General features: G+C 41.0%; 6 protein-coding genes, 1 long non-coding RNA gene and 1 other non-coding gene across 10 annotated transcripts in view; 5 read left to right on the top strand and 3 right to left on the bottom strand.

Moving 5' to 3' along the window:
* Nucleotides 1–6,802: 6,802 nt before the first annotated feature.
* On the top strand, nt 6,803–8,955 carry PGR7 (proton gradient regulation 7). The gene is made up of 5 exons (XM_048085080.2): nt 6,803–7,276; nt 7,361–7,441; nt 7,667–7,771; nt 7,865–8,014; nt 8,421–8,955. The coding sequence occupies exons 1-5, from the start codon at nt 6,875–6,877 to the stop codon at nt 8,670–8,672; spliced, it is 990 nt and encodes a 329-aa protein (XP_047941037.1). The 5' UTR covers nt 6,803–6,874; the 3' UTR covers nt 8,673–8,955.
* A 204-nt stretch (nt 8,956–9,159) lies between these two features.
* Nucleotides 9,160–11,268, bottom strand: LOC125188304 (exocyst complex component EXO70I-like). Its single transcript, XM_048085079.2, has one exon. It carries the CDS (start codon nt 11,174–11,176, stop codon nt 9,257–9,259), a length of 1,920 nt encoding a protein of 639 aa, XP_047941036.1. The 5' UTR covers nt 11,177–11,268; the 3' UTR covers nt 9,160–9,256.
* Nucleotides 11,269–13,551: 2,283 nt separating this feature from the next.
* Nucleotides 13,552–15,171, top strand: LOC125191390 (uncharacterized). 2 transcript variants are annotated; one of them, XR_016130408.1, is made up of 3 exons: nt 13,563–13,791; nt 13,870–14,975; nt 15,087–15,171. It is a non-coding gene; the product is annotated as an uncharacterized LOC125191390 (long non-coding RNA). The 2 variants fall into 2 exon arrangements; XR_016130407.1 differs by lacking the exon at nt 15,087–15,171 and having other exon boundaries at nt 13,552–13,791; nt 13,870–14,220.
* On the bottom strand, nt 14,243–16,666 carry LOC125189775 (pollen receptor-like kinase 4). The gene is made up of 2 exons (XM_089058344.1): nt 15,905–16,666; nt 14,243–15,697 (listed from the first exon to the last, which is right to left on the bottom strand). The coding sequence occupies exons 1-2, from the start codon at nt 16,545–16,547 to the stop codon at nt 14,313–14,315; spliced, it is 2,028 nt and encodes a 675-aa protein (XP_088914470.1). The 5' UTR covers nt 16,548–16,666; the 3' UTR covers nt 14,243–14,312.
* A 12,895-nt stretch (nt 16,667–29,561) lies between these two features.
* LOC148926374 (uncharacterized) lies at nt 29,562–30,203 on the top strand. The gene has a single exon (XM_089059104.1). It carries the CDS (start codon nt 29,562–29,564, stop codon nt 30,201–30,203), a length of 642 nt encoding a protein of 213 aa, XP_088915230.1.
* A 6,482-nt stretch (nt 30,204–36,685) lies between these two features.
* LOC148926373 (small nucleolar RNA R71) lies at nt 36,686–36,792 on the top strand. Its single transcript, XR_016131892.1, has one exon. It is a non-coding gene; the product is annotated as a small nucleolar RNA R71 (small nucleolar RNA).
* Nucleotides 36,793–58,210: 21,418 nt separating this feature from the next.
* On the top strand, nt 58,211–59,969 carry EMB2735 (embryo defective 2735). The gene is made up of 4 exons (XM_048084058.2): nt 58,211–58,328; nt 58,678–58,824; nt 58,973–59,135; nt 59,567–59,969. Exons 2-4 carry the CDS (start codon nt 58,687–58,689, stop codon nt 59,752–59,754), a joined length of 489 nt encoding a protein of 162 aa, XP_047940015.1. The 5' UTR covers nt 58,211–58,328; nt 58,678–58,686; the 3' UTR covers nt 59,755–59,969.
* Nucleotides 59,970–62,196: 2,227 nt separating this feature from the next.
* LOC125191226 (integrator complex subunit-like protein) overlaps nt 62,197–63,359 on the bottom strand; it is a 3,529-nt gene continuing 2,366 nt past the window's right edge. For both annotated transcript variants that reach the window (XM_048088739.2, XM_048088740.1), the window contains exons 5-6: nt 63,047–63,204; nt 62,197–62,515 (exon numbers count right to left, since the gene is read on the bottom strand). In XM_048088739.2, coding sequence (XP_047944696.1) covers nt 62,352–62,515; nt 63,047–63,204 — 322 coding nt within the window. In that variant the 3' untranslated portion in view covers nt 62,197–62,351. The remainder of the gene's footprint in view (nt 62,516–63,046; nt 63,205–63,359) is intronic.

Raw genomic sequence — 63,359 nt, 5'->3', positions numbered from 1 at the left:
AAAAAAAGTCATTTGAAAAATAAGGTTTTAATAAAAGGGTAAATTGTCAAATAAATTAGAATAAAGGCCAAAATTGGTCCTGAACACATGATAATTTTACGTTTTTTTTCCTAAACATTATCTTTTGGATTTTTTGGTCCCTGAACATATGTAAATTTGATCATTTTGGTCCTGAACATAGAGAAATATGATCATTTTGGTCATCCGTCAATATTTCCGTTAAAAAACTAACGGTCAACGGGTTTAATCCAGATTTTGACCAAATTAAATTTTTAATTCTGAATTATTACTCCCTAATTAATTTCCTAATTATTTTAATAAATATTTAATTAAAATCAGAAATAAATAATATTAAAAAAAATAGAAATCCTCTTCTTCTCCGTCCACTGCGACTCCTCCTTCTCCGGCGACCACCGCAAGCTGAGCACCAAATTCTCTGCCGAGATCATCCTTTGCAACAAGCAGCTCGGCCTCCACGAGTACAAATTCCTCCTCAAGACCATCGTCAGCTCCGACATCGGCGAGGAGACTTACGCCCCCCAGATGGTCTTCGACGGTCGCGAGTCCCCCCCCCCCTTCGACGGCCTCCTCGAGATGGACGAGCTCTTCCCCGACAACATCCCCGCCCTCCTCCGCCGCACCGCCGTCCACCCCCCCCCCCCCCCCCCCCCCCGACATCGACCTCCTCGTCGTCAACATCTCCATGCTCTCCTCCGCCCCCTCCCCCGCCGCCCGCATCATCAATTTATACAATCTGAGACACGACGTGAAGGTCTACAACCTCGTCGGGATGGGCTGCAGCGCCTCCACCATCGCCATCAACATCGTCGAAAACATCTTCAAAATGCAACCAAATTCAACAGCAATGATCGTCACATCCAAATCCCTCAACCCCAACTGGTACATGGGAAACGACAGCTCTAAAATGCTTGCAAACTGCCTCTTCCGCACCGGCGGATGCGCCCTCATCCTCACCAACAAGCCGGCTCTATCGAAAAAGGCGATGTTCAAGCTGAGGACCCTCGTCCGGACCCAATCGGGCTTGAGCTCAACGGTCTTCTCGGCGTCGGAAAGAGCTTCGATGAATTGGTGGAGGGAAGCGTAGGCGGCGGAGAGGTTGGAGTAGAGGACGTAGTTGGAGGGGGAGAGGTTGCCGGTGGAGAAGGCGGCGTTGCTTTGGCTTCGTCGGCCATAATTTAGATGATTTTAAATGAATATTTATTAAAATAATTAGGGAATAATTAGAGAATTAATTAGGGAGTAAAAATCAGAATTAAAAGTTTAATTTGGTCAAAATCGGGATTAAACTCGTTGACTGTTAGTTTTTAACGGAAATATTGACGGAGGACCAAAATGATCAAATTTTCATATGTTCAGAACCAAAAAATCCAAAAGATAATGTTTAGGACCAAAAACGTAAAATTTCCATATGTTCAGGACCAATTTTGGCCTTTACTCAATAAATTATGAACGATTGTCAAATTTTGATATAGAGCAATAAAATACATAATTTTCGTCGAACGGCTACTCATTGCCAAATTTCGCACAAATGTGTTCGATTAGATTTCCGTGGAGTTGGATGTGGGCGTTGTTGGCCTTTGTGTCCGCTTAAGTATTGACCCTCCATGCCAGGGGGGCAATTCTTTCCAATGACGGACCCAGAAAATCCAATTTGTGGGATCGAAAACTAATTAATAAATATAATATAATATTTAAATAATTATTATATATATTAGTAAAATTTGAATATTGCATTATTTTTCGTTTGGCAAGGTATTTAATACTCCCTCCGTCATTAAATGTCTCATTTTTCTTTTTCATCTATCCGCGAATAAATGTTCTATTCCACTTTTACTATATTTGGTAAGTAGACTCTACATTTCACTAACTAATTCAACTTACATTTTATTATAAAACTAATATATAAAAATAGGCTCCATATTCTAATAATTTTTCTACCCACTTTACCACATAAAGTCAAATAATTTCTTAAAAATCCGTATCGGTCAAATATGGGACATTTATTCATAGACGGGGGGATTAAATGCGAGTAACATATTTTTTAAAATAGAAAAGACACATAAAAAACTTTATAAATTTTAGTTTTTAGACTGTTACTAAATTTTTTTAATGTTCCATGGATCATTTATATTATCTAAAATATGTCTTAGCTAACGTCTAAGTTTACTAGTATTTAGTTTTATTTGTAATTTTACAAATATTATTGTTATTTGCAACTACAAATAAAAATTTAACACAAAATCAATCATACTTATTTAGTTGTAATTGACTATTTTTAAAATATTTTATACCAATTTACTTAAGACTCTAATGATAAAATACAATTTAAACTAATCAAGCACATCTTATCTTATTAATTAAATTTACACTTAAACAAAGAAATAAAATAACGCTGCATTAATTAATATAATAGTGTATTATGAAATGTAGTATACCATGCATGAGGTGATCCCTTCCGTATTTGAACTACCTAGGTTTACTAAAACAAAATTAGAGCATTGCGCTGCCACTCTTCTTTCTCCATTATCGTCACGTCTCTTCTTTTTCAAACTTTTCAAGAAGCTTATTCTTCTAATTCTCTTCCTCTTCTCTCTTCCATGTCGATGAAGCAGCCATAGCATGGGGTCGGAGCCGGAGCAGCCCTGGATCGACGGCCTATTCTGAAAGGTTCTCGGAGGTATTCACAGACCAGCAGTGGGGTCGGCCGACCCCACCTGGGTCCGTCAGTGATTCTTCCATCGCCAATGCACGTCAATGCTGCCAAGCATCCGCGACAGTCGTGGCATACTTCGTGAAGAAAGAAGCAATTGATGGCAATCGTTGGTGGTGAGCTTTCGAAGGTATTCTGCACCGAAGACTTCACGAACGCCTTTACAAAACTTTTTCAAGCATTCACGTCCAGTTGTTTCCGCAACATTCAAGTATTCGTTGAACATATCTGACGTTTGCCCCATAGCAACTTGTCGGATGGGGCACGTACATAAAGTTGTACGACTTTGCAACTGGTTGCGTCGGGTCGTTCTTGGAAGAATTCGTCATGAGCCGCGCAATGTATTTACAATGCGCAAAAACAAGGTCTTGTTCGTGCCAAAACAGTGTCGGAAGTAATCCTCCGGGAACCGTGGTTCGTCGCAAAAATAATCACGAACAAGCCTTGCGTCGGCTCCCTCCCGATCACGGGGTATGTAGCACTGGGGTCTCCGAGGCGGCAAGGTTGACGTAGTATTGTTGATACTCCATCCGTCTCAGTTTAAGAGTAAGATTTAGTTATGACACGGGTTTTAAGAAGTTGGTGGAGTGTGTAATAATTGAAGTGGGGTAGTGGTTGTTGGAATGTGTAATAATTGAAGTGAGGTAGTGGAAAGTGTGTAACCCTTTTGACTTTTTGTATGTTTAAGAGTAATGACATTTGAGTGTAAATTTGATGAATAATGAGGTTAAATTTTATGTCTAAATATGGTAGATTCTAAATGTGACTCTTGAACTGAGACGGACTTAAATGATAAAATGTAACTCTTAAATTGGGACGGAGGGAGTAATATTCGTGCTGTTTTTGCTCCGCTTGTGCAATCAACCGAGCAATTCCATTCGGATCAATTTCTTCAACTGATGCAAATTAGTATGTTTAGACTTTAGAGATCAGAAAGAATGAGGAATAACGTTGTTTGATTATAAAAAATGGCTGATGAAGAAGTAATTTATAGATGATTTATGGATGAATTGCATGTTAAAAATGATACTATATCCGTCCCAACTAAGTTGAGACACAACTTTTGGGCACAGAGATTAAGAAATTGTAGCAAAAAGTAGGAGGGAGGAATAAAATAGAAAAGATAAAGAGAGAGTAAAGAATATGCTGGAATAAAGTAGGAGTGAACTTAGTTGGGACATCCCAAAGAGGAATAAGACTCAACTTAATTGGGACATCTCAAAGAGGAATATGACTCAACTTAGTTGGGACGAAGAGAATATTTTTCTAATAGAGTAGTAATATTTGGGAAAGTGAATTTTTTCTGATTTTTTTCGACGTTTTTCGATTTAAAATTTTCAATAGTTCAATACGACGTCACCGCCAACCCAGGCGCCATTCCGCCAGATCGAGCGGAACTCTCTGCGTCGGAATGGTCGTTGCACTCGCAACGCTCCTCTGATGGGGTAGCGCTCCAATGGGACGGAACAATACGCCCCATTAAGCACAATTGGTGATGCTCTTTAAGCATATACTCCATCTGTTCGCCATTAAATGTCCCATTTTTTCTTTTTCATTTGTTCGCCAATAAATGTCTCATTTTATTGTTACTATACTACTCCCTCTGTCCGCGAATAGAAGTCTCGTTTTTCTTTTTTGGTCCGTCCGCGAATAGGAGTCCCGGTTCATAATTACCATAAATGGTAAAGAGACCCCACATTCCACTAACTCCTTCCCCTCACATATCATTTAAAATTAATATATATAAGTGAGACCCTATTCCACTAACTTTCTTCCACCAACTTTTCTTAACATTTCTTAAAACTCGTGCTGGAAACAAATGAGACTCCTATTCGCGGACGGAGGGAGTATTTGGTAAGTGGACTCTATATTTCACTAAATCATTCTACTTACATTTTATTATTAAATCAATACATAAAAGTAGGTCTATGTTCTACTAATTTTTTTACCCCCTTTAATTTAAAAGGTCAAATATTTTTTAAAATTCAAAACGGTTAAATATGAGACCTTTAATTATGGACAAGTGGAGTATAAAACATTAGTTATCATTATTAAGAAAAGCAGCGCTTTTAGAGCATCTCCAATGGCGGACGTCGCCGACGTCTGACCGAACGTCCGCCGTAGTGGTGACGAAGGGTGCCCACGCCCGTCCCTAACGCCCGTCGGATGGCCTCGCCCGTCATCCCCACGGGCGGGCGGACGTCCAAGTTTTAATTTTTTTTTAAAACTCTATAAATAGGGCTCGTTGAACTTCATTTCATTCACACCACTTGTGTTGACAAGTTTCTCTCTCTAAATCTACAAATTTCATTTCTACTACAATGGAGAACAATAGGAACTCCCCCACCACGAGCGGAGGAAACACACCCACGATTCCCACCGGAACTGAGGGAAACTTTGCGGGGATGAATCCCCAAACGGCGGGGATGGCAGGGATGACTCCCCTAATGTTCTACAATATGTACCAGTGGATGAGTCAGATGGGTGGGATGATACTCGGGGCAGCGGGGATGGGTGGCATACCGCCAAATATGGCGAGGGTGGGTGGGATGATGCCTGGGGCAGTGGAGATGGGCGGTACGCCGCCAAATATGACGGTGGGTGGGTCGATGCAGCACAGGAGCCCGAGGACGCCTAGGGAATCCGTCTATCGCCCATATATAGATTTGTTGGCCGATGATTCCCCTAGTACTGTTCCGGAGACTCAGTACGCCGACATCGAGACTTTCTCTTTTGAGGAGCTGGGAGCGGAGTTGGGGCTATCGCCGATCCGTGAGACTCCCGATGAGGCGGAGCCTGCTGCAAGGGGCAGGATCAAAGGCAAAGGCAAGGCCAGGGGCCCGGTAGGGGCGGGGGTAGGGGCAAGGGCAAAGTCCCGAGCTCTTCCTCGCACACGGGGGCAGAGGAGGAGAAGGGTGAGGATGAGCCGGAGAGGAGGACAATCTGGACCGTGTGAGAAAATGTCGCGCTTGCGAAGGCCTGGATCGGTGTAGTAGAGGATCCCTATGTCGGGCCGAACTAGTATGTTGACTGATTGTGGCTTCGCATTAGTGAGGCCTACCTCATATGCAAACCGTCTGGGGCGAAGCCTCACACTTCCGAGCAATGCCGGAAACAGTGGCTTCGGTTGAGGCCTAAGCTTAGTCGTTTTGCCGCCCTCTACCAAAACAACATGCGCATGGCAACCAGCGGCATGTCTGAGGATGATGTGAAGAAACGAGCCTTGGCCCAGTACCCCGACAAAGAATTGAAGTTCAAAGATTTTGACCAATGGGAGGCCTTTCTCGTGGTCAGGGATTAGCAAAAGTTTGCTGTGGGTGTCGAATCGGGCTGGAAGCGGACGAAGATCAACTCTTCCGGTCACGATCAGACTCTCGCCGTCGTCGTCGCCCGATGGGGCAAAAGGCTGCGCAGCGGATGGCGAGGGGAAGTGGCAGCGGCAGCGGGTCCTACGAGGTCGAATCGGAGGCCCCAGAAGGCCCAGGTAACGACCGTCTCGTCCGCGCGCAGCTAACGAAGACCCTGATGCAGAGCACGAGTAAGTGGTTTAGCACGCACGATCTTGTGTACAAAAGGCTGTGCAAGGATGTGGTCGATGCATGTCGGCGCGATTCAGGAATGCCACCCATTGATGATTATGACGTCGAGATTGGGGGCGGGGACGTCGGAGGCGGTAGCGGCACGGGCGACGAGGACGGGGACGAGGACGAGGAGGAGTGAGAGCCGAGGATTGTATTTCTCGACTTTTTATGATTATGTAATTTTTAGGTATTATGTAATTTTTTTTTAATTATGTAATTTTTTTTTAAGTATTATGTAATTTTTTTAATGAAGTATTCGAATTTTCCCGTATTCCGTGTCGACATTTTAATTCTGTAAATTTTAAGTCCGTAAATTGAATAATTGCGGAAAGTCCTAGTGGGAAATCCTAGTGCATGGGAAGTCCTAGTGATGTGACAGTTGAATGGGAAGGGTTAGTGATGACGTGACAGAAAGTCTTTGTGGGAAGTCCTAGTGGAAGGGGCCACCAGAGACGCTCTTAGATAAAAAAATACAGGAGTTTATTGACTTGTTCCGCTTTCTGAGTTATCCTCAAACTTGTAGACTTCATCTACGAAACTGATCTGGGAGAGAGAGAGAGAGATGATTCTTCCTCACGCCCAATTTCTAAGCTCCCCGCCCCCAATTCTGATTCTCCCCAAAACCCAATTTCTCAAACCTTGCGTTTCGCTCCCTGCACCACACTCCTTTCCAAGGGCATTAAATATCAACCGATCTGCCTTGAAATGCAGAGCCGCTAGCCTAGTTTCAGAGCCTCCGCAATTGGAGTTGAGCGACAACAATCGAAGGCCTTTCCCAGCTGAAGTTACAAGAACCGTTCTCGAACTATCGACCGTCGGTACTCTTTCCACTCTCAGTCAAGACGACGGCTCTCCTTTGGGCTTCGGCGTTCGCTTTGCTCTCGATTTCAATGGAACTCCCATCTTGTGTTTGAACCATGGATTTTCGGCTGACACGAAGAGGGCCTGCAGTCTTCATGTTAAGGTTCGTGGGTTTTGCCTAAAGGTTCAATCTTGATTATCAATATTTATATACTCTTCTTCATTGGTTTGAATTGATATGTACCAGTTGGAGCAATGCGGAGTGCGGACGCCTCAGTGTACAATTGTTGGTAATCTTAATAAACCCGTTGATGCGATTGCTTTGAAGGTAGGGAGGCTTGGATTTTCTGTTTTCCCCATTTCTTTACATTTTATGTCTACTTATTGGATAATGTTGATTATTGCTGTCTGAAATTAGCTTTTGTAATTTGTTGCCAATATCCTCAACTCCATGATCTCATCTTTAGAAATCAGTATCCCAACATCTATACCACAAAAGGATTAATAATTGGCATCGAACTCTCATTTGGTTTTCTGAATTCCTTGTATATAGAAACTCTGTTCAGTGTGGAAGAAGCGGTTTAATGATGAAGTGGAAGAAAGCTCCATATATGTCATTGAAGTTGAACGAGTACTTCAGATAGAAGATTATGGTGAGGTATGGCTTATATTCAATGTTGAAGAATATTTATTGTCCAAGGACTTGTGGATAGCTTCTTGAGGATGACTTGATATCGATGAAACACAACAGGATGGTGTTTGGGTAAGCTCATCGGAATATGTATCGGCTGAACCAGATCCACTTCGAAACTCTGCAGAGAAGATAGTGGATGAGATTAATACTAACAATAGAGAAGATGTTCTTCGCTTCTGCAACATTTATGCAGACTTAGATTTCCAGGTGCACACTGGCTATCTTTCACTTTTGCAGTGCAGTCCTATTTGAAATTGATGATGTGTGCCTCATCAGAGTTCTGCATGCTTTATTTGTGTTACTTACCAATCTATTGGATGAGATTTTAACACTGGTAGACAACAGGTATTACTTGAAATTTACACCGGTGGATTGAGATTTTAACACAATTGCAAGTGGTTTGCATGCATGCTTAGTTTGCAATTTTAAAATAGCTGCTTGAGCCATTTAGCTACACACAATAGTTGCTTAGTTTGATACTCTTAGTTTATTAGTTGTTCCAAGTTTGCATTCTGAACTTCATGTCCTTTTTTACCCTCGTCTCGACTTATTAAATTAATCGTTTTCTCAACTTATTAAATTGACGGTTTGTGTATGTTATGATTTGTGTTAGGTAGTGGACGCGAAGATGGTGTGGGTTGATCGACTAGGGTTTGATGTGCGTGTGACATCAGTGCAAAAGGATGTATATGAGGTACGGATACCTTTTCCAAGAGAAGTGGGAGACGAGAAAGGCGCAAAATCATCTTTCAATGGTATGTCTCAGCTTGCATGGGAAGTCGAAAAGAATTTCCATGCTCTCGAGTTCAAGAAGGTAAAACATGTAAAGAAAGTTGGAAATGCAGTTCAAACGTCTACAGTGTAGAGAAGTGTTCTTTTTTGATCTGTAGCTCCATCCCAGTTTCTGAAGAGTTGATCATGTTAGCATTTGCAACATTAATGTTCAAGGATTAGTGATTTCATAAATATATTGACTCTTGTTGTTCTATGTCCATGTTCATTTAAGAAACATGCACAGATAGAGGATATATGTGAGCTAGGAAAAACCGAGCGAGAGCAGTAAATGACACATAACTCCTCTTATATTGTTGTGATTTGTGTGCTTGTAATTCAGATTAAACAGTGAAATCCAGTTTTGTTTTTTCGGAGTTGGTTATGGATTTGGTTTCCTATTAATTAGATTCTTTGGAGATGAGAACCTTTTTCCATGCTGATTTGATGGCCAAGAGAGGAGATGCTCTCTGATTAATGGTAATAGGCAGAATGCAAATGGGAAAGGGATTTTGTTTCGCGATTGTAATTGTGTCATGCATGATTTTGTTACATGTGTTAACATCAAATTGCAGGGCCAATAACACGCCAGAAACCTTAACTGGGAATACTATATATATGAAGAGATGAAGTTAGAAATCCAGATATTTTACATGGCTAATGATTTTGATGATGCAATCAAGCGGCAGCAGGGGTGTAGGAGAAGTGGCTGATAGCAGCTGCATTCTTCATGCCTATCAAATCTGTGCATTTGCTGCCATCATACTTGGGTTGGAACAATAAGGCAATTAACTCCTCCATTCTCTCAGCTGTGTAGTTCACCTCATGTTCTAATCCAGGCATGAATCTCTGCAGATAGCTCTTGTAAGGCGGCACAACTGCTTCAACTATTAGGTGGCATGTCTTCCATCTCAAGGCCTTGTCACACAGTATCCATTTGGATTGCTTCTTGTACATTTCATCAAAAGCCTCACAGAATATGGTGATCCTCTTCTTCGCCACTTCCCTATTGATGGCTCTGCCTCCGGGGAACAAGGTCAATCCCTCTTCATGCAAAAGCACCACAAGCTTTTCCCAACTCTCTCTCAGGTATAATGCTGCATAGTACTCTGCGGATTCCTCATACGCCCACACCCAAGATTTCCCCATTAATTCCCCGAGCTTGTTCCCCCTTGCGCTGTTGCACAAGTACCAGTGACTGTTCATCATAAAGAGGTAGGAAAGAGCGGTGTCATTGTAACTCTGAGCCCAACTCTCCAAGTTGGTCTCTAGTGCTTTCATTCTGTTGTGAATTTCATTGGAGAGAAGCCCTTGTTCAGAACTTGCTCGGTTCCACACCTGAGATATCTCAAGAACTCGAGTCAGAATCGAGCTGTTCTCCTCCACAAGAAGTTTGTTGCAGTAGTCAGTAACGAAACAAACGATCCTTGGAACACTGCCATCTGGTGGTGGCTCAGTCTCCCTTTGTAGCTCCACTTGCGATAACAGGTCCCAGAAAATCTCACTAGCCCCATCGACAACTTTCTTAACAAGAGCTCGTGTCTTGTTTTGAATCTCTTGACAGAACTTTCCATTGAACAGCTGATTGAACTGCAAGCGTAGTTTGTCCAGAGTGGAGAAAATCTTGAGCAGACTCAAGAGCTTCATTGCTTCTTTCTTGCAGTTACAAACCGAGCTTCCAAAATCAAAGATTTCGATGAATCCACATTCAGTTGCAATCTTGGCAAAGCAATTCATCCATACATCATCATCATCATCATCTCCCAGTTTCTTGCAGAGCCTGTACTCATTCAGGAGCAGATTCCTGAGAGCAAACTCCATGTGATTATCCCACTGGTAAATGTACGTCTCTACATTTCGAACACTGTCCGTTTCAGATAACTGAATTCCCAGGTAATCCACACGCAGGGCTTGTAAAGAAGCCCGTGCTTCTGCAATCCTAACTTCTGCATAGATAGACGTGCATCTGTGGAGGCGATTGTTAGCAGCCAGGACCCGAGCAATGGCCTGCAATTCAGGTTCTGGAAATGTTGGGTGTGAGAAATCGGTTTGAGTCAAGAGACGCCTGTATTCATTCTCGAGGGTGTCAAACGCAGAAGATATAACTTCTCCATCTCGGCAAAATAGCTGGATTTCCCGCAGTATGCTGACAACTTTGGAGGCTCGAACAAGATACCAATCATCAGCAGAAGCTGCGTTGCTTGTGAGGATGTGCACCGCATCTTGGAGCCAGAGGATCAGCAATCTGCAGTTATCAGCAAGAAGCTTGAGCGCCTCCTGGAGGCGCGTGATGCTCGCAGCAGCACGAGAAGGATCAAACTGGATCGAATTCTGCAGCTCGTGCACCAGATCCAGGACTTGCAGCAGAGCTGCAGCTGGCCCGATGGCTCGATCAACATGCCCTCTAATCCCATAAACTCTACATTTGGTGGCTATGTTTTTTATGCTGCATTGCAGAGACGCCAAATTGTGGCTGGTCTGCTTCAATCTGGAGCCACTTTGATCAACTGCAATGCCTATGTTTCTTGATTTCTCAATGCTGCTCCTCAGAATTTCTCTAGCAGCAAGGAGATGATCAACTCTTTGAGATTCTTCCATGTTCAATACTAGTAGCTGAAAATGTGATGTGTTGTCATTATTACTCCTAATTAGGACATGGCATTAAAGCTGTCTTAAAAGTTTGTTTAACTTGCAACAGATGTAGATATACCAAACATGAGTGAGGATGAGAGTACCAGATTCCAACCAAACTTTACTGACAATCTAAGAAATGCAACAATTGCTGACGCAAGCCTACTATGTCTAATCCACAATTCTAACCTGCCTTACACTCCCTCGCCCTGCTGACTACTCCCTCTGTCCCTGAAAATTTGTCACCTATTTCTTTTTTCGTCCGTCTCTTAAAATTTGTCACCTTTTACTTTTATCATTTTTTTACAGTGGATCCTACATTTCACTAACTTATTCTCACTCACATTTTATTTTAAAACTAATACTCCCTTCGTCCCACCTCAAGTGATTCACATTCCTTTTTGGATTGTCCCAACTAACCTGATTCATTTCCTTTTATATGGATAAAATTAGAGATATTTAAGCATTAAATTAGACCACCTAATTACAAATCTAATTACCCCCTTATTACCATTAATTTTAATTTCAATCAAACGTCTCTCTCTTCCCACTCTCTCTCTTCCCACCTCAACCCTTCTCTCTCTATTCCAACCCCAACCCAACCCTTCTCTCTCATCTTTCTTCCATATTTTCCGGCGACCACCCCCACCCCAACCCTTCTCTCTCATCTATCTTCATATTTTCCGGCGACCACACCGAAGGTGGGTGGATAAACCCACAATCTCCCTCATTCCGGCGACCACAACGACCACACCTAGATGGGCGGGCTGAGCTACCAATTTCCAACAGAAACGGGCAGGCTGTGCCGGAATTCAAACCAGATCTGAGTTCCGGAAAAACCAGATCTGAATTCAAACTTGGAGGGGAAAGTGACGCCCATTTTTGCCGTAAATAAAGTCAAATCTGTCGCCAATCATTTCAATGTTTAATTTGAGTTTTGGAGATGCAGCTCATTTAAAAATATTGTTATCCATCATTCCATTTTTTATTTTGAGTTTTGGAGTACAGGTTGCATAAAAACAATATAGCTGAATTTAAAATATTGCACGTAATTCATCATTTCATATGATTATTTTGAGTTTTAGAGTTCTAAGTGGTGTAATTAAGTTTGGATTTATAATCGGTAAATTTAGAGCATTCAAATTTTTGAATTAAATTATTAAAATTTAAATTACTTACTATATAATTTTAAATGAACCAATATGTGGAGTACAATAATAGTATAAAAAGAATCCATCGCATCACTTAATCTACTTTATTACCAATCCCTCTTACCATACTAAACAACACTACCTAAATCCCATGCCCAAAAGAAGTGCCTCACTTGAGGTGGGACGGAGGGAGTATATAAAAGTAGGACCCACATGCCATTAACTTTTTCAACTCACTTTCTATTACATTTCTTAAAACCCGTGCCGAATCAAATGGTGACAAAATTTGGGGGACGAAGGGAGTATATGATATATCTATTTTTCGGATATTACATCCGATTTTTGAAATTGCACACCATTTTTATTAAAAGAAATATGCGAAATTTTCTATATACTGCTATCATAAGAAAATAGTTACTACCTCCGTCCTTGAAAATTTATTATATTTTTTCATTTCTGTCCGTCCCCTAAAATTTTCTCATTTCACTTTTACCATTTTTGGCAGTGAACCCTATAGTTCATTAACCCATTCCTACTCACATTTTATTATACAACTAATATATAAAAGTAGGACCCAAAATCAACTAACTTTTTTAACTCACTTTCCATTACATTTCTTAAAACCCGTGCCGGATCAAAGTGGGATAAATTTTAGGGGACGAAGGTAGTATATGTTTTTATTTTGATTTGTTCATTAAAATTAATCCAAAACTCATAGTATAAATAAAAAAGGTTTCTTCTAATTTATTACTCTATTTTATTTACATTTTTCTTTTTATCCATTCTATTTTATCCACTTATTACATTTTTTTTTTCTTTTGCTCTTTTAATTTATCTATTTTTATACGACATGTTTTATCAATTTCGCATTAAAATTGCTTCATCTATCATTGTGACTAATTTTTTTGGACAGAATGAGTATAAAAGTTGCCAAAATGTTATAGTTTGGCAAGACATTATTAATTATTAGCAACAAAATCAAATAAATCGTGAGTTCACTACGTTAAGATTTGAATAAAATGCCCTTTAACTGAGAATTGGCATACTCCGTATTAAACAAGTGAGCCGGAGGCAGAGCGAGCCAGAGGCAGAGCCTGAGGTTAGTTTGTTTAGGATAGAGATGGGATAACCGACAATGAGAAGAGCTCTGACTAACAATAACATATTTAATGAAACGTGTCAATCAGTGGATTGTGATGAATACATAATATAGGAATCTGAAGCTGCAGCAAAACAAGGTTCCCTAGTCCCTACCCAAACCCACTATATGGATAGAGATTTGAAAGTGGCATTCCATTTCCTCCTCCTTCTGTCAATCATGTTTGAAGTTGGAGATGGAGATAAGGAGATCGATGCAGATATAAATATAATAGACGCAGCAAAGCGTTTGTTCTCTTCTCCCCCTTCCTGTTTGCTCCCTACAAATTTAGAGTAAACACACCACCACTTACTATTAATTACTCCATTATTGTATCAAAATTGAATTGAACTGCTGTTTGTTTGTTTCAGTTTCCGGACCGCCGGCAGCAGGGGAAATGAAGAGGCAACTGCCAGCCTTAAAGATGCAGTGCTGAAGAGCTTCCAACAGAGCACATCAACAGTCGAAGATACTGCCAAGTCTGTCGCCACAACCCTCAAACATAAGCTCAATACTATCTGAATTCCATTTTCATCATAAAAATGCCTGTTGCGTGTTGAATCAGAATACAGATTTTCCAGCAGAGTTTGATTCAGATGCAAAGCAATATTTTATTACTTGTGAAATGACTCCACATGAAACATCATGGTGCAGTCTCCTCCTCCCTTTTTGTTTCTAATAAACACTAAACACTTGAAATCGATGTTATGCTATTTAAACTATATTTGAGGCCAATAGTCTCACTTTTTTTTTTTTTTTTTTTTTTTTATTCTCAATTCCATCTTTATGAAGGGTGCAAGTAAATGTAGGCATATTACTCTTGCAGTTGCTCAATTCTTGTGACTGCCTCCTCCAAACCTAACCTCTTGTCCAGGTCCTCTTGGCAACATGCTATCCCTATCTGCAAAAGCATGTTTATCTCCAGCTGTGACCGCTTACTCGTCTCCATACTCTTGTCAAACACCATTGCACCTCTCCCTTCCGCTTCCTCTACGATACCTTTCACCCATTTCAATAAGTCTGCACCCATGTACTTGTCAACCGGCTTCCCCGTCAGCGTCTCCAGTATCAAAATCCCCAAGCACCATACGTCGGATTTCCTGCCAATCCGGCCGGTTTGGGCGTATTCAGGGCATCTGTACACCACGAGCGCTTGGCTGATCTGGCTGGGGTTGACGATGGGGCTGAGCGTGTAGTCCATGAGCAGCGCATTGTAGTTTCTATCTAGCATGACGTTGGATGACTTCAAGTGGCCGTGAGGGGCGTTTAGGCTTGGCAGCTCTGCGTGGAGATAAGCCAGCCCTCTCGCTACTCCTTTAATAGCTTTTAAGCGGCTTTCCCAGCTGAGTGGCTTCGGCCACTCCTTAGGCCGTTTTCCATCGTCGTGGAGGTGCTTCGCCAAGCTGTTATTTTGGACGAAGTCCAAAACGACTAGCTTCTCTTCTCTGCGGTATAAGTATGCTACTAAGGGCAACAGGTTGGGGTGTTTGAGTCTGCCAAGTCTTTTCATGTGTTCGTGGAAGTCTTCCTTGGTTATGTTGTTCATTTGCTTGAATCTCTTGACAACCACTGCGTCCCCGTCCACCAGCACTGCTTTGTACGATGACCCGAAGCTTCCGGATCCTAGCACTTCTGCGGATGCTCTCATCAGGTCCTGCAGGTCGAACTTTTGTCTGTCCTCCTTAACAAAGGAGAGCTTGCTCGCTTGTTGTTCGCCTCTCCCGGCCAGGGAGGGGGATGCACCTGTGAGTCCTCGTGGGGAGGGCGATGCGCCTGTAAGTCCACGTGGCGATGGGGATGCGCCTATTCTTATAGACGCTGGCCCTCCGCGCAGAGGACTCATCGTCATCTCATGCTGCCTCTGCCTCTGCTGCTCGCCTCTCCCGTCTATTGATATAGACAGTGCCCCTACCGGCAGAGGACTCATCATATCCTTCTGTTGCGGCTTTACAACATCATCGCCATCGTCATCATCTTCGAAGAGTATCCACCGGCAGAGCAGAAGCAGCAGCAGGAGGAGAAGCAAAATCAGCATGATGCTGAGTATGATTATGGCTATTATTGCCGGAGAAACAGATGATTTTTTACGCAAACCAGGAGGAGGAGAAGGACGATGGTGAAGAATCGGCTCCAGATCCGGAGGGGGCTTCGGAAGGTTGCAGGACGGTCCGTTGGGCCCCCCGCACAAGGCTTTGTTGCCTGCACAAAGCAAATATCACAACTAACTTGGCATATGGATATTAGTTAGAAATTGATATTCATGAATCAGTAAACTGATATTTGAGTTAAAAACTACCAACTGATTTCAAACTAATATAGTTATGCGTTCAGACTTTAAGAAAAGTTCTGTCATGATTCATCTCCTATGGATGTGATATTTATAGAAATGCAACTATACCTAATTACCTGTGAAGGAGGATGGATCCAATTTGAGGAGAGATGGAGGGACGGGACCCTGCAGGTCATTGTTGGAGACGTTGAAGACCTGAAGGTTTTGCGAGTGGATAGCAGGTATAGCCCCGGAGAAGTGGTTGTTGTCGAGGCCGACCTCAACCATCCTAGGTGACGCCAGAGACCCAGGGATGGGGCCAGTGAAACTATTGTCGGAGAGATATACCTTCTTCAACGACTCCATGCCTTCAAAAGCATCATTAGCGATCTGGCCGGAGAAGTGGTTGTCCGACAAATACAGGGACATGAGGATGCCCAGTTTGCGCCAGTTGGGCATGGAGCCCTGGAAGTTATTGTTGATGAAGCTGAGCGTGCGCAGGTAAGACAGCTCGGCCAGGGAGTCCACGTCGATCTGACCTTGCAGGCCCATGTTATCGAGCTGCAGCGCCCACACGTACCCGTTGTAACAGAGTACGCCTGCCCACTTGCCTATGCATGGATTCGTCGACGGATTCCAATTTGCTAGCGACCGATCAGTATTCGTTAGGGCGGTTTTGAATCTCATCAGAGAGTCCGCTGCATTTTCGGCCAACGCCACGTGCAGTGGCAACGAGAATGCAACCACCACCATCGCCACTATATTCTCCGCATTATTCATAATCTTGAATATGTGATTTTGTTCTTCTAAAGTGATTTCAAAATGTAGCTCTACTTCAACATGAACAATAATATGATTGATTGATCATGGATTTTGTGCTCCCTTTTTTATCTGAGTCTCTGATTCTTCTACTTAAGGAAAAAATAAATTAGAGAACATATCGAATACAGTTAGTGAGGGATTTGGGAAGTGAGACACGAGGTTTCGGGAGATACTATAGGCTCACCATTCTTCTTGTTTACCATAGTTAGACTACTTACCTACTTTTTCCCTCATTTTCATTCATCAATTGTTCAAACTCACAAGTTGGAACAAAATTAGTTTGTTGTAGGTGTACTATATTTGGACTAAAAATTGTGCAATACTAGTTTTGCTGATTCTCTACCTGTACAAAATTTTCTTCTATACTATTATTTTGATTTTTAAATTGAGGCAAATTGAAAAATAGTTTTAATGTGTTATCATATCTTCCGGATCATATGATGCCTAATGGATTTAATTTTGAAACCTTTTTATCTTATAAAAAATATAGAATTAAAATGCATCCATGCTTATTGGTCATGTGCTTTTCCATTCATGCCTTGGGTTTTATTTCAAATGTAAAACCTAATCACACTTCTAGATAGCAATATCTCACTCTACTAGTTTGATCTCCTAGCTTAGTATATTTTACTTTTATATCAGTTTCTCGAAACTGAATATTGCTAAAGGGTTCAGTGGAACATATGAACAAGTGTTCAAAGCTATCATGTGACAGTAGAGGTGCCCACGGTTCCGGAATCGGCGATTACGGTTCGGATCCGTCGGTTCCGATTTTGAAAATTGCCGAACCGGAACCGAACTGCGAGGGTGTTTCGCGGTTCCGGTTCCAAAACCGCCGGTTTCACTTTTGGTTCCGAACCGACAATTTTTTACGGTTTTTTCACGGTTCCGAATCACCGGTTTTTGGCGGTTCCGGTTTGGAACCGCCCGGAACTACCGATTCCGACATGGTTTTGGTTTGAAAATTTTGAACCTGAACCGAACCACGATTTAAATATCGACGGTTTCGGTTTGGATAAATTCTCATGGTTTCGTCCGGAACCGTAACCGTCGGTCCGGTAAACCTTGGGCAGGTCTATGTGACAATTATTTATAGTAGTACTCCATTCGTCCCACAAAAGATGTCACACTTGTGGGACGGCACGAGATTTTAGGGGGTTTTGTTTTGTGTGCTAAATGGAGAGAGAGAATATAATTTTTATATTCATATGAGAGAGAACTTTTTCCAAAAAGGAAAATGTGACATCTTTTATGGGACCACTAAAAAGGAAAGTTTGATATCTTTTGAAGGACGGAGGAAGTAGTTGTTTTATTGAAGAGTGGTGAGACTCGATTTACATGTTGTGCATGAATTTTAGAAGTTTTAGTAGCTGAGGGTAGGGGTGGGGGAATATAACAAAATACTCCCTCCGTCCCACGGAAATAGGTCATTTAGGATTGACACGAGTTATAATGTGCAATTCGTAAAGTAAGAGAGAAGGAGAAAAAGTAGTTGAAATTGTGCAGTGGATGGGTAATAAAGTAAAAGAGAAGAAGAAAAATGTTGCCTAAATGGATGTGGACTATTTGTATGGGACAGGCGAAAAAGGATATATGACCTATTTTTACGGGACGAAGGGAGTACCGATTTTATCATACCAAAAAATATCAAAAATATCAAATTTTTAGTATATCGTGATTTTCGATACGGTATCATACCGTACCGAAAGGTGACGATATGAATTTTTATATGTCGCAGTATACCGACGATGTGAATTTTTATATATTGCGGTATACTGCAACTTATCGAAATTCGTATATACTGTAATCATATGTATAATTATGTTACCCCCGTCCTCCAAAAATAGAAACTTTTGGAATGGCACGGGTTTTAATGCATAATTGGTGAAGTAAGAGAGAAGAATTGGTAAAGTAAGAGAGATGAAAAGAAAATTGGTAAAGTAAGACAGGAAGAGAAAAATAGTGAAAGTAGTGTTAATGGGTTATGAGGTCCATGTCCTAAAATATAAAGATTCAAAAGTTTCAATTATTAAGGGACGACCTCAAATGGAAATAGTTTTCTGTTTTTAAAGGACGGAGATAATATAAAATATATTTAATTTGTTTTTAAATTATGATATATTTGATACATTTTTTAAATCATAATATTTAAATAATATTTTAAAATCTTAAATATTCTATTTTCATTGATGTTGAAAGTCCATTATACTGCAAATGTACAATATATCGATATTCAGTAGTACAACATAACGAAAATATGGTACTGTAACATCCCGCTTTTTCGAACCCTAAATTTTTTGACGTGGAAATTTTTGCATGAAATGCTTTTAATGCTATGATTATGTGGAATTAAATGATGAATGATTAATTGCAATGTTCTTTGTGACCTAATTGCGATATTGAGTTGAGTTTGAGTTGAATAGTCAAACTTGTTGAAAATATGACGTGGCTATTGAATAGTCAACACGGTGGAAAATTTGACGTGGCCGTGGAATGGTCAAAGTCGTTGGAAAATGTGAAGTGGAGGTGGAAATTCGAATATGTGAATATTTTGATGCGGGGGAAAATAATATTGTGGTGAATTATTTTCCTAAGGGATGAGTGAGAATTAAATAGGAGCACTATTTAATTATGTGGAATTTTCGACCCCTCCTATTTATTGGAAAGAAATCCTATTTTTCTTGGATTTAATTATTGTTTGGGATAATTATCCAAATTAAATCCAAAGTCCGGATATTCCTATTTATTCCATGAAGAATTCAAAACCCCTATTATTTCTTGGAGATTTTCGAAAATCTCATTATGGGAGAAGAGATTATTTTATTCTATTATTTGATCCCTTGTTTATTCTCTTCCATAAATAAATTCAAATATCCTAGCATATCTTGCCAAATCTAAGGAGATCTTACCATATCCTAATTTAAATAGGATTTTTATTAAATCCCTTTTGAGGAATTGAAACTACACGCCACTTTCCATATATTTTGGGGAGATTTATTATTATTTTTCTTGCTCCGTGATATTTTATTCTACTTCGTAAAATATCAAATCATATGCTAACAAATAGCATAGAAATTCGAAATTTCCTATTTTTCCTCTTCAAATTTTCGGCCACTTCAACAAACAAATCTACTCCAAATCTTTTATTATTTAATTGTTAGATTATATCTTAACCTCTATAAATATGAGAGAAATCCTAAACCCTAGCACTACAGAAAAATCACCCCCCCCCTCTACTTCACGTCACTCTCTCTTTCTCCCCACTCTCTCAAATTTTTCTTCTACTTTCTCCATTATTTCTTCATCTTGTGTGAAGAATTGAAGCTGAAATTCAAGAATTCGTTGAAGAATCAAGATCCTACTTGTTTTCTACCGATTGTTCTATTGAAAAGGTATTTTTATTTTTGATCTTCTCTTCTTCTACCGATCAATCGGTGTTCTTGAGTCCATGTTCTTGAGTCCACATGCATTTAGATCGAGTGAAGGGGAATTAATCGATGAATTTGGATACATGTGTGGGTGTGTGACCGTGTGTGTATGTGTTGTGACCGTGTGTGTGTGTGCACGCCTCGGTAGGCGTGCACATGTGTGGTGTGTGTGTGCGTGTGTTGTGTGTGGAAAACACTCATGCGTGACACGATTTGATGTTAAATCTAGAGTTGTGGTGTGAATAAAAACGATATGATAATCGTACTTTGATTTTGAATGGGAATATTGAAAATAATCGATGGGAAAAGGGAAACGTGAGAGCATGCATGATTTTGATCCATGATTGAGACTTATTTGAAATACATGAACTAAAGGTGATAGTTCGCGTTCCCGGTGTGATAACAAGAAGAAGCACGTATTTGAAATCGAAGGAAATCGAGGTGGGCTTTATTCTTAAACTCTTCTATGTTGCAAATTTATGATATTGGAGAAATAAGGGTGGATTAAACTGTTATGCCATGCCTATGATTATTTTGGATATTGTGTGTGCCTGATGCCTAGTTTGCGAGTGCGCTCCATTAGGCTATAGGGCTATATAAACGAATTCGGGTCTGAGTAGGGCCGCAAACCCTATCAGGCTAGTGTACACGAGAGATCGGGAGCCGTCCTTGCTAGTCGGCCGATCTCGTGGGCGAAAGTGTGGCCACACTTCGTCGCACCATATGAATTGTTGATTGATGAGAAAATGAGAGGTATTATTTGACTGGCCAGTCCATGAAATATTTTGTGATACTCGATGCTATCTTTCAAATTAAATGCTAAACATCGAGCTCACTATGGTAAGGGTGGCATAACTATAAAATGTTTTGGCACGAGTCCACTGAGTATGCTTAAAATACTCAGCCCTGCATGTGTTTTCCCTATGTGCAGGTTGAGCGGCGATGGGCGGTCGGTTGTGTTGAGGCAGTTGAATCGAATAATATGGATGGTTGAAATTTTGAGTGTAGTCGTGTCTTCATACATGGCTTCGCTTTCTCTTGGAAATGCTTCCGCTGAACTTTTGGGAAAACTTATTATCTTTGGTTGTTTTGAACTTATTTCTTTGATTTGGAATATGGTGAATTATTGCGTTTTGTTGGAGCTACAATAAACCTTTGACTTTTGAGCTTAGCCTATGTTAGCTATTAAATCTTGTTTTTCGTATTTAAAGCCTTTGACTTATTGCCTTGATCTTCATTAAACACTTGGTCAAATATCTTTAAATGAAACCCTAGTCTACATTCTTGTCGCCTTAAGTTCGCCTAGTTAACAGTCGCCGTATTTATTATACCCTAGAAATGACGGGCTGTTACAGGTAAAAATGTGTCTTTTTCTCATATTGAATTTTCGGTAAAAGTATGTCGTATAGTGATTTTGGTAAGGTAAAAACTCAATTGCATTTTGTGGTTTGTCGGCATCGAGTCTCCATTCCATAAATGGTAACGAACTCCCTTGTACGACATCGGGTCCCCATTCCATTTAATCAACATCAACGTGCATTATTTAATGGAAATTCATCATTTTTATCCGTAGGTAGAGGTACCCAAGGTTTCCGGTTCTGGCAGTTAACCGCGAAACGGTTACGGTTTCGAACCGACACCGTGAGAATTTATCTGAACCAAACTGTCGAATTTAGAACAATGGTTTGGTTAAAGTTTGAAAATTTTTGAACCGAAACCGTGCCATAATCGCAAAGGAAAACCGTGAAACCAAGCTAGGCCGCAAAAAACATAAAAAACCAGATGTTCGGAATCATAAAAAATCATCGGAAACTGCCTGTTCGGAATCAAAACCGAAACTGGCGGTTTTAGAACCAGAACTGTAATCGCAAAACACCTCGAGGTTAGGTTCCGGTGCGGCAATTTCCAAAAATCGGAACCGGTGTTTCCAAACCGTAACCGCTGGTTCTGGAACCGTTGGCACCTCTACCTATAGGTACCTTCAGTCCATATGGTCGATTCACCGTGTCCCTTAAAATACGAGAATTGCCCGTTGAAACTTCCCAACCGAGCAACATGTATGTAAAACGCATGTATCGATCACACTCAGCTCAAGTATTAGTCGTGATCTGTCCCTTCCTATTCCGAAACATGGGCTTGTATTCGTTTGGGACGTGTACATTGATGTAAGTTACATCAAGAGCACCCAAACACCCCAAGACGCAAAAAAGTACAAAGTTATTTTATGACGTACATCACCAAAAATTGTATTTGAATATAACCAAACAAATGAGAAACATAATACGTGCCTTAAAATGTTTCCACCTCCAATCAACGCAACCTTCTTTGATTGGTTTGGGTTTCACTATGAACAAAGAATGCATTTTCAATATGGCTTCCATGAGCTCATGCACGTACCGTGAAACGGTATCTCCTGACCTCCAAAAATCAAAACTGACAATTAGGTTTCTCTTATGATGCGCAACTCTACAATGCCAACAAACCGTCTTTCACGCAAAACACCCAACTCTCGAAACAATCAACAAAGTCTCTCGAACGTATTACGGTACATCCTGAAATTTACTAGGCAATCTGTAACTCTAACAAGCCGGTTTAGGTGGTCAATTTGAGTCGGAATCCTATTTAGAATGCTATATGGGAACACTGCTTGTAGTTCTCTTCTTTTTTATTGTCGTAATCAGATTAGGATGAGGTGTGGTAAAGCCATGCGTGCAACAAGGTATTTTTGCATTATGTATTCCAATGTATTATGCATCACATACTTGTCAAGTTTGTTAGCACGATTCTTGCCAACACTATTCATATCAGTTGGGAACAGGTACAGAACTGACACGGAGAATATAATTTTCATAGGTGAACAAAATGATGGTACTACCTCCGTCCCTCAAATTTTGACACACTTTGACCCGGCACGGGTTTTAAGAAATGTAATGGAAAGTGAGTTAAAAAGGTTGGTGGGATGTGGGTTCTACTTTTAAAGTACTCACTCCGTCCCATAAATATGAAACGTTTGCTTTTCGGCACAAGATTTTATGTAGTGTTATTTTGTGAGTTAAAGAAGAGAGAGTAAAGTAAGAGAGAGGGAAAAATAGAGATAAAATTATTTCTATTTTAAGAAACGTTTCATTTTTAATGAGACAACCCAAAAAGGAAAACGTTTCATTTCTAGTAGGACATAAGGAGTATTAGTTTTATAATAAAATGTGAGTAGGAATGAGTTAGTGGAATATGGGGTCCACTACAAAAAATGGTAAAAAGTGAAGTGTGTCAAATTTTTAGGGACGAACGGAAATAGTAAACTGTGTCAAAATTTGGGGATGGAGATAGTATTATATTATGTATGCAAATATTACAGACAAAATTAAGTTGTGCTAACAAAAATATTGTAAAGTCACTTGAACAATCCCATTGTTGTTTGGCAGCAATTGTATTGTTCTGCAGAAATAAGTCTCAACTAGAATAATTGGTAAGTAAGAAGAATCTAGTAATTTGTTTTGCACACAAAATCCAGACCCAAATCTGATTTTTATGAACTCAATCGATCGATTTGGGTAACGGAAAGAATAAAAAAATCCGATTTTTAACACAGAAATTTATAAACAAATCCGATTTTTATGACTTCAATCGATCAATTTGGGTAAGAGAAGAACAAAACCAAGTCCAATTTTATGACTTCAATCGACCGATTTGGGTCAAAGAAAGAACAAAAAAATCAAATCTTTTGACTTCAATTGACTGATTTGGGTTAGAGAAATTTCTAAACAAATCCAAATTGTACGACTTCAATCGATTGATTTGGGTAAGAGAAATAACAAAACAAATAAAAATATGTTATGAACTATCAATTTGTGAGTGGATTGCATTATTTGATAGAGGACACACCTTTAAGACCGGATCAACACCGACCGACGTGTTGGGGCTGCCGATAAGTACAACCTTCGTCCTCGCCGTTGGATTTTGAGTGCGATTGCAATTTGTCAGCTATTTCAAGCGACGAATGCAGTGTTCGCGTTGTCGAACTCTTGCCTTGCAATGTTCCCCAATTTTGGAGAAGGGCATTATTCTGTGTACGAAGGTGGGGTAGAGTAGTCATTGCAATCTGATTTCAGAATATTGTTATTAATGTTGACATGTATCGCACCATTTTTTGGAGATAAATAAACAATCAATTACATCCTCTATTTATCGGGCCGCCCTTCATTCAACAGGCCTTGCACAAACGGTTTATAACAAATCAAACACCTGTGTCAACTAGTTACCATTTCTTAAATGGCTATTGCATATAAACCGAACGCATTCTCTTCCCTAAAAGAAAACAAATGGAAAAATTTAAAAATGGATAGAAATCAATTGTGTGATGAATATATATACTCCCTCCGTTCCATAGTAGTGGAGTCATTTTGCCATTTTGGTACGTTCTATAGTATTGGAGTAATTTCCTTTTTAGTAAAAGTCAACATATTTCTTCTCAGTTACTTTACCCTCTCTTACTTTATTCTCTCTTCATCTTTCTACCTTTTCAATATCCTACTTTATTCTTCTTTTACTTAACTCACTTGATACAATTTTTCTTAATCTCCTTGCCGAAAAGAAATGCCTCCACTACTATAGAATTGAGGGAGTATATATTAATTCCGTGTTTTTTTTATAAAAATACTATAATCCGAACGAAAAATGAAGATTATTCGCAAGCCTGTGAGTTAGATTCACGTCAAAACCTAATTGGCTGAGTAGGGGGGGGGGGCGCGTGCATGGAGGGACAACCCCGCCATCACCTGGCCGAGTAACAGATGGAGATGGAACACTTGCAATGCATCCCCATTTTGTGTTGTCTTCTAAAAAAAAGCCAAAGCTCCACGTTCTAGAAGCTCGTAATATTTTATGTTGTTATATACTCTCTCTGTCTCCCATTAATTGGAACCAATTTTCTTTTTCATCCGTTCCCAATTAATTGGCCTCCTTACTTTTTAATTTGGTAGATTAACTCATTCATTTACATTTTATATAAAATTGATGTATAAAAGTTGGATCCATATTCTACTACTCTCTCCGTCTCTGAAAATTTGTTACTTATTTCTTTTTCGTTCGTCCCTAAAAATTTATCACCTTTCACTTTTACGATTATTGGTAGCGGACCCTACATTCCACTAACTTATTCACACTCAAATTTTATTTTAAAACTAATATATAAAAGTAGGACCCACACACCACTAACTTTTTAGACCCACTTTCTATTACATTTCTTAAAACCCGTGTCGGGTCAAATGGTGCCAAATTTTAAGGGACGGAGGGAGTAACTTTTTCCACCCACTTTCTACTATATTTCTTAAAACTCGTGTCAAGTCAACCGGTGTCAATTAACGAGGGACGGAGGGAGTAATTGGTGACAAATTATTAAAAATGTTTATTTAATAAGAGTGACATCACATACCCCTAAAAAATAGCGTCATGTCAAGTCAACCAGTGTCAATTAATAAGGGACGGATGGAATAATTGGTGACAAATTATTAAAAATGTTTATTTAATAAGAGTGACACCACATACCCCTAAAAAAATAGCGTCAGGGGACCCTAACATTTAATAAAAAAATTCTCGAAGGAGTAGGACCCGTAGCCTATCGATTAGCGCTACCGCCAAACCTTGGGAACGTACACAACGTCTTTCATGTGTCGCAGTTGCGAAAGTACGTGTTCGACCCGAAACACGTGATTCATTACGAGGAAGTTGCTTTGAATCCGGATTTGACTTACGAGGAGCGACCTTAGATGATCTTGGACCGTAAAGTTCAAATCTTGAGGAACAAATCTATTGCCAGTGTAAAAGTACTATGGAGAAACCACGAATATGAGGAAGCCACGTGGGAGCTCGAGGATAAGATGATGGAACTGTACCCGGAACTCTTACCATAAAGGTACCAAATTTCGTGACGAAATTTCTTTTAAGAGTGGTAGGATGTAACATCCCGCTTTTTCGAACCCTAATTTTTGTGACGTGGAAATTTTTGCATTAAATGCTTTTAATGCTATGATTATGTGGAATTAAATGATGAATGATTAATTGCAATATTCTTTGTGACTTAATTGCGATATTGAGTTGAGTTTGAGTTGAATAGTCAAACTTGTTGAAAATTTGACGTGGCTATTGAATAGTCAACATGGTGGAAAATTTGACGTGGCCGTGGAATGGTCAAAGTCGTTGGAAAATGTGAAGTGGAGGTGGAAATTCGAATATGTGAATATTTTGATGCGGGGGAAAATAATATTGTGGTGAATTATTTTCCTAAGGGATGAGTGAGAATTAAATAGGAGCACTATTTAATTATGTGGAATTTTTGACCCTTCCTATTTATTGGAAAGAAATCCTATTTTTCTTGGATTTAATTATTGTTTGGGATAATTATCCAAATTAAATCCAAAGTCCGGATATTCCTATTTATTCCATGAAGAATTCGAAACCCCTATTATTTCTTGGAGATTTTCGAAAATCTCATTATGGGAGAAGAGATTATTTTATTCTATTATTTGATCCCTTGTTTATTCTCTTCCATAAATAAATTCAAATATCCTAGCATATCTTGCCAAATCTAAGGAGATCTTACCATAACCTAATTTAAATAGGATTTTTATTAAATCCCTTTTGAGGAATTGAAACTACACGCCACTTTCCATATATGTTGGGGAGATTTATTATTATTTTTCTTGCTCCGTGATATTTTATTCTACTTCGTAAAATATCAAATCAAATCATATGCTAACAAATAGCATAGAAATTCGAAATTCCCTATTTTTCCTCTTCAAATTTTCGGCCACTTCAACAAACAAATCTACTCCAAATCTTTTACTATTTAATTGTTGGATTATATCTTAACCTCTATAAATAGGAGAGAAATCCTAAACCCTAGCACTACAGAAAAATCACCCCCCCTCCCTCTACTTCACGTCACTCTCTCTTTCTCCCCACTCTCTCAAATTTTTCTTCTACTTTCTCCATTATTTCTTCATCTTGTGTGAAGAATCGAAGCTGAAATTCAAGAATTCGTTGAAGAATCAAGATCCGACTTATTTCTACCGATTGTTCTATTGAAAAGGTATTTTTAATTTTGATCTTCTCTTCTTCTACCGATCAATCGGTGTTCTTGAGTCCACATGCATTTAGATCGAGTGAAGGAGAATTAATCGATGAATTTGGATACATGTGTGGGTGTGTGACCGTGTGTGTATGTGTTGTGACCGTGTGTGTGTGTGTGTGGTGTGTGTGTGCGTGTGTTGTGTGTGGAAAACACTCATGCGTGACACGATTTGATGTTAAATCTAGAGTTGTGGTATGAATAAAAACGATATGATAATCGTACTTTGATTTTGAATGGGAATATTGAAAATAATCGATGGGAAAAGGGAAACGTGAGAACATGCATGATTTTGATCCATGATTGAGACTTATTTGAAATACATGAACTAAAGGTGATAGTTCGCGTTCCCGGTGTGATAACAAGAAGAAGCACGTATTTGAAATCGAAGGAAATCGAGGTGGGCTTTATTCTTAAACTCTTCTATGTTGCAAATTTATGATATTGGAGAAATAAGGGTGGATTAAACTATTATGCCATGCCTATGATTATTTTGGATATTGTGTGTGCCTGATGCCTAGTTTGCGAGTGCGATCCATTAGGCTATAGGGCTATATAAACGAATTCGGGTCTGAGTAGGGCCGCAAACCCTATCAGGCTAGTGTACACGAGAGATCGGGAGCCGTCCTTGCTAGTCGGCCGATCTCGTGGGCGAAAGTGTGGCCACACTTCGTCGCACCATATGAATTGTTGATTGATGAGAAAATGAGAGGTATTATTTGACTGGCCAGTCCATGAAATATTTTGTGATACTCGATGCTATCTTTCAAATTAAATGCTAAACCTCGAGCTCACTATGGTAAGGGTGGCATAACTATAAAATGTTTTGGCACGAGTCCACTGAGTATGCTTAAAATACTCAGCCCTGCATGTGTTTTCCCTATGTGCAGGTTGAGCGGCGATGGACGGTCGGTGGTGTTGAGGCAGTTGAATCGAATAATATGGATGGTTGAAATTTTGAGTGTAGTCGTGTCTTCATACATGGCTTCGCTTTCTCTTGGAAATGCTTCCGCTGAATTTTTGTGAAAACTTATTATCTTTGGTTGTTTTGAACTTATTTCTTTGATTTGGAATATGGTGAATTAATGCGTTTTGTTGGAGCTACAATAAACCTTTGAATTTTGAGCTTAGCCTATGTTAGCTATTAAATCTTGTTTTTCGTATTTAAAGTCGTTGACTTATTGCCTTGATCTTCATTAAACACTTGGTCAAATCTCTTTAAATGAAACCCTAGTCTACATTCTTGTCGCCTTAAGTTCGCCTAGTTAACAGTCGCCGTATTTATTATACCCTAGAAATGCCGGGCTATTACAGTTGGTATCAGAGCCTCAGTTCTTTCCGCTCTGGACCCAAGAGTCTTGTTGTCTTAAAATCCGAAATTTGGGAAATTGATTAAATAATAATCGTCGAAAGCTCAACACCACGACTCGTCTCCGCTCAACCATGAAGAATGAGGTAACCCGTATCTTTGAATATTGATTTGAATTATGAAATGTTGGAAGTTGAAGCGAATGGGAGTTGTTGTGATATTTGGAAATTTGCATTGGAGTATAAAATGATGATTCTGCACGCATGCGAAATTGCAGATTGTGATTATGCAAAACAAATGATGAATTTTATGCAAGTGATTATATGTTAAGACCGTTATGAGTTGAACGAATAAAACTCTATGGAAATTCTATATGATTTGTGATTTCGTGATTGTTCGATGAGCAACGTTATGAGTTGAACTTGAGCATGCTATGTTTAGTTGTAAATCGTGTTGTGATTGGAAAATTTGTATGATGATATCGAACTTGGAGGCATAAAAACGCTGAATGCGAGGCGAACGACTTGTGAGAACGAAATTGCGAACTACCGAAATGCGAAAAATATATATATATATATATATATATATATATATATATATATATATATATATATATATATATACAAACCATTTGCCTCGGAAATGAAATTCCGTTCATTTTCGATATGATATTATCTTCACACCTCCATCGTTCGACCCATATATATATATGTATATATAGGGAGATGATCAGAATAAGTATGTGTTTAAATCCATAAATGCAGCCCAAATCTTGACCCTATGATTAGATGATCTAATGGTCAATAATTAACCAAAAACACGGAAGGTCATAATTAAGTAGTTTTAGGTCATATTATAAGATTTGAGTTTATGTCATATTAAGATCATTTTAGGTCATGCTTTGTTAGCATGACCTAAAAATTAACTAACTATGATCTAAAAATGTCATACGTATGACTTTGTTCTACGTTTCTGTATTTAAATCTGGTCTTCATAGATCAAAACCCTATATATATATATATCCATCGTACTCTCAGCATAATTTGAAACCTCATACACTATTGATATTTTCTTCGATCCTTGTTCTGATGCTGAGATTTCTTTTGTAGATGCTTAACCGGTATTACGCACCGATGCACGACCGTTATGCGAAGAACAAGGTTTTCCCTGTCGAGACCTACCAAGACTTTGAGTGGGACGGGAAGTCTTTTCTCCTAACCTACATCACTGAATTCTACGATCGTTGGATGGATGCATACGCGTATGGAGGAGTTACCCATCACGCGGGGATCTCGAAATTGATCCACAGCCTGCCTTCTCCATGGAGTGAATGGACTGCTCAAGCTGCGTTACCGTTTACGTGGTTTAGTCCGCCCGAGTACAAGCCTCGAGGCGATATGATCGGCTTGATTGGAGTGCTACTCCCAGCCATGACAGCTGCAAGGGATGGACCGCCGCTTAGTCCCCCAGCGCACAAGTATCTGCCGGGTCAGGCCCGTCGATGGAGATATCGTCGTGATAAGGAGCCGCATGTGGATCGTGTCCCTACCAAACCCAGACTTAAGACTCGTACGTCTAACTCGTTGGTCATAAATGGGAATGTGGAGGACATGCGTGCGATAACCCCTCCGACCCCGGATGTTGGTGGATCAAGCGAGGACGAGGAACCTTATGAGGAAGGACACGATTTGGACATGGGAAATGTCGATGAGGATGAGGAACCCGAGGAGGATATGAACAATATTGACTAGGAGTGATAGTCGTGGAGAACGTTGTTTTGCTTCCCCCTGATTCACTTTTTATTTGCACTATAAATACCTGCAAGTATACAGAGTAGGTATAGTATAGCAAAAGGTTAGTACCGGGTATCGAACACGGGGAAGATGTACACAAAGTGTCTATCTTCTACTAGAACTCAATTACTATCTGGAGAAACAAGAATTTTTGGAAACTTTTGAAAACAGTAAATATTAAAAACAGTAAACAACTAAATGCAAGCAAATCACGGAGAGAAAAGTATAGAGATAAGGGGAATTCCAGGGATGTGCTTTCACTTTTATGGTTATACAAATTCCAAACTACAATACCCTAGCACAGTTAATACTTTGAAAGGACGAGTCACCTTATTTATGCTCATGCGATACAAACGTTGATTACTAACATTAGGGTTGTCAATCCTAACACGTAACTCCAAAAAGCTCCTAAGACCCTTGAAAAGTCCTCACTCTCAATTAACAGTGCCGTTTTAAAGGAAGCTAACTGTAGTGTCTACTAAGTGGATCTAACTCGCTAGAACTCTGTCACAATTATGAAGCAAGTTGTATTGAATCATACATAATTGTGTCACTCAATTATGAAGCATCATGATTAACTTAGGGAAGAAACAAAGTAAAAACAAAACGGATATTAAATAGAAAACGGAATTGTATAACCAAAGTTGCTACTAACACATCCCTAGAATCCTATGAGTTTAGTTACACATGACTGAATAAACTAAAAACATAGATTGAAGGGAAAACAATTTGAACATAAAACTAAAGCAAATAAAACCCGTAGGTTGAATCCTTGTCGTTCTTGATGTTCTTGAAATCCTTCTCCAACTCCTTGCACAATTGAAGTACTCTAGCTTTTGATCTCTATGAATGTTGCAAGTAGTCACTCTCTTTCTCTATGAATGTGTTCTTGTTGTGTGTAAACTCTCTTTGATGAAGCTTGAGGTCCTATTTATAGGGGAAGATTATTCCTCATCATAGAAGGAAAAGATCTTCAAAATTTGGTAAATCTTGGAGCAAATCTAGGGCTGGTCGGATTCGCCGCCTTTCTCCGGCGGGCCGCCGCACCTTGGCCGGCGGTCGCCGCGTTGGAGTCCAGAGACTCTGACCCTTCGGTGGCGGACCGCCACATGTCCTCCGGCGGTCGCCGGGCGAGACTCTTCTCCTAGCGTAAATTTCTGAGGCGGGCCGCCACATAGCTCTGACCGCCGGGCGCCGGCGGTCGCCGTACAACTTTGCGGCGGTCGCTGGTCGCCGTCTGACTCCAGATTTCCAGACTATGCGTTTTTACTCCCCTTTTCGACTCAAATATGCACATTTCTCACAAAACACGTCAAAATACCAAAATGTATAGAATATGCAAATAATGGACATGTAGAGTGATTTTGATAACAAAAACGGACCAAATAATGGCCTTAAAATAGTGCAAAATCCGGGCGTATCAACTCCCCCAAACTTACATTTTTGTTTGTCCTCGAACAAAACACTAAAGACACAAGAATAGACGCACGGAATGCACAAGGACTAGACGTCATAATTGCCTCAAAAGATGAAAGAATAGATTAAGCATGAATTAACACAATCAAATCAAGCAAGGCTTAATAGTGCACTTTCATTACTAACTCGTGGAACACCTTGAATTCAAGCACTCACATGTGGCAAACTTCCAAAGATGGGAAGTGTTCTTTTCTCTCACTCTCAAAGTGTATAAAGGTAAAGTGTAAATCACTCAAATCATGCATCATGCAAAGTTTACCATAGGCTTGCTCAAAGTCTAATCCCTCCTCTACTCAATGTGATTAAGCATCAAAAGTCCGAAAGGTCTTTCTTTTCGGTTGTAACGTAGGCTCTTTGGTAGGTGAGGAATATTTGGCTAAAAAGTGACTCAAATATAAAAATATCCCAAGTAGAGTTAAGATGACTCCACTTTTCTAAAACTTAAGGCACTTCTAACACTTTATTTTTCTCCTTCAATTTACTTTCAATCCTTTGATTTTATTTTCTTTTCACAACCTTTCACACATTTTTTTTTCTTTTTTTTTTCTTCTTTTTTTACACATCCTTTCTTTTTTTTTCCTAAGATCAAGCACATATTTGGAAATTTTCTCAATTTCACAACTTGTACTTTCTTAATATTAAGCACACTACTTTTTATACTTTCCTCCTTATCTCTCCAATTCCTTTACAAAAGAAGATAACAAAAACTATACTAACCCAAGGAATTGTCCCCCCATTTATTTTGGCTTCCAAAGAAAAGGCTCAAAGGCTCAAAATTGGCTCCAAAGGAAAAATTTGAGAGGGTCAAAAATTTTGGATATAAAAGTAGCTAAGAAAAGACGGCCTAACATCCTCCTAAATCAACTTAAACACTATGTAAACTTAGGCAGACTAGGAGCAAGTTCTAGAAACATATACATGCATACAGATAAATCACACAAGAAAGAATTTAAGGGTCAAATCTCACAAGGTAAAAGCACGATTCAAGGCGAACAAGCAATTGACTAATTATGCACCTTTTCACCCAACCATCATATCAAAACGTTAAGCCACACTTAAACATAGATGGAATATAATATCATTGGCAACTCGGTCTAATGTGTCCCTAAGCATGCGTGTTTCTAAGTTCTTCATGTTATGTTCATGACATGGATTCAAGAAAACATTTTTAGAACACAAAAATCTCCTACGGGTTTTTGGAAAATTAAAGCAAAAACAAACTAACAACAAAAAGAAAACCCTAAACTCACGGTCCACCACTTCATCCCCCCAAACTTATTTACAACAAAGTGTAAAATAAGTTTGTAGAGTCGGTAGGGACGTGAGTATACTACTGAAAAAAAACGTACCCTGAAAAATTTCGCGTAGAGGTTGAGCGGGGCGAAAATTCGAAGAATTTCGAAAAATCGCGCTGGAAAATTGTGCCCAGGTGGCGGTCCGTCGCAGCTGTTCGGCGGACGCCGCACGTCAAAGATGCTTTCCAGCGTTCAGGTGGCGGACCGCCGCAGAGCTTGCGGCGGTCGCCACGGAGAGGTTAGAACCTGCGAAAAATTTGCAAAGCACAAAATTAAACCAAAACCAAAAATACTTAAAATTAAAGCAAAAATTGTTAAAACAAGGAAATAAATCGTCTCAAAAATATCCAAAAACATGGTACAAATGCTCATTTAAAGTCATCGAGCTTGACTTCTTCAATCTTGAGGAGGTGGAGGGAAACGGGCGCTAAGATCCTCGAAAGCTCCAACGAGGTACGTGATATCACTCCTCATTGTCTCTCGTTCCTCTCTAGCTTCGGCGGCCATCCTTCGGAGCTCTTCATATTGTTGACGCCGATGAACGTCTTCCAAACGTTGTTGCTCCCAAAATTCTTGCTCCGCCGTGCGCCAATCGCCTTGAGCCGTCCACCCTTGGCGGTTGTAGGCATTCTCCGGTTTCCCTTTTGATCCCATTATCCTACAAAAGAAATTACACTCTTAAAAGAGCATTAACAAGTAGGAGATCAAAAGTTCCCCCAAACTGCATTCAGCCAAGTAAAAATCAAGAGATAAGAACTTATATGCAAGCTTGGGTAAAATAGCATCCTAATTTTTAGCATAATAACATTTTAAGCAAAAACAACCAAATTAGGACACAAAAAATTATCCCCCAACGTGAATTCATCCCCCATGCAGAGACGTATCAACCAAATATCCATAAAAACCAACAATCTCTACAAAATCACAAATATTGCAATTCATGGAAGTAATAATAGCCTCACAATGCTATGAACATGATTGCTACTTTTAAACTCTAAAAACCAAGAGAGAATCATCATTCACAACTTAATAATCACCAACCAAGCAAATTTTAAACCATAGAATTCAAAAATTCATACACATAATCATCCCCCATCATGAATTAAGAGATTCTACCGAACAATTCGCCCAAAATAAAGCACAATCCATGGAAGAAGTAAAGAAAAACCCAGAAATTGAGTTAGGATTCATACCTTTTTGTGGAGAGAATTTGTAGAAGAAGAGCTCTAGACTTTGAGAGAATTGAGAGAATGATAGTGTGGGTGTGTGAATTTGGTGATTTATATAGGTGGGGGTTGTGTGCAAGGAAGGAATTTGAGAAGGAATGTGAAAAGGAATGGAAAACATACCTTTTATGGTGGAAATCCCGTCTCTGGACTGCGTGTGGCGACCGCCGCGTCTCTCGTGGCGGGCCGCCACACGGGCCTTCGTAAACAGCAATCCTGGCGGGCCGCCGCGGCCCGTGCAGCGGTTACTCTGGCCCGCCCTAAGCCTGCCCTAGGCCCGATCCTTCCTGCACATGTTAACACACGTGTGGCGACCGCCGTGCTTTAAGTGCGGCGACCGCCACCAATTTTTTTTTTTTTTTTTTTTTTTTTTTTTTTTTTTTTAACCGAACATAAAAAAAAAACGAGAAAATAAAAAAAAGTAAAAGAAAATTGGGTTGCCTCCCAATAAGCGCTTTTGTTAAAGTCGTTAGCTCGACTTGAAGTGGCCCACTAGTTGGGCGGATCAATAACTCGAGTGTTGAAAATTGGCATAGGGAGCAATTTGGTCCCTAGCTTCTTCCACCATTTGTACTTCCCCTCTTTCGTTTTGATGATGTATATCTCGGGGTCCTCTTTGGGTGTTTTCTTTCTCTTCTGTTTCTTCTTCTGTGGAGCAGATGTAGAAGAATTAGCATCACCCTTTTTAGAAGAGTGTCTTACCTCTTTGACAATGTAGATAGTGGAGGTAGAAGGATCCTCCGCTTCAAAGGGATCTTTGGACTTGGTCAAGTCGGTAGCCATGACTGCTCTGCACTGTTGTTCCATTTTTGCCCGCTTTGCCTCCTCAAACTTTAGCATCTCGCTCTCGATCTTATAGGTGGATTGACCATGATTATCACTGATTGTGATCTCGCCACGACCTACATCAATCAAAGCTTTGCAAGTGGCAAGAAAATCTCTCCCTAAGATTAGAGGGACGTTCTTGTCTACTTTCATGTCAAGCACAATAAAGTCGGCAGGAAAAATAAAATCATCAACTTTAACTAAGACATCCTCAATCATACCTACAGTCTTGATGGACGAGTTATCGGCCAACCTGAGTGTTACATCTGAAGATTTGAGTGGCCCGATGTTGAGCTTTTCGTAGTACTTCAGTGGCATGAGATTGATGGACGATCCTAAGTCGCACAGTGCTTTGTCAACCTTCCCTTCTCCAATTCGGCACCTAATGATGAACTGGCCCGGATCTCTTTGCTTCACTGCCCTTTCCTTTTGGATGATCTCGCTGCAATGATGCGGTAGCTTAAGGTCGGCTTTGGTCGGCTTTTTTTTCCTCATTACCGCCTCCCTTAGTAGCTTCGCATACTTTGGTATCTCCTGCAACGATTCAAAAAGTGGAATGTTAGTATGGACTTTGCAAAACATGTTAAGGAATTGCTTGAACTGCTCTTCAAGCTTGAACTTCCTCTTTGGCTGAAAAGGGAGTACAATCCCGTTGTGCCACACAAGCTCCTGCTTAGTGGACGATTCTGCCTTCTCAGTGGCGGGCCGCTGCGGGGTGTGCGGTGGTCCGCCGGCGACTGGGCAGTCCTGCGTAGTTGACTCTGCCGTCTCAGTGGCGGGCCGCTGCGGGGTGTTCGGCGGTCCGCCGGCGACTGGGCAGTCCCCAGATTTCTGCTTTGCCACCCACTTCTTGTTAATATCATCCACTCTTGCTGCTGCCTTTGCTCTATCCTCATCTAACTTCTTCTGAATTTGCTCCATTTGAGTGGTAATATTGGTTACAGCTGCCGAGATTGTGTTCATTCCTTGCTCGAGGTTGTTTATCCTTGCTTCGACCACTCCGATCTTGGTGTCATTAATCTTCCTATCTTGCGTAATTACCTCCAAAATCTTCGTGATTCCTTGTTCATACTTGTCTTCCTTCTTCATCGGCTCAACTACTCCTCCTTTGCTAACATTAAATCCTGCATGGGGTTGCAAGTAATTATTGTTAGAATAAGAAAGATTTGGGTGCGGACGGTTCCCATTATAATTATTGAAATTACCGCCCCCCTGATTAGGGCGATAATTGTTATTGTAGTTTCTGGGACCGCCTCCTTGCACGTAGTTGATTTCTTCCACAGTTGATATGGCAGTTTCGGGTGCCTTGACCGCCACTATGGAAATTGCCGGAATTGGATCTTCCTTCCTCGAGATGTCCATTTGATCAATCCTGACTCTAAGTTCTGCTAACTCCTTAGCAAAAGAACTTTCTTCGGCCTCTTCTATAGCTGCTACTCTTCTCGTGGCATGTCTTTCCTTCGACCACCCCCGACTGTTGGTGGCGAACTCCTCGATCACCGCCATGGCATCCTCTCCTGTCTTTCTTAGAAATCCTCCATTTGCCCCTGAATCAAGCATAGCACATATTTTCTCATTAAATCCATTATAGAGGATTCCTACCTGATGGTCTATGGAAAAACCATGGTTTGGGCACTTTCGAAGAAGAGCTTTGAAACGAGCAAATGCCTCATAGAGGGGCTCGTCATGGCCTTGTGTGAACTGAAAGATCTCACTTTTGAGCTTCAAAATAGTGCCTGACGGGTAGTATTTGTTGAGGAAGGTAGCTACGATGTCCTTCCATGTGGAGACCTTTTCTGGTGGCATACACTCAAACCACTCCTTAGCAGAATCAATCAATGAGAATGGAAAAAGTCTTACCCGTATGGCATCGTCGTCGACACCATTTAATTTCAGAGTGTTTGCGATTTCCACGAATTTGGAGAGATGGCGGTTAGCATCTTCAGTCGCCCTACCTGCAAAAGGAGTTTGCTCGACCCTTTGGATAAGGGGCATGCGTAACTCAAAATTGTTAGCATCAATACGAGGGCCGTTAGGAAAAGTGATCATATTCCCATGATTGAACATGTTCATCACAGGTAATGTTTCTCTGTTCTTCTTTTCCATGGCTTCTCGGGCTGCTCTCTCCGCATCTCTCTCATCCATCAGCAACTTCACCATCTCCTGCAGCTTCTCCATATCTGTTCGGTCACCCATTGTTCCTGATCCTTTTTCACTTCTTATTATTCTACGAGTTCTTTCAAGTTCTAAATCAAGCGGCTCTAAGATGTACTTCCCAGAACGCGTTCGCATACAAAACCTGCAAGACTCGAAAACAAAAAAAAAAAAAAAAAATTAAAACAAAAAGCAATAAAAATCCCAAGAAGTAAAATTATCCGTTTGAAGATATCACTCCAAAGTGAATTGTCTTCCCCGGCAACGGCGCCAAAAACTTGATGGACTTTTTATTTGCACTATAAATACCTGCAAGTATACAGAGTAGGTATAGTATAGCAAAAGGTTAGTACCGGGTATCGAACACGGGGAAGATGTACACAAAGTGTCTATCTTCTACTAGAACTCAATTACTATCTGAAGAAACAAGAATTTTTGGAAACTTTTGAAAACAGTAAATATTAAAAACAGTAAACAACTAAATGCAAGCAAATCACGGAGAGAAAAGTATAGAGATAAGGGGAATTCCAGGGATGTGCTTTCACTTTTATGGTTATACAAATTCCAAACTACAATACCCTAGCACAGTTAATACTTTGAAAGGACGAGTCACCTAGCTTATGCTCATGCGATACAAACGTTGATTACTAACATTAGGGTTGTCAATCCTAACACGTAACTCCAAAAAGCTCCTAAGACCCTTGAAAAGTCCTCACTCTCAATTAACAGTGCCGTTTTAAAGGAAGCTAACTGTAGTGTCTACTAAGTGGATCGAACTCGCTAGAACTCTGTCACAGTTATGAAGCAAGTTGTATTGGATCATACATAATTGTGTCACTCAATTATGAAGCATCATGATTAACTTAGGGAAGAAACAAAGTAAAAACAAAACGGATATTAAATAGAAAACGGAATTGTATAACCAAAGTTGCTACTAACACATCCCTAGAATCCTATGAGTTTAGTTACACATGACTGAATAAACTAAAAACATAGATTGAAGGGAAAACAATTTGAACATAAAACTAAAGCAAATAAAACCCGTAGGTTGAATCCTTGTCGTTCTTGATGTTCTTGAAATCCTTCTCCAACTCCTTGCACAATTGAAGTACTCTAGCTTTTGATCTCTATGAATGTTGCAAGTAGTCACTCTCTTTCTCTATGAATGTGTTCTTGTTGTGTGTAAACTCTCTTTGATGAAGCTTGAGGTCCTATTTATAGGGGAAGATTATTCCTCATCATAGAAGGAAAAGATCTTCAAAATTTGGTAAATCTTGGAGCAAATCCAGGGCTGGTCGGATTCGCCGCCTTTCTCCGGCGGGCCGCCGCACCTTGGCCGGCAGTCGCCGCGTTGGAGTCCAGAGACTCTGACCCTTCGGTGGCGGACCGCCACATGTCCTCCGGCGGTCGCCGGGCGATACTCTTCTCCTAGCGTAAATTTCTGAGGCGGGCCGCCACATAGCTCTGACCGCCGGGCGCCGGCGGTCGCCGTACAACTTCGCGGCGGTCGCTGGTCGCCGTCTGACTCCAGATTCCCAGACTATGCGTTTTTACTCCCCTTTTCGGCTCAAATATGCACATTTCTCACAAAACACGTCAAAATACCAAAATGTATAGAATATGCAAATAATGGACATGTAGAGTGATTTTGATAACAAAAACGGACCAAATAATGGCCTTAAAATAGTGCAAAATCCGGGCGTATCACCCCCATATTTTGATTGTTTTGCTAAACATTTGCAGTACCTTTCTATTTCTTTTGCTCTTTTGATTTCCATTGATATTTGATACTAAGACCTCATTGAGGCAATGTTTTTTACTAATAGGCTATGGGGAGAATTTTTTTTATTACTCGCTACCTTATGATGCAATGGATTTCCATATTGTTTTTCCCATGCCATTGTGGAAAATTATCTATCACTATGTTATCATGCCATCTTATCATCACACCACTATCTTTGAATACCTTATTGCGCCCTATACTTGGCACTTGAATTGCATAAGTGCCTCTTGATTACAATTACCTTGTTGATAAGGACCAATGATTCTTTTGATACCCTATATTGCAACCAATTTTGGTGATAATAATGCTTGACACTACTTGTGAAATCCACTTATATGACGAACTTTTTGCTTGGCCATATGCACCAAAACAATTGTCCCATACACCTTGTTATACCACGCGACTGTTGTTAGAATATTGAGAATAATCCATGTATTGATAAATCAGAATGCCGCCGAGACGCCATAACCGTCAACCGACACCTCCGCCTTCGAGCGAGGAGAGTGTGACACAGTCAATTCAGACACCGCCGCCTCCCCCACCCCCGGTTAATCAGGAAATAGTGAAGCTGTTCTTGGAACAGAAACCACCTGTGTTTGATGGACTTGGAGAACCGGCCAAGGCCGAATCATGGATCCGCGCGATAGAGCGTATCTTCGCAATCTTGGGATGCAATGATAGGGAACGGATGAGTTGCGTTACTCACCAACTAATCGAGGCAGCCGACTTTTGGTAGGATACTAGAACGAAGACCCTGACGCGAGACCAAGTAGAAGCAATGACGTGGGAAGATTTCAAGACTGAATTGTACAACAAGTATGTGCCGAAGAGCTACCGGAAAGCAAAGGCATCCGAGTTCCACAATCTGACTCAAGGACGCATGACTGTGACCGAATACGATCGAGCGCTCAATAGCATGACCCGATACGCTCCTGATCAAGTCGACACTGACGAGAAGTTGTCCGACAAGTTCCGTGAGGGACTAAGGTCCGAGATAAAGATGTCGTTGGCCAGTCGAGGGAGACTCACCTATGCTAAAGCTTTGGCACTCGCGTTGGATATTGAGGCAGCAATGCCTAGAGAGAGAGCAAAGGAGAACTCTACACCGTCCTTACCCCCATCACATCACTCCCGGGAGAAGAGGAAGTGGGAGGATACTAGGAATTCCTACGACGGAAAACGGAACCAGTCGAATCAACATCGATCCCAGCACGGAGGAGGGCAACATACGTTAGCCAGAGAGGAGACTATCGACCCAGGGCACCGCAGTGCAATGTGTGCTCTAAGTACCATTTCGGAGAATGCCGATATCAGAACGTCGTCAAGTGCTACACTTGCGGAGGAAACGACCACTTCTCTAGGGAGTGTGCAAATAACAAGGTAGGATCGGGATCAAGGCAGAACGATCAAGGATCCCGTCAGCAATTGAGGGCACCGCAAAGTGAACCACGAGGAAATCGCGACCCACCGTCGCGACAGCAACAACCACCCCGCCAAAGGCTTGCTCCACAAGCGAGAGCGTACGCGTTGGAACATAAGAAGCCGAAGAAAGAGCAAGATGATCGTGAGAAAGGAAACTTGACAGGTATGGGCGAAATTCTCGATACCCCCGTTGTTGTGTTATTTGACACGGGCGCATCGCATTCATTTATATCTGAGTTATGTGTGCACACTTTGGGCTTGCCTACTAGCGAATCTGAACATAGAATGATGGTGTCCTCACCAGTAGGAGGAATGATAGAAATATCTAGAACATGCTCGAACATAGAAATTGTTATGGGAGAACTTAAGTTAGTCGCTCACGACCTGCAAGTTATGGCGATGAGAGATACCGACGTAATCCTAGGAATGGACTGGTTGGCCGCGAATTTCGCGACGATTCGATGTAAGGAGAGGAAAATATCCCTACAAGCTCCGGGAAAAGAACCTATCGTGTATCATGAAATCTCGATGAACCGGCGAACTGCGATAATCTCTGCGCTGCAAGCTACCGCGATGATGAGAAAGGGGCGACCTGCCTATCTCGTCTATCTTCACGGCAATGAGAATGATGAAAGAAGAGTGGAAGACGTCGCTGTTGTGCGGGAATTCTCAGATGTTTTTCCCAAAGTGTTACCTGGACCACCGCCGGATCGACAATTGGAGTTCACCATCGATCTCGAGCCGAGAGCCGCACCCGTATCCAAAGCACCATATCGAATGGCACCTAAGGAGTTGGAGGAACTCAAGATACAACTCCAGGAGCTCATGGACCTAGGTTTTGTTAGGCCTAGTGTTTCGCCGTGGGGCGCACCGGTACTTTTCGTGAAGAAGAAGGATGGGTCGATGAGAATGTGTATCGACTATAGGGAGTTGAACAAATTGACCCTTAAGAACAAGTATCCACTGCCGAGGATAGATGACTTGTTCGATCAACTTCGAGGAGCCGGAGTGTTTTCGAAAATGGACTTGAGGTCCGGATATCATCAACTAAGAATACGAAGGGAGGACATACCGAAGACTGCATTTCGCACAAGATATGGACACTACGAGTTTGTTGTGATGCCGTTCAGATTAACGAATGCCCCAACGGTATTCATGGACTTGATGAATCGAATATTCCATCCGTACTTGGATAAATTCGTCCTAGTATTTATCGATGACGTTTTAGTCTACTCGAGGAACGAGAAGGAGCACGAGGAGTATCTACGAATCGCTTTGGAGACTTTGAGAAACGAGAAGCTATACGCCAAATTCAGCAAGTGTGAATTTTGGCTGAAAGAAGTAAACTTTCTTGGACATATTGTGTCGGCGGAAGGAATCAGAGTGGACCCTGCCAAAGTTGAAGCCGTGCAACAATGGAAGTCACCATCAACACCAAACGAGATTCGGAGTTTCCTAGGCTTGGCAGGATACTACCGAAGGTTTATAGAAGGGTTCTCTAAGATAGTGAGACCAATGACGCAACAACTTAAGAAGGGAGTCAAGGTGAATTGGACCCCAGAGTGTGAAGCAAGCTTTCAACTCTTGAAGGAGAAGTTGACCACCGCGCCAGTTTTAGCTGTGCAAGAGTCTGGAGTGAACTACGTAGTCTACACTGATGCTTCGAAGGTTGGACTAGGATGCGTGTTGATGCAAAACAATAAGGTGATCGCCTACGCGTCACGACAGTTAAGACCACACGAGTTGAACTACCCAACACACGATTTGGAGTTAGCAGCAGTGGTACACGCCCTAAAGATTTGGAGGCATCATCTCTACGGAGTTCGATGTGAAATCTTTACGGACCACAAGAGCTTGAAATATTTCTTCGAGCAGAAGGACTTGAACATGAGACAACGAAGATGGCTCGAACTAGTGAAGGACTACGATTGTGGTATCAATTACCACCACGACAAAGCAAATGTGGTGGCAGATACTTTGAGCCGAAAGGACCATTCGCAACTAGCTTTCCTGACGGAAGAAGAAAGTTTGATACGAGAGTTTAGTAGATTGCGATTGGAAGTGATAAGGGCACCTGGAACTGTGGAAGGACGAATCGCCACCTTAGTGGTGGAGCCAGATTTGAAAACAAGAATCGTTGCAGCGCAACGAATGGATGCGAAACTCGAAGAGATTCGAGTGGAAGTGAGAACTAGCAAGTCGGGAAATTTTAGCGAGGAGTCCGATAATGCCCTCATGTTTGAAGGAAGACTATGCGTGCCTGACAACGAGGAACTCAAGAACGAGATCATGAGTGAAGCTCATGAGACTCTATATACTGCTCACCCTGGAAGTACAAAGATGTACCAAGACTTGAAGAAGTCATTTTGGTGGAATGGCATGAAGAGGGATTGATACAAGTAGACTAGAGCCACCGCAAGAGGAGGTGGAGGAAAGAGAGATGCCGGAGGAGATTAGCGACGTCGCCTCGCAGCCGGAGACCGACGAGCCGATCGCGCATAGGACCAGAAAGAGGAGGCAGAAACCGAAGCACTTGGAGGATTATGTTTAAGCATTTGTCGCATGTTTTGATTATTTTAAGCTTTTGAATATTTTGGACTAATTCATTTTTATATTTTAATTGAGTCAGGGCCGAAGCTATAAGGCCCAGCATCGGGTTTTCTTTGCGGTTCTTTCCCGGTGTTTAGGAAGAGTGAACCGTCTAGGTCTAGGTTTAAAAGTGTATATATAGATCTCTTATTCATGACAATAAATAAGAAATCTAATATTCACACATATTATTTTTCTCTTCTCGTTTTTTTCTAGGTTTCCTCTTGAAACCTGGCTTCTGCCGTCAAAAATCTCATCAAACAAATCACAACTTCACATTAATTGGTCTCTTGGTGATCATATCAGTTGCTGCAGAGATCTGATACGAGAACCCCTTGTATCATCTGGTGCTTTCTCTTTGAACTCAACATGACGGCGGAGACGACTACGACGGAATCTGGCGCACCGTCAACGGATTCCACGATCCAGGCTTTGGATGAGCGGATGGACAAACTGCTCGCTGCGATTAATAGCATCGGGAAGGCTGTGGTTCACAATCAGTTGGAGCAAGAACATATCAATCGGCGTTTCGAGGAGATGTGGTCGAAGTCGGATAACCAACCCAAGCATAGCGAGACGCACAAGCCGAAGTTTGGGGCGCACGACAAGCTACCGCCGGACTCGTGTTGGTGTGTTCAGTCGACGCGTCATTCGACGTCGGGAGAAAAGGAGTCTGGTTCGAGATTCCGTATGGACCCCCCACGTTTCGACGGCTCCGATCCATAGGATTGGATATTTCGTGTAGAGTTCTACTTTGATAATTATGGAGCCACGGAAGCGGAGAGGCTTCGTTATTCGGTTCCGCTTTTCGACCCACCTGCAGCGGCGTGGTTACGATTCTATTTGCTAACAACCCGAAGGTTTCTTGGTTGGAATTTTTGGCTGCGGTTCGTCACAGATTCGATTCCGGATTCTATGAAAATTATTTGGGTATCATGTCTCATCTTTAGCAGACTGGATCGGTTCTTGAGTATCAGACCGACTTTGAGAATATGATGACACATATTGCAGGCATCCCCGAGTTTACCTTGGTTGCTATCTATATTGGAGGTTTGAAACATCCCTTGCAGAAGGAGGTCTTCCTTAAACAGCCCCAAACCTTGGCCGAAGCCTGTGCGATTGCCCGGGAGCTCGCTTCATGCCATTCGGCTTACTACGAGCAGACACCACAACAGCGTCGCTCCTGGACCCGCGCGAGACCCGCTTCAATGCCACCACAGCACCGACGTCCACGCCCGCAGCGGCGTCTCCTGGCCCAGTGACATTTGCGGGTCGCCCGCACCAGCGGACAACGAATGTTTCCCCAGCTAAGGGAACAGACCCCACACTCTCCAAACTGCCGATTGTTCGCTTACCGGCAGCGCAGAAGGCGGAGCGCACCCGTTTGGGTTTATGCTGGTATTGCCCGGAAAAATGGGTAACGGGCCATGTGTGCACACACCGTTTCCTTGCATATATGGGAGATGACGATGAGGAGATGGGTGTAGTACAACGTGAAGAACCACCGGAGGAGCAGGAACCTCTTATTACAGGGGATATCTCGAGTGTTTTATCGCTCGCAGGAAGCCCCAGTCCGAACTCCTTGCGGATGACTGGCTCGATCGGCTCCACTACTGTTCAAGTTCTGATTGACACGGGTGCGACACATAATTTCATCCACCCGGCCCTCGCAGAGAAGTTAAGTCTTCAACTTGTTTCCATTTCTCCTTTTCGGGTTTATGTTGGTAATGGTGCTTCACTTATTTGTAAGGCTATGTGCCAAAATACTTCTCTCGCTTTGCAAGTGAACGTTTTTCAGGTTGATATTCATGTCCTCGACGTCCATGGCCCGGACATCATATTGGGAATGAAGTGGTTGAAGTCGCTTCGCCGGGTCCTTACTGGTTACGTCGACATGACGATGGATTTTACTTTTGGGGGGCGACCTGTGCAGTTAAAGGGTGACACGGTCCCACCTAGGGAGATGTCCTACACTAGCCTAGCAACACTGATGAGTTTCAGGAATGAGGTGGATATGTACGAGGTGACGCAGATTCAGCCCGAGGAAACGCCGCACAGCGCGGTCTCGTTCGATATTCCAGCAGACGTACCTCCGTTCGTCCGATCGGTGTTAGTCAAACACGCTGCTGTGTTCAAGGTACCGACAGGCCTGCCGCCTGCGCGGCCATTCGACCATCGTATTCACCTCACCCCAGGGTCCAAAACGATTAACGTCCGCCCTTATCGGTACCCATACTTCCAGAAGAATGAAATAGAGCGGTAGGTACGAGAGATGTTAGAACAGGGGATTGTGCAGCACAGCCACAGTCCCTTCTCGTCCCCGGTATTATTGGTCCGAAAGAAGGATGGCTCTTTTCGTTTCTGCATCGCTTACAGAGCCCTCAATGCAGCGACAGTTCCGGACCACTTTCCTATCCCGACGACCGATGAGTTGTTTGACGAGCTCGGGGCAGCACGGTAGTTCACTAAGCTTGACCTCCGCTCTGGCCAGATACGAATGCAACAAGATGACATCTTTAAGACCGCCTTCAGAACTCATGAAGGACATTATTAGTTTCTTTTAATGTCGTTTGGACTGACGAATGCCCCGTCCACCTTTCAGGCTGCGATGAATAGCATATTCCAGCCTTTCTTGCGCAAGTTTGTGATCGTCAGAAGAGACACACGCCTCTCACATTGCTCAGGTACTACACATTCTGGAATCCAATCAATTCTTTGTTAAGATGGCAAAGTGTACCTTCTGCAGCACCACAGTTGATTATTTGGGCCACTTCATCGAAAATGGGGAACTTAAGGCAGACCCTAGCAAGATCAGCGCGATGGTCGCGTGGCCTACGCCGAGCAATCAAAAATAGTTGCGTGGTTTTTTGGGACTCACAGGGTACTACAGGAGATTTATAGCTCGATATGCAATGATCGCCGCACCACTAACTGAGCTACTTAAAAAAGAGGCGTTTATATGGACAGAGGAGTCCAGCGCGAGTTTCGAGGCACTGAAGACAGCCATGACTTCTGCTCCGATCCTCCGCTTGCCTGATTTCACATTGACTTTTTATATAGAGACAGACGCGTCAGATTTTGGGGTGGGCGCTGTGTTACTTCAGGAGGGCCGCCCGATCGCTTTTTTCAGCAAGAAGCTGGGCCCGAGGCGTCGTGCAGCGTCAACCTATCACAAGGAATTGTATGCCATAGTGGAGGCAGTTCAGAAGTGGCGACAGTACTTACTTGGCCGCGAATTTGTCATCCGCAGCGACCAGAAAAGCTTGAAAGATCTTCTGCTTCAGGTTATTCAAACCCCAGATCAACAATTTTATATCCGAAAGCTGATGGGCTATAAGTTTCGGATCGAGTATAAAACCGGTGCATCTAACCGGGCAGCTGATGCACTTTCTCGCCGGGACCCGGACGTGGAGGAAACAGGGCAGCTATTCACAGCTTTCGCCCGCGACGACATTCGGGCCGAAGTGGGTTCTCTACAAGATATGGTCAAACTCCGCGACGACATTATCGCAGGGAGGGCCAAACCACTCTTCTCGCTGGCTGACGAGCTTATTTATTTTAAGCGCCGTATTGCTCTCAGCTCCGCATCACCCCTGCGAACTGAGATTCTCCGTGAGCACCACTGCTCACCTATTGCAGGTCACCCAGGCGTAGAGCGCACATTCCGTCGTGTCGCTGCTTCTTTTTATTGGTCTCGGATGCGACGAGATGTTGAGCGCTTTGTGGAGTCTTGCAAGACGTGTCAATTCACAAAGTATTCAACACAGAAACCATATGGTTTGCTCCAACCGCTGCCAATTCCCGACCGTGTTTGGGCCGATGTGTCCATGGATTTCATCACGGGTTTACCCTCGTCCCATGGTTTTACAGCCATTATGGTTGCAGTTGATAGGCTATCGAAATATGCGCATTTTGCCGCGCTTCCGCCTCGTTTGATGCTCAGCGAGTTGCGGCAACTTTTGTACACACAGTGGTCAAACACCATGGCTTTCCAGAAACGTTGGTTTCTGATCGGGACCCCATCTTTTTGGGGGAATTTTGGAGGAGGTTGTTGAAGTTGAGCGGCACAACCTTGCATTTTTCCACCGCGTACCACCCTCAATTGGATGGTCAGACGGAGGTTCGTAATAGGGGACTTGAACAATATCTACAGGCATTTACGTTCGAAAAGCCGAAGGAATGGTCAGATTTCCTACCATGGGCCGAGTTAGCACTTAACTGCAATCACCACGAGGGTCTGGGCATGACGCCTTTCCGAGCTCTTTACGGGCGCGATCCCCCGACTTTTTTTTCCAGCAGCTCCGTCGGCCAATACTCCGTCCTTGGTGGTCGACATTATCTTAGAACGTATGGAGGTCCTACGTTTACTGAAGCAGAACTTGACGAAGGCACAGCAGCGGATGCACCGTTCGGCGAATTTACATAGATGGGATATTGAGTTTGCTGTGGATGACTTGGTGCTGCTGAAACTTCGCCAATACCGCCAGCACTCAGTGGCGCGTCCTCTTGCGGCTAAGTTGGCTCGGCGTTTTTACGGTCCATTTCGGGTGCTTGAACGCATTGGTCCGGTGGCATATCGTTTGGAATTACCGGAGGGTAGCAAGATCCACAATGTCTTTCATGTCAGTTTATTGCGACCCTTTGTACATGAGTCATCGCAACTGATACCTGCAACGCTGCCTATGGATTTCTCTGCCAGTCACCCTTTGGTTCGATCGGTGCGAGTGTTGGAGCGTCGTTCGGTGTTTCGCAATGGAGTGGTTGAGGACCAAGGTCTTGTGGAATGGGATGATGGAGTGCCTGACAAACCATCTTGGGAGCCTATGGAGGTCATTTCGAAGAGATTTCCTTACCTCCTTGAGGACAAGGAGTCTCTTAAGCCCCGGGGAGTTGATACGAGTACACTAGAGCCACCGCAAGAGGAGGTGGAGGAAAAAGAGATGCCGGAGGAGATTAGCGACGTCGCCTCGCAGCCGGTGACCGACGAGCCGATCGCGCATAGGACCAGAAAGAGGAGGCAGAAACCGAAGCACTTGGAGGATTATGTTTAAGCATTTGTCGCATGTTTTGATTATTTTAAGCTTTTGAATATTTTGGACTAATTCATTTTTATATTTTAATTGAGTCAGGGCCGAAGCTATAAGGCCCGGCATCGGGTTTTCTTTGCGGTTCTTTCCCGGTGTTTAGGAAGAGTGAACCGTCTAGGTCTAGGTTTAAAAGTGTATATATAGATCTCTTATTCATGAAAATAAATAAGAAATCTAATATTCACACATATTATTTTTCTCTTCTCGTTTTTTTCTAGGTTTCCTCTTGAAACCTGGCTTCTGCCGTCAAAAATCTCATCAAACAAATCACAACTTCACATTAATTGGTCTCTTGGTGATCATCTCAGTTGCTGCAGAGATCTGATACGAGAACCCCTTGTATCAGAGATATCGCAGCATTTGTGGAGCGTTGCTTAGCCTGCCAACAGGTGAAGGTTTTACATCAACGATCATACGAAAAATTACAACCGTTGTAAATACCAGAGTGAAAGTCGGAGCACATCACCATGGATTTCGTGACGGCCTTGCCAAAGACTCTCAAAGGGAACACCGCCATTTGGGTGATTGTAGACCGACTCACCAAATGTGTGCACTTCATACCGATTCCTATAACTCATGAATCGGACGGACTAGCTCGTATCTACATAAGAGAAATCGTGCGATTGCATGGAGTCCCAGTGACGATTATGTCTGATCGTGACCCGAAGTTCACATCAAAATTTTGGATTAGTCTACAGCGCGAGCTTGGAACACGATTGAACTTTAGCACAGCGTTTCACCCACAGTCCGATGGACAATCCGAGAAGACGATACAAACTCTCGAGGATATGCTAAGAGCCGTGGTGCTCGACCGAGGCGGAAGTTGGGAGACTGCACTACCGTTGATCGAATTCGCTTACAACAACAGTTTCCAAGCAACGATTAACATGGCACCATATGAAGCACTATACGGAAGAAAGTGTAGATCAGCACTCTACTGGGATGAAGTTGGCGAACGAAGGGTACTCGGACCCGATGCAGTCGAGGAGATGATTGAAATTGTTCGACGAATTCGTGTGAGAATGAAGGAAACCCAAGACAGACAAAAGTCTTACGCTGATGTCCGACGGACCGACTTACAATTTCAAGTCGGTGATAAAGTGTTTCTCAAGGTATCCCCGTCGAAAGGGATAACGCGTTTTGGTGTTAAGGGAAAGTTGAAACCACGTTTTATCGGTCCTTATGAAATTCTCGAAGGAGTAAGACCCGTAGCCTATCTATTAGCGCTACCGCCAAACCTTGGGAACGTACACAACGTCTTTCATGTGTCTCAGTTGCGAAAGTACGTGTTCGACCCGAAACACGTGATTCATTACGAGGAAGTTGCTTTGAATCCGGATTTGACTTACGAGGAGCGACCTTAGATGATCTTGGACCGTAAAGTTCAAATCTTGAGGAACAAATCTATTGCCAGTGTAAAAGTACTATGGAGAAACCACGAATATGAGGAAGCCACGTGGGAGCTCGAGGATAAGATGATGGAACTGTACCCGGAACTCTTACCATAAAGGTACCAAATTTCGGGACGAAATTTCTTTTAAGAGTGGTAGGATGTAACATCCCGCTTTTTCGAACCCTAATTTTTGTGACGTGGAAATTTTTGCATTAAATGCTTTTAATGCTATGATTATGTGGAATTAAATGATGAATGATTAATTGCAATATTCTTTGTGACTTAATTGCGATATTGAGTTGAGTTTGAGTTGAATAGTCAAACTTGTTGAAAATTTGACGTGGCTATTGAATAGTCAACATGGTGGAAAATTTGACGTGGCCGTGGAATGGTCAAAGTCGTTGGAAAATGTGAAGTGGAGGTGGAAATTCGAATATGTGAATATTTTGATGCGGGGGAAAATAATATTGTGGTGAATTATTTTCCTAAGGGATGAGTGAGAATTAAATAGGAGCACTATTTAATTATGTGGAATTTTTGACCCTTCCTATTTATTGGAAAGAAATCCTATTTTTCTTGGATTTAATTATTGTTTGGGATAATTATCCAAATTAAATCCAAAGTCCGGATATTCCTATTTATTCCATGAAGAATTCGAAACCCCTATTATTTCTTGGAGATTTTCGAAAATCTCATTATGGGAGAAGAGATTATTTTATTCTATTATTTGATCCCTTATTTATTCTCTTCCATAAATAAATTCAAATATCCTAGCATATCTTGCCAAATCTAAGGAGATCTTACCATAACCTAATTTAAATAGGATTTTTATTAAATCCCTTTTGAGGAATTGAAACTACACGCCACTTTCCATATATGTTGGGGAGATTTATTATTATTTTTCTTGCTCCGTGATATTTTATTCTACTTCGTAAAATATCAAATCAAATCATATGCAAACAAATAGCATAGAAATTCGAAATTCCCTATTTTTCCTCTTCAAATTTTCGGCCACTTCAACAAACAAATCTACTCCAAATCTTTTACTATTTAATTGTTGGATTATATCTTAACCTCTATAAATAGGAGAGAAATCCTAAACCCTAGCACTACAGAAAAATCACCCCCCCCCCTCCCTCTACTTCACGTCACTCTCTCTTTCTCCCCACTCTCTCAAATTTTTATTCTACTTTCTCCATTATTTCTTCATCTTGTGTGAAGAATCGAAGCTGAAATTCAAGAATTCGTTGAAGAATCAAGATCCGACTTGTTTCTACCGATTGTTCTATTGAAAAGGTATTTTTAATTTTGATCTTCTCTTCTTCTACCGATCAATCGGTGTTCTTGAGTCCACATGCATTTAGATCGAGTGAAGGGGAATTAATCGATGAATTTGGATACATGTGTGGGTGTGTGACCGTGTGTGTATGTGTTGTGATCGTGTGTGTGTGTGTGTGTGTGGTGTGTGTGTGCGTGTGTTGTGTGTGGAAAACACTCATGCGTGACACGATTTGATGTTAAATCTAGAGTTGTGGTGTGAATAAAAACGATATGATAATCGTACTTTGATTTTGAATGGGAATATTGAAAATAATCGATGGGAAAAGGGAAACGTGAGAACATGCATGATTTTGATCCATGATTGAGACTTATTTGAAATACATGAACTAAAGGTGATAGTTCGCGTTCCCGGTGTGATAACAAGAAGAAGCACGTATTTGAAATCGAAGGAAATCGAGGTGGGCTTTATTCTTAAACTCTTCTATGTTGCAAATTTATGATATTGGAGAAATAAGGGTGGATTAAACTGTTATGCCATGCCTATGATTATTTTGGATATTGTGTGTGCCTGATGCCTAGTTTGCGAGTGCGCTCCATTAGGCTATAGGGCTATATAAACGAATTCGGGTCTGAGTAGGGCCGCAAACCCTATCAGGCTAGTGTACACGAGAGATCGGGAGCCGTCCTTGCTAGTCGGCCGATCTCGTGGGCGAAAGTGTGGCCACACTTCGTCGCACCATATGAATTGTTGATTGATGAGAAAATGAGAGGTATTATTTGACTGGCCAGTCCATGAAATATTTTGTGATACTCGATGCTATCTTTCAAATTAAATGCTAAACCTCGAGCTCACTATGGTAAGGGTGGCATAACTATAAAATGTTTTGGCACGAGTCCACTGAGTATGCTTAAAATACTCAGCCCTGCATGTGTTTTCCCTATGTGCAGGTTGAGCGGCGATGGGCGGTCGGTTGTGTTGAGGCAGTTGAATCGAATAATATGGATGGTTGAAATTTTGAGTGTAGTCGTGTCTTCATACATGGCTTCGCTTTCTCTTGGAAATGCTTCCGCTGAACTTTTGGGAAAACTTATTATCTTTGGTTGTTTTGAACTTATTTCTTTGATTTGGAATATGGTGAATTATTGCGTTTTGTTGGAGCTACAATAAACCTTTGACTTTTGAGCTTAGCCTATGTTAGCTATTAAATCTTGTTTTTCGTATTTAAAGCCGTTGACTTATTGCCTTGATCTTCATTAAACACTTGGTCAAATATCTTTAAATGAAACCCTAGTCTACATTCTTGTCGCCTTAAGTTCGCCTAGTTAACAGTCGTCGTATTTATTATACCCTAGAAATGACGGGCTGTTACAGGTAAAAATGTGTCTTTTTCTCATATTGAATTTTCGGTAAAAGTATGTCGTATAGTGATTTTGGTAAGGTAAAAACTCAATTGCATTTTGTGGTTTGTCGGCATCGAGTCTCCATTCCATTAAATGGTAACGAACTCCCTTGTACGACATCGGGTCCCCATTCCATTTAATCAACATCAACGTGCATTATTTAATGGAAATTCATCATTTTTATCCGTAGGTAGAGGTACCCAAGGTTTCCGGTTCTGGCAGTTAACCGCGAAACGGTTACGGTTTCGAACCGACACCGTGAGAATTTATCTGAACCAAACTGTCGAATTTAGAACAATGGTTTGGTTAAAGTTTGAAAATTTTTGAACCGAAACCGTGCCATAATCGCAAAGGAAAACCGTGAAACCAAGCTAGGCCGCAAAAAACATAAAAAACCAGATGTTCGGAATCATAAAAAATCATCGGAAACTGCCTGTTCGGAATCAAAACCGAAACTGGCGGTTTTAGAACCAGAACTGTAATCGCAAAACACCTCGAGGTTAGGTTCCGGTGCGGCAATTTCCAAAAATCGGAACCGGTGTTTCCAAACCGTAACCGCTGGTTCTGGAACCGTTGGCACCTCTACCTATAGGTACCTTCAGTCCATATGGTCGATTCACCGTGTCCCTTAAAATACGAGAATTGCCCGTTGAAACTTCCCAACCGAGCAACATGTATGTAAAACGCATGTATCGATCACACTCAGCTCAAGTATTAGTCGTGATCTGTCCCTTCCTATTCCGAAACATGGGCTTGTATTCGTTTGGGACGTGTACATTGATGTAAGTTACATCAAGAGCACCCAAACACCCCAAGACGCAAAAAAGTACAAAGTTATTTTATGACGTACATCACCAAAAATTGTATTTGAATATAACCAAACAAATGAGAAACATAATACGTGCCTTAAAATGTTTCCACCTCCAATCAACGCAACCTTCTTTGATTGGTTTGGGTTTCACTATGAACAAAGAATGCATTTTCAATATGGCTTCCATGAGCTCATGCACGTACCGTGAAACGGTATCTCCTGACCTCCAAAAATCAAAACTGACAATTAGGTTTCTCTTATGATGCGCAACTCTACAATGCCAACAAACCGTCTTTCACGCAAAACACCCAACTCTCGAAACAATCGACAAAGTCTCTCGAACGTATTACGGTACATCCTGAAATTTACTAGGCAATCTGTAACTCTAACAAGCCGGTTTAGGTGGTCAATTTGAGTCGGAATCCTATTTAGAATGCTATATGGGAACACTGCTTGTAGTTCTCTTCTTTTTTATTGTCGTAATCAGATTAGGATGAGGTGTGGTAAAGCCATGCGTGCAACAAGGTATTTTTGCATTATGTATTCCAATGTATTATGCATCACATACTTGTCAAGTTTGTCAGCACGATTCTTGCCAACATTATTCATATCAGTTGGGAACAGGTACAGAACTGACACGGAGAATATAATTTTCTTAGGTGAACAAAATGATGGTACTACCTCCGTCCCTCAAATTTTGACACACTTTGACCCGGCACGGGTTTTAAGAAATGTAATGGAAAGTGAGTTAAAAAGGTTGGTGGGATGTGGGTCCTGCTTTTAAAGTACTCACTCCGTCCCATAAATATGAAACGTTTGCTTTTCGGCACAAGATTTTATGTAGTGTTATTTTGTGAGTTAAAGAAGAGAGAGTAAAGTAAGAGAGAGGGAAAAATAGAGATAAAATTATTTCTATTTTAAGAAACGTTTCATTTTTAATGAGACAACCAAAAAGGAAAACGTTTCATTTCTAGTAGGACATAAGGAGTATTAGTTTTATAATAAAATGTGAGTAGGAATGAGTTAGTGGAATATGGGGTCCACTACAAAAAATGGTAAAAAGTGAAGTGTGTCAAATTTTTAGGGACGAACGGAAATAGTAAACTGTGTCAAAATTTGGGGATGGAGATAGTATTATATTATGTATGCAAATATTACAGACAAAATTAAGTTGTGCTAACAAAAATATTGTAAAGTCACTTGAACAATCCCATTGTTGTTTGGCAGCAATTGTATTGTTCTGCAGAAATAAGTCTCAACTAGAATAATTGGTAAGTAAGAAGAATCTAGTAATTTGTTTTGCACACAAAATCCAGACCCAAATCTGATTTTTATGAACTCAATCGATCGATTTGGGTAACGGAAAGAATAAAAAAATCCGATTTTTAACACAGAAATTTATAAACAAATCCAATTTTTATGACTTCAATCGATCAATTTGGGTAAGAGAAGAACAAAACCAAGTCCAATTTTATGACTTCAATCGACCGATTTGGGTCAAAGAAAGAACAAAAAAATCAAATCTTTTGACTTCAATTGACTGATTTGGGTTAGAGAAATTTCTAAACAAATCCAAATTGTACGACTTCAATCGATTGATTTGGGTAAGAGAAATAACAAAACAAATAAAAATATGTTATGAACTATCAATTTGTGAGTGGATTGCATTATTTGATAGAGGACACACCTTTAAGACCGGATCAACACCGACCGACGTGTTGGGGCTGCCGATAAGTACAACCTTCGTCCTCGCCGTTGGATTTTGAGTGCGATTGCAATTTGTCAGCTATTTCAAGCGACGAATGCAGTGTTCGCGTTGTCGAACTCTTGCCTTGCAATGTTCCCCAATTTTGGAGAAGGGCATTATTCTGTGTACGAAGGTGGGGTAGAGTAGTCATTGCAATCTGATTTCAGAATATTGTTATTAATGTTGACATGTATCGCACCATTTTTTGGAGATAAATAAACAATCAATTACATCCTCTATTTATCGGGCCGCCCTTCATTCAACAGGCCTTGCACAAACGGTTTATAACAAATCAAACACCTGTGTCAACTAGTTACCATTTCTTAAATGGCTATTGCATATAAACCGAACGCATTCTCTTCCCTAAAAGAAAACAAATGGAAAAATTTAAAAATGGATAGAAATCAATTGTGTGATGAATATATATACTCCCTCCGTTCCATAGTAGTGGAGTCATTTTGCCATTTTGGTACGTTCTATAGTATTGGAGTAATTTCCTTTTTAGTAAAAGTCAACATATTTCTTCTCAGTTACTTTACCCTCTCTTACTTTATTCTCTCTTCATCTTTCTACCTTTTCAATATCCTACTTTATTCTTCTTTTACTTAACTCACTTGATACAATTTTTCTTAATCTCCTTGCCAAAAAGAAATGCCTCCACTACTATAGAATTGAGGGAGTATATATTAATTCCGTGTTTTTTTTTATAAAAATACTATAATCCGAACGAAAAATGAAGATTATTCGCAAGCCTGCGAGTTAGGTTCACGTCAAAACCTAATTGGCTGAGTAGGGGGGGGGGGGGGCGCGTGCATGGAGGGACAACCCCGCCATCACCTGGCCGAGTAACAGATGGAGATGGAACACTTGCAATGCATCCCCATTTTGTGTTGTCTTCTAAAAAAAAGCCAAAGCTCCACGTTCTAGAAGCTCGTAATATTTTATGTTGTTATATACTCTCTCTGTCTCCCATTAATTGGAACCAATTTTCTTTTTCATCCGTTCCCAATTAATTGGCCTCCTTACTTTTTAATTTGGTAGATTAACTCATTCATTTACATTTTATATAAAATTGATGTATAAAAGTTGGATCCATATTCTACTACTCTCTCCGTCTCTGAAAATTTGTTACTTATTTCTTTTTCGTTCGTCCCTAAAAATTTATCACCTTTCACTTTTACGATTATTGGTAGCGGACCCTACATTCCACTAACTTATTCACACTCAAATTTTATTTTAAAACTAATATATAAAAGTAGGACCCACACACCACTAACTTTTTAGACCCACTTTCTATTACATTTCTTAAAACCCATGTCGGGTCAAATGGTTCCAAATTTTAAGGGACGGAGGGAGTAACTTTTTCCACCCACTTTCTACTATATTTCTTAAAACTCGTGTCAAGTCAACCGGTGTCAATTAACGAGGGACGGAGGGAGTAATTGGTGACAAATTATTAAAAATGTTTATTTAATAAGAGTGACATCACATACCCCTAAAAAATAGCGTCATGTCAAGTCAACCAGTGTCAATTAATAAGGGACGGATGGAATAATTGGTGACAAATTATTAAAAATGTTTATTTAATAAGAGTGACACCACATACCCCTAAAAAAATAGCGTCAGGGGACCCTAACATTTAATATAATCACGAATGCAGTGTTTTTAGTCACTTTCGGACGAAAATGCCCAAATGGCTTGAAGGGAATTTTTGGCAATCACTAAATTTGCTGACATATGAATTCTGTCACATTTCTTTTAGCAACTTCTTATATGATTTTTTAATAAGTTCTGGTACTTAATACGTGATTAAAATTTTGTCATTATTTGCAAAAAAAAACTTCTTAAATCCCTCTACTTCTAGTTAGTGGTAATAATATGTACTAGTTATAATTCATTCTAAAACAACCAAAAATATAGAAAGGTGAAGTTATTTATGCAGTAAAAAATTGAATCAATAATACACAGAATAAAAAATATTTCATATTTATTTAAATGATATAGTAATTATTTTCTTGAAAATGCTGACATTTAAATATTATTTCATTATATATCATCGAACTAATTTGTTATTCTAAGCCTAACTTTAAGAAGATTTTAAGATTGATATTTTATTGAGAATTTTAATTTAGATCAAACCAAAAAATTTTAACATCATATGAACATTCAAACCAAAAAATTTTAACATCATATGAACATCATATAAATTTGCATAGTTTTTAACATGAGTTATTTGAAAATATTCAAGTATATGCTATTAGCTTTTAGTCCTTGGAGATTTTTTTATTAATAATAGTATTTGAAATTAAGAGAATGTAATTTTATAAATTAATACTGCAAAATTAGAATATTTTCAAAAAAAACAAAATTGATCTGTAAATCAAGGTAAAAAAAAATTAGGGGAAATAGAAACTCGGAAAAATACTAAAAATGAGTTTTATAAGAAATAAAGGGTCTCATTTTGTTATTTTCATATTAATTAATGCAAATAATGATAAATTTGTATATTATAAAAAAAAAATTAGAAACGGTAAATAATGATAAATTTTTAATTACGTATAAAATACCAAAACTTATTAGGAAATTATATTAAAAAAGTTGATGACAGACATAATGGAGTGATAAAAATGTCCTTATAGGGCCTAATGATGTTTTACTCCGAAAAAATATCATTCGTGATTATATTAAACATAAGGATCCTTTAGTGCTAGTTTTTTAGTTAGGAGTTTATGGTGTCACAACTAGGGATGTCAATCTAGCTCGAAACCCATGGGTCGACCCGAATTACCAGGTAAAATCATAGGGTTAGGGCCGAAAAATCGCAACCCATATTCAAAAGCGGGCTACACAGGCTAATCCGTTCGGGTCGGCGGGTCATACGGGCTGGCCCAGGTGGGTTGCGGGTTAGCCCACGGGTTGAGCATTTAATATAAAAATATAATTAAAATTTTGGATTATATACTTATATGAAGTATATTTGGTAATATCAATATTAAATACAACACTGATATAAAGAAGTAATTATGAAATGCATGATTTCCATTTAATTGTAGTCGATTCATGTGTGCTATTAACTAAACGATATATTTATCTATTTTGTTTCAATTTTCAATAGCTATTATTTTCTTTCTCTTGATCACTTAGATAATACTTTACTATTTGCGACAATCTGCTTTTTAATAATTTAGAATATTGGATTGGATAGAAAGTAGTAATAACATATAAGATTACTATTGGCCCGAATAGCCCGTGGGTTAGCTCGAAACCCGAACATTTAGGATTAGGGCCGAAAATTTATAACCCGAAAAATTCACAGCCCGAATAACTCGCACGCAAATAGCCCGACAACCCGAGTGGATTGGCCCGAATCCGAGCGGGTTAGCCCAATTAATATCCCTAGTCACAATCCAAAACGTTTGGGACTAATGAGGCGGTCCACTTATTTAATAAAAACAAAATGGCATGATTATTGGTGATATTATTAAATAAATGAATTTGTTAACATCAATTCTTAAAAATTGTCTCCCTCACCTCCACACCGTCGCTGCTCTATTCACCGCCGTAGTATCGGCGGCCCTCACGCTGCCGCCGCGGTAAGCCTCCTTTTCACTGTTTTACCTCTGATTGTAGATTCTTCAGATTATGTGGAACAATTCTTTTCAGTTGGGCCGTTCACCCCACCCCGTTCACCGTTCTTCTCCAAACCCCAACAGTTTAACTCCCAGTCCCATTCCCATTCCACTTGCATTTAATCCCGATATGCTTGTATTTTGTTTTCATCTTCACGCAAATACTCTTCATTTCAAGTTGGTTCGTCAATATGTTCAACTCTGTATTGTCTACCACATGCTCGATTAAATGTGTGAACGAAACGGAAGTCGCCAATTTGCATAAAAAGGAGTTTGTGATTGCATTTTACACTCGCTTGTGTATTGTTTACAGCTTGCCAGAATGAAGCTGAGAGTGGTCTCCAGGAAGATTTATGACTATGTTCGAAAAGATCTGAAGGAGATAGCATTTCCATCGTCGTTGCCTGATCCGCCCCACATCAAAAAGCGCCAAAAGCTTACTTGGAAGGAGCGATACCTTGTTAGTTATCTTAATCATGATTCTCCTGTTTCAAATAATTGTTTCGTCTCATTTATTGGAATGCAATGGAATGAAAATCCTATTTGATTGCATAAACAAGATGAAACCTACCATCTTTATTGATACTTGTATATGTGGAGATGCTAAGGTGTTGAAGGAAGCATCTAGACTGTATGCTGCAAGCTGGGTCAGGGATATTGGTCCAGAACTCAGGCCAAATGAATACAAACAGAAACTGGAGAATGAAAATATCCTCAATGGTGAAAAAGGGACGTCGAAAGAGAAGGAACCGTCAACTCTAGAGGATCTTGGTAAGGGGTATTGCCTATTATTTTCAGGAAAATGTGCAACTCTAATCTGAAAGTTAGAAAAAGAAGAGGAAAGATGAATTTGCATATGGAAGAGACTTAAAAAAGATTTCTCCATGTCCACGTCCTCAACTTTGTTAGAGTATTAGAGATTATCACTTCAGGCATCCATTGCTTAATATATTTAGACTATAAATTATTAAAATTGATGCAAAATCTGCACCCAGGCCCTTGTGTAATTGCACTCCATTATAAGTAGTGATATTTTATTAACTTGCAAGTATTGATATGCATTAAAATAGTTGTTTGTTAGCATGGTTGTTTAATAAGAGGAACAAGATCATACTTGTATGACAGAATTATGTGCTCTGTTTATTGATGATTAATGATTATGGTTTGGTTTGGTTTGGTTTTGTTTTGTATGCACTATATAGCTGTGGCTGCAAGAGGAGGAATGGAGACGTTAAGACCTGCTCTGCAACGAGTTTACATGACCAGAGCTTCTGCTTATAGAGATGCACTTAAAAGTTTTATCGAGGGTTATCAAGAGGGTATACAACAAGTTATGGAGAAGAAGGAAGATTCTAAAAATCAACAAGAATCCCACCCTCCCAAAGGATAGATTTCATTTGCAAGAGAATTGGTCCGATTCCGCGATTCCATATCTTTGGAGAAGTTCTTGTTGTAACTAGCATTAAAGGACTTTATAATGTGCTGAATCGAGACAGAACACATTCCATATTTTCCTGATTCAAAAAGTGGAATTAACATATTATCTGGAGACAGCAGCTTAAGAGAGAATGGCTGTTCACTTGTTTGTGACAGTTTTCAAGTAAACATGGTACTACATTCTTTTATCATTATTTCACTCTAACTTCGTGTGAATGCTATTACGCAAAGTTTCATTATCTTTTGTCACTAAAATATTTAGGTAGAGGAATCAAGCTAAGATTTACCTCTAAAATTTGTGTAACTGAGCTAAAATATACTATCTGCAATCTTTACAATAAAACCTACAAAATATGTCGTCTAAAATTGTTGCTCTTCACTCGCCTAGGGTATGCTTATATTTCTTCTTTGTCAAGCTCAGTGCAAAGATCTGGTTGTTAGAGCATCCACAGCGGTGTCTCTTATCCGTCTCTTAACCGTCTCATCTCTTCACTATTCATGGGCCCCACTGTACTTTTCACTCCATCTCTTAACTAAGAGATAGCACCCACATCAATCCATCTCTTAACCATCTCATCTCTTAACTATTCATTCAATTTCATTTTTCATTTTTATTTTCAACAAATCCAATTAATAAAAAACACACTTCATTAAATAAAATAAAATTACAATTTAAAATCCTAAAAATAAAAAAAAATACATAATTAAAATCCTAAAAAAATAAAAACACACATAATTAAAATCCTAAAAAAATAAAAACACACGTAATTTAAAATACTAGAAATTAAAAACACTTAAAAAATTACTCCGTCGGCGAATCATCCCCCGAAGCCGGTGGCAGTGCACCCGGCTGAAGACCAAGTTGCCTTGCCATCGCCTGCATTCCGAGAACATGATGTTCGTATTGGGTAGGCGTCATCTTGGAAGTGTCAGCCATCGTGGAGAGCATGTATACGGACCACAGGGAAGTGTTCGAGCCCATGCCCGCGCCCGCGCCCGCCTGGCTCGATTCGCCCCGGCTCTTCCCCTTCCCCTTCCCTTTCCCTCTCCCTCTAGCCGCCTTCGCCGCCTTGGTCCCTTGCGGTCGACGTCGGGAACCGGAGGAGGAGCCACCGGCTTCAGTGGGCGTGTCCCCAGCCTCATGTGAGGCGTTACCTGATCCGCCGCCCTCACTAGACGAGTAGCCACCCCCCGTGTGCTTCGTACGTTTCGAGCTCGAGGACTGGACACCGCCAGCCCACCGATCTTCGTTTCTGCTGCCAAACATCGATATGTTTGAAATCTTTTTTGACGTCGTCTCTAAAGACGCGCATCGCCGCTCGCAGAATGTCGGCTTCGCTGGCTCCGCTTTGGTAATGCTTCGCTTCACCCCCGTAGACCGCGCAAAACTTTTTGACATCTCTGTCAACCCGGTCCCAATGAGCGCGGAGCATCTTCACGGTGCGGGGGCGACTCCCCCTCGGCTTTGAATCTGTGTTGTAAAGCTCGGTGATCTTCTGCCAAAAGCACAATTTGTTTTGTTGATTCCCGACGATGGGATCGTACGAGACGGTGAGCCAAGAGGTGTATAGAGTCATCGTCTCCTTGGAGCTGTATGGATGACGGCCTAGATCCTCATCCACCTCCTCCTCCACCGGGGTCTCTTCGTCTCTTCGTCCTCGGTATTCCTGAATGTGTTCTTCCTGAAAATTCTCCCTAATTTGGGACAATCCCTACGTTGCCCTCGGAGGGGGGGAGGGACGATAGTATGCATCCAGATCGAAATGTGGAGCTTGGTACGGCGCCGGCGTTGTCGAGCCATCGGTGCCCGGCGTTGACGAACGAGCCAGCGAGTTGTACATGCCCCCCCAGTCACCAAACGCGTTTAAATCGAAGCCGTCGGAGCCGCTGGAGTTTTCATCACCGGACATTTTTAAAGAAATTGGAGAGGGAAAGAAAAGTGAATTGAGAGAAGAATAGATGTGGTGTTTGTAGTGTTTGTGTGTGGAATGGAGAATGAAAGAGAGTAGTGTGTATTTTATAGAATAAGAAAAAAAAAATTATTACCGTTGAAAAAAACGGTAATATTACCGTTAATTAAAAAAAAAAATTAAAGCGATTTTAAAAAAAAAATTAAAATTAAAATCAGATATTCGACGCCCACTCGCGGGGTCAACGAGTGGGCGTCACGCACCAACAGCGACGTGCCACGTCGCCCAGCGCGTGGCGAGACCGTCTCGCCAGCTGCCTCGGCGAGACGGGACGCGGGACGGGCTCGGGACGAGACCGGGACGAGATGGACGCCACAGCGGCGTCTCGTCTCTCCGAGACGAGACCGGGCTGAATTTGTCAGCCGCTGTGGATGCTCTTACGATACGATCTTTTTTTTTTTTATTTCTTTTAATCAAGGAGGCACTAAAGAAATCTTCAACTGATTGCACTAGAGAATATAATTGGTGAAAAAAAATCAGTGTTGAGTGCTAATGCTGCACTTGGCATTCTCCCAACGGAAGCATATATAAGAAATACAAGTGAACAATGCTTTCCATATGACTCCAACAACTATTCAGGCTATCTTCGAGTCATCCGTTGTCTTTCTCGTTTGCGGAAGCGGTCCAGCATGAGCTCATCTGTGGCAGCTTGCCTTCGACCAGCACCATCTGCAACTGAATCTTGATTTCTAGCCTCCACACCAGTTTCCTGTGCTCCCTTGTCCTTGTGAACCTCTGGATGGTCTGAAAATATATTATCAAGACAAATACTAATATATCAGCCAGGCTTTAAGGAAACCAAATAAGCCAATCTCATGGATTATTGCATTGATCAATACACTCAAATCCACAAGGTTATCCATCAGAGTATCTGTGGTAAAAAAACCCACAACATGACTCAGAAATACCCAATAACAAGGTTATCCATTTCATGTTCATTAGGCAAGGAATCTTAACTTCATTGGCATAACTTCTACTAGTAGTCACAGCAAAAGATTTAACTTTTCCGTTTTACAGTATCCAAGTTAATCAATTTGCACAAAACATCAGTTGAATGAAACATGGATAGAATATTAACATCAGCTTGACTTAGACTTCAGCGGATTAAATTTCCCAAACAGGTCACACTGAAATCACACATTGACAGAGGTAATGTCAAATAGCAAGACCATTATCATTCTGTCTCAAAGTGAATGATTTGATGCAAGGATAAGACGTAAATATAATTCTTGGATTGTCTTCATATGGTTCAATATGCAAAGAAAATGAAATCACCTTTCCTAAGTTTCTCCGCATAGTCCTTGCCACGCTGGAAAAAGTCAGCACTGAAACTTGCAGGAATGCTGGAGTCTGCTTTTGGACGACCCACATGCCTCCTCTCCTGTAAGAGCTTTTTTGCAGCCTCTGTTTCCTCAATATTTCTTAGTTTGTATCTACAGAGTTCAGTTGCAGTTAATCATCGAGTAACAATTTATTGACATTAGCACTTCCTAAACAAGAAATTTTTTTTGAAGGCCATGCATCTGATCATTTTCTTAGCAAGTTATATGGCAAAATACAATATAGCCTATCCACAAAGGGGGCATTC

The sequence above is a fragment of the Salvia hispanica genome, chromosome 5 (genome assembly GCF_029641045.1).
Source record: "Salvia hispanica isolate PSC_SH4W2 chromosome 5, Shi_PSC_v1, whole genome shotgun sequence".
Taxonomy (NCBI): domain Eukaryota; kingdom Viridiplantae; phylum Streptophyta; class Magnoliopsida; order Lamiales; family Lamiaceae; genus Salvia; species Salvia hispanica.
Note: the sequence above shows the minus strand (reverse complement) of the source record. Positions and strands in the feature narration are given on the sequence as shown.

What these genes read in the sequence shown, in the direction of transcription:
- PGR7 (XM_048085080.2), top strand. Translation starts at nt 6,875, where the DNA reads ATGATTCTTCCTCACGCCCAATTTCTAAGCTCCCCGCCCCCAATTCTG. An exon ending in CCTGCAGTCTTCATGTTAAG is followed by an intron (nt 7,277 to 7,360) that starts GTTCGTGGGTTT and finishes GATATGTACCAG; the next exon opens with TTGGAGCAATGCGGAGTGCG. An exon ending in ATGCAGACTTAGATTTCCAG is followed by an intron (nt 8,015 to 8,420) that starts GTGCACACTGGC and finishes GATTTGTGTTAG; the next exon opens with GTAGTGGACGCGAAGATGGT.
- LOC125188304 (XM_048085079.2), bottom strand. Translation starts at nt 11,176, where the DNA reads ATGGAAGAATCTCAAAGAGTTGATCATCTCCTTGCTGCTAGAGAAATT.
- LOC125189775 (XM_089058344.1), bottom strand. Translation starts at nt 16,547, where the DNA reads ATGAATAATGCGGAGAATATAGTGGCGATGGTGGTGGTTGCATTCTCG. An exon ending in GGATCCATCCTCCTTCACAG is followed by an intron (nt 15,698 to 15,904) that starts GTAATTAGGTAT and finishes TGCTTTGTGCAG; the next exon opens with GCAACAAAGCCTTGTGCGGG.
- LOC148926374 (XM_089059104.1), top strand. Translation starts at nt 29,562, where the DNA reads ATGCTTAACCGGTATTACGCACCGATGCACGACCGTTATGCGAAGAAC.
- EMB2735 (XM_048084058.2), top strand. Translation starts at nt 58,687, where the DNA reads ATGAAGCTGAGAGTGGTCTCCAGGAAGATTTATGACTATGTTCGAAAA. An exon ending in CTTGGAAGGAGCGATACCTT is followed by an intron (nt 58,825 to 58,972) that starts GTTAGTTATCTT and finishes GGAGATGCTAAG; the next exon opens with GTGTTGAAGGAAGCATCTAG. An exon ending in GTCAACTCTAGAGGATCTTG is followed by an intron (nt 59,136 to 59,566) that starts GTAAGGGGTATT and finishes TGCACTATATAG; the next exon opens with CTGTGGCTGCAAGAGGAGGA.